The 67568-nt window shown below is 41.8% G+C and overlaps 2 protein-coding genes across 2 annotated transcripts; both read right to left on the reverse strand.

Annotated features, from left to right (window-relative positions):
- Positions 1–31846: 31846 nt before the first annotated feature.
- LOC130367186 (olfactory receptor 1009-like) lies at positions 31847–45956 on the reverse strand. Its single transcript, XM_056569588.1, has 3 exons — positions 45881–45956; positions 33733–33755; positions 31847–32767 (listed from the first exon to the last, which is right to left on the reverse strand). The coding sequence occupies exons 1-3, from the start codon at positions 45954–45956 to the stop codon at positions 31847–31849; spliced, it is 1020 nt and encodes a 339-aa protein (XP_056425563.1).
- A 13-nt stretch (positions 45957–45969) lies between these two features.
- On the reverse strand, positions 45970–49888 carry LOC130367187 (olfactory receptor 11L1-like). The gene is made up of 2 exons (XM_056569590.1): positions 49874–49888; positions 45970–46917 (listed from the first exon to the last, which is right to left on the reverse strand). Exons 1-2 carry the CDS (start codon positions 49886–49888, stop codon positions 45970–45972), a joined length of 963 nt encoding a protein of 320 aa, XP_056425565.1.
- Positions 49889–67568: the final 17680 nt, after the last annotated feature.

Raw genomic sequence — 67568 nt, forward strand, 5'->3', positions numbered from 1 at the left:
AGTTTTCAATATAAACAAGTCATTCAAAGATGTGAAATAGGACAAGAAAGACAAATTACATGACATAGGAAACACAATATGACTTGCAAATGAATCAGTCAAGTTCCTCATAATAGAGCCCAAAAGGGGACACGTCTGCATAAGACCATGACAAGGAAAATCAGTGTTCAGGGTGACATACTATATCGTGGCTCATGTTATAGTTGGGAAGAAGAGCAGCCATCCATAACGACATGTCGTAAAGTGCATAGGGCAATAGTGTGACCAATAGGCCACCCCTGCGTATCCCTCTTTCGAGGTCTGTGGCAACATATGGGCATATAAAATGTAAGGATTTCAGGAACTGTAACACATAAGTACCGTGGGGGGGGCTGTAAAGAAGGGGAGTGGATGAAAGAGGAGGGTATGAGAGAAGAGGAGGGGGGAACAGGGGGAAGAAGGGAGGAAGGGAAGAAGGTAATAGAGGGGGGGGAGAGGAGAAGATGAGGAGTTGTTGTTTTTCAACAGCTGGAGGCTCTGTTTTGGAAACAGTGCTGTACAAGATGTTTTTTTTATTGGGGGGGGGCTGTGTTAGGGGTATGTGTATATGTAGTGTTTTACTTTTTATTTAGTGTATTGTATTGTAGTGTTTTTAGGATATATTCACAGGGTTGGGTTTACTGTGAGTTGGAGCTGCGAGTTTGAGCTACGGCTGAAAATTTGCCGCATCTCAAACTTGCAGCAGAAAACTTGCTGTAAACCCACCTGTGTGAATGTACCCTGTGCATTCACATAGGGAGGGGGGGGGGGGGGAAACCTCCAGCTGTTGCAAAACTACAACACCCAGCATGAACTGACAGACTATACATGCTGAGAGTTGTAGTTATGCAACAGCTGGAGGCACATTGGTTGTGAAACACTGATCGTTTGTTACTTAACTCAGTGTTTTGCAACCAGTGTGCCTCCAACTGTTGCAAAACTACAACTCCCAGCATGTACAGTCTCTCAGTGCATGCTGGAAGTTGTATTTTTGCAACAGCTGGAGGCCCACTGGTTGCGAAACATTGAGTTAGGTAACAAACTCCGTTTCACAACCAATGTGTCTCCAGCTGTGGCAAAACTGCAACAATCAGCATGCATTGACAGTCGAAGGGCATGCTGAGAGTTGTAGTTTTGCAACAGCTGGAGGCACACTGCTACTACCCCCAGCATGCCCTTTGGTAGTCTGTGCACGCTGGGAGTTGTAGTTATGCAACAGGTGAATGCATGCTTTTTCAGTTGCATAACTACAACCCCCAGCATGCACAGACTACCAAAGGGTATGCTGGGAGTTGTAGTTGGAACTCCAGCTGTTGCAAAACTACAACTCACAGCATGCCCTTTGGCAACTCCTGCTGTATCCTGCTGTCGGACCACCGCCGCTGTATCCTGTCGCTGGGAGCGATCCTGCTGCTCCTGTCTCCGCCACCGCACACAAGGGGACCCCCGCCGGACCAGGGCAAGGTAGGAGACCCCCGCCTGTGCCGATCTCCGCTCCGATCGCCGTCCTCAGCAGGTCCTTGGTTGGTCGGTTGTTTCAACTGATCAATCACGTGATCATGAGGCGGCACCGGGGCAACCTCACTCCTGCTGGGTAAGGGTGAATGGGGCTGTCTCAGACAGCCCCATTCACCCTTTTTTTCCGGGTCACCGGGTCACCTGAGACCCGATTGACCCGGAATAGCAGCAAATCGTCGGTCTGAATTGACCAGCAATTTGCCGCGATCGCCGACATGGAGGGGCCTCAGGACCCCCCTGGGTGATATGCCGGGATGGCTGCTGATAGATATCAGCAGTCATCCCGTTCCGATCACTGCGTCCAGAGACGCGGTGATCAAGGAAAGCTGCGCCGTAAATGTACTGCGCTGTGTGCTAAGAACTTCTTAGCAGTGCCGTATATTTATGGCACTCGTCCTTGAAATCGTCCTTGAAAACACACACATTAACCCCTTCCTTTTTAAAAGTTTCAATCACCCCCTTTTCCCAAATTCCGTATAAAAATAAATAGACATAATAAAATAAACAAATGTGGTATCACCGTGTGTGTAAATGTCTGAACTATAAAAATATAAGGTTAATGAAACAGCACAGTCAATGGTGTACACGTAAAAAAAATACCAAAATCCAAAATTGCGTATTTTTGGTCACTTTGTATACCCTAACATTTTTCATAAAAAGTGATCAAAAAGTTCCATCAAAACAAAAATGGTACCAATTAAAATGTCAGATCATAGTGCAAAAAAGGAGCCCTCACACATTCTGGCATACGGAAAAATAAAAAAGTTATAGGCATCAGAAGACAAAATTTTAAACCTATTCATTTTTGTGCATAAAGTTATAATTTTTTAACAGAAGTAAAGCAAAATCAAACCTATATAAGTAGGAGATCATTTTAATTGTATGGACCTACAGAATAGAAAAACTGCACTGCATAGAAATGTAAGCCTCCAAAAGTTACAAAATGCCGTTTTTTTGTTTTGTTTTTTTCATTTTAACCCCACAAATATTTTTTTTTCTGCTTTTGCCGTAAATTTGTGGTAAAATTATTGATATCATTACAAAGTAAAATTGATGGCACAAAAAAAAACAAGCCCTCATATGAGTCTGTAGGTGGAAAATTGAAAGTGTTATGATTTTTAGAATGTGAAGAGGAAAAAACTGCAAAAAAAAGTGCAAAAATGAAAAAACCTGTGGTCCTTAAGGGGTTATTAGGGGAGATGTATCAAAACCTGCAGAGAGGAAAAGTTGACCAGTGGCCCATAGCAACCATTTATTATTATTATTATTATTATTTTTTTTTTTTTGTGCACTCCACTGGGGTTTGGAAGGGATATAAAGTGTATTTGCTTGATATTATTAATATGAAGTTTGTTTAAATTTGAATTTGTCATGTAAATGTTTATATTTAAAATGATAAAAAAAAATAAGTAATCTGATTGGTTGCTGAGCTGTGGGTCTGTGTCCTAACCTGCAGGTGCCCACTGATATCAGGAAATCTACCAGTAATGATCACTTAACATTAAATGCCAATAATCTCTGGTGTCTAGTGGTCCCATCGGCAGCTCCGCAATGTAATTTGCATGGGGGGGTTCTTACTTGTGCTTCTGGGCCTTCTATGGCTCGGTGATTGCTGCAGCTTGCCAGGCTGTAGCAATTGAGTGCAGATAACATAGACATGTAATAGAATTCCTGGGGGGAGGGGGGAATGTGTAAAAAAAAGTAAAAAAAAAAAAAAAGGTTTTAAAAATATTACAAAAAAAAACGCCATCCTTAATGAAAATATAAATCAACCCCCTTTTCCCATATTTTAAGTAAAGCAGTATAATCCTAATCCTAATCCTGAACGGTCAACAGTGTAAACGCAAACAAATTTCAAACACAAAAATTTCTGATTTTTGGTCACATCACATCCCCGAAATAATGTAATAAAATGTGATCAAAAAGCTGTACCTAATTAAGTGGTACCTTTAAAAACTAAAGCTCATGGTGCAAAAAATATACCCTAACACAGCTCCCTATGTGGAAAAATAAAAAAAAGTTATAAGGGTCAGAATATGGCAATGAACAATTTTTTTTTTTTTTAAGTTTTCTATTTTTCTTAACCATATGAAACAAAACCGACATGTTTTAAGTTTGGTATCATTGGAACCATACTAAACCATAGAATACACTGAGCATGTCAGTTTTACAATGTTGCCCCACATAATTGCCAAATTCCCCCCCCCCCCCCCCCCACACACACACACACTTTTTTTTATTTTGCCCTACATATAATTTATTTCACGGCTTCTTAATACGTTATATGATAAAAGAAAGTGTAACAATGGAAAGTAAAACTTGTTCCCCAAAAAATAAGCCCGAATACAACTTTGTCAGTGGAAAAATTAAAAAAAGTTATGCGTCTAAGAAGGTGAGAAGTTGAGGAAAAAGACAAACTTAAGCCACAAATCAAAATTCAAAGGGTGGGGAAAGGGTTAAAAGTGAGCTTTAGTAGCTAATTCAAATACATACATCAAAGGAAATTACTAAATATTAGTTTTTTTGTTGACATTCATGAAGTACAGCAGAATCGCTGTTATCTGTGTTCGGTATATGTGGTGTACCAGGGCACTATCTGGGGTTGGATATACCACATTTCCTATCACTTTATGCTGATTTCTTGTATTTGTTGTACTTTTATGCATTTTATGCACTCAATGTTTTTTTTTTTCTTCTATGTATTATATTTTTACTTCCTATTCCAGTGTAACTGTCAGGCAGTGAAAGGGTTACCAAAAAGGTTTACACCTACATGCACATTGCACCAAATATAGGCAACACATTTTCTAACATTGCCTCCCATAGAGTATAATAGAGGAATGTTTTTGAAGTATGTTAATAAACCCTTATAAAAACCTTGTACACCAGGAAATTAATAGAGAAAGAGTTAAAGGGGTACTCCACCCCTAGACATCTTATCCCCTATCCAAATGCTAGAGGGTAAGATGTCTGATCGCAGGGGGACCCTCGCGGTCTCCCTGCAGAACCCGGCATTCTGAACAGTCCTGATGTCACGTCATGCCCCCTCCATTCATATCTATGGCAGGGGCATAGCATGGCATCAAGAGGAGGCGTGGCATGACGTCATGACCTCTGCTGCAGAAACCCAGTGCTGCACAGAGATCCTGGGGAGTCCCAGCAGCAGGACCAACACAATCAGACAACTTATCCCCTATCCTTTGGATAGGAGATAAGATGTCTAAAGAGGGGAGTACCCCTTTAAGTAGATTAAGGCAAAGGATGTACTAGCTGCACATTCCCTAATAGGAATACACCAAGCCAGGCCATTATAACCAAGGACTATGCTGCTTCTGCTTGATAGCAAAGAACTTCTATTAAGCATTGTACCCTGATCCAACCCACGTGGAAAATGCCACTTCTTCTTCAATTCTGTTAGTTGTGCAGAGGTAATATTGTTAATGAAGGACTCTATATTTTATGACCAAATTAGTCTTCCGGCCAGGTCTAGGTGTAATGAATATATGTATGTGGGTGTATGAATATATATATATATATATATATATATATATACATACATGCAAAGTCCAGGAATCACAGCACCAATAGGTCAAGGATCTTCATAAGCTGGTTTCTTTATTCACCCCAAAAGTTACAACGTTTCGGCAACAATAGCCTTTATCAAGCATGGCTATTGTTGCCGAAACGTTGTAACTTTTGGGGTGAATAAAGAAACCAGCTTATGAAGATCCTTGACCTATTGGTGCTGTGATTCCTGAACTTTGCATACACTAACACCAGGTTGGCTGCCTGGGTGTTTCACATGCACGGAGGTTGGTCCCCGGTGCTGTCTCATGCCAACTCTTGTATATATATATATATATATATATATATATATATATATATATATATATATATGTACATATGCATATGTGTATGCATTATAAAAAGACTATTTGACAAAGGCCATCCCCCACGTTACTCTGCTCCTTGCTTCCCCCCTCCCACTGAGTAGAGGGATTTCCTGTCCTGGACAAAAGCCTTGGAACCTTCCAAAATCTAACAGAAGGGTATACCTTATATGGTATGCATATGGTATGCCAGGGCTTAAAACACCTCCTTAGTGAGGGTGAGAACTTATGTTAATTGCAATGGTGATATAAGCTTGGACGTCTGACAATAAAGGACAGAAGTATGAAGTACTTATAATTGACATGGCTCCGTTTTATTTACTTTGGTGTATACATTCTGATAATGATTTGGTCAGGAGTAAGACATTTACTAGATAAATGATCAAATCCATATCAGTTTTTGCAGCCCAAAGTGGGGCACTGGGTTATTAGATCGCCAGGCAGTCGCGCAAAATACTAGGCATCAATTTGGACCAAAAGAGATGGAACGCAGAGACGGGAAGCTGATTATCTCTGAGAGTACAGCAGGACTCCTTCTTGTACCTAGCCACAGTACCACTGTCTCCCCTTTTGGTTTATCTTGGTGCCTTAAATCGACTGGTTCATGGCCAACTAGAGGCAGATAACTTTGCCCAGTGTCATTTGCCTAAAACCTGTCATAAAGTAACTATCTGCTACCCGGGTGTGTATGAAGTGGGAGTGAGTGAATATGCGGGATCCTGTAGGGGGGGGGGACTGGGTCAAAATTGGGAATTTAATTGCAGAGTAAACTGATTATTGCTCCTCCAGAAGTCTGTCTGGAGAGAGGATATCAGAGGATACTGTCATAAGTAGACATTGCGTGTCTAGGATAGAGTGTATACTGACACGGGACTCTCCACAATTCCATATTCCTGGGACATGTTCCATTGTAGCTGATTGTATATGGGGTATATGTGTCATGTCTTGTTTTAATTTGTTCATGGATTAATGTTAAGCTAGCTAATGTAGACGAAGAGAGGGAGTAGATATGTCCTTTCTAGTACTAGACTTAGTTAAAAAGGCAGAACTGCATTTAAATGTCTGTTAATTGAACCCTAATGTTTTAGAGATATCTCCTAAGGAAAGGGAGGGTTGCAAGGGGGTTGCAGTTAATTAGCAGATAGTAGAGCAGTTTGAACAGCAGCTGGAAGTTTCACAAATAGGTACTACCTTAAATAGCACAAAGAGGGGGGGGGGGGGCTGTGGGCCAGATGTAAGACAGTGAGAAGGTCATAGAAGGTCATAGAGCTGCAGTTTAGAATGACCTCACTGTGTTGAAAGAGGAGGGGGGATTGAGTGTGCAAAGATGGGAAATGTATAGAGATGGTAATGAAAGCTGGAGAAACTGAAAAAAATGTGTGTATAAAGGGATGAATAGAAGGTATAATGGGAGTTGTAGTACCAGTGATAAGACAATTGAAAGAGGAGCAGATTGCTGTTAGCAGCTTGATAGGATTAGAGCGAGAAAAAAAATGGAGACTTAAGGTTTTCATGGAAAAGCATGTGGTGAGTGAAGAATGGACTAAGGATATTAAGACAGTTGAAAGTTTGAAATATACTGATGGTTGATAGACAGAAGTATTGAAATACAGCAGTGTTATATACAGTACTCATATACAGCAGTGTTATATATACAGTACTCATATACAGCAGTATGATTCTTGAAAGCAAATTATGATTTGATTGAGTTATATTGTACTCATCTGAATGGGTATAGTTTAAAGCATACCCATCAGATCCAACAAAAAAAAAAAAAAAATTAACTTAAATGTATCACTCAGTACCTAATCCTGAGCATAAACATCTAATTGTTATGTGTCTAGCACCTTTATTTTTATTACACTTTTAATTTAGCTCACTATTCTGAATTCATCTCAAAGGAAGGGGGCGTGGCCTCACTGTGCATGTCTCCGCCCCCTCCCTCAGTATGCTGTCTGCTCACATATCTTCCCTAGCATTAGCAAAACTACAACTCCTCACTGACAGTAGCGGGACACAAGCTGACAGTGGGATGATTTTTCCTCCAGTTCTGAGCCCTGCACTCACAGCTGTCAAGTGTGTCCATGACATGGTGATGATGCATGGACACAGCTGGACTAGTATGTGTCCAAGCAGGCAGGAGGGAAGTTGTTTGACTGGCTTTTTCAGTATGAAATACAGAAAAAAATTTTATGAAAGCAATTGCAAAAGCTATTGGTTACGCATATCAAAAATGTTTGTATCTGACAGTGCCCATTTAAGGCAAAGTTGTTGTTGGCTAAAAGTATAATGAAAATAATTAGGTAATGAAATTAACACTGATGTACCTACATACATTTTGGTAGCCTGTTGATAGGATGTTGAATAAGAGAAATATCATATATTTAATGAAGAGAGCCATTGTTTCAGGGTCGAGATGATATCTTCCAGATGTTTGAATGGTGGTAGTTGTGTTTCCAATGGTGGGGCAAAAGTAAAGATGATGTTGAGTAGTGGGAGTAGTGGTTAGTGCTATGGAATGCAGAGGGCGTGGTGGGTCTCTAGGAAAGCTGTGTGATACATGATTGTTACTTTGATTTTGTGTATGTAGTTATATGATGACGTTCATAGGATGGTTCTTATAATATAAAGTATGTTGTATATGTGTGATGTGAATTAATGGATCAGGAGTACATGGAACATGTTAATGTTTTCTGTGTAAAGCTGTTTGTGCTGTAAATGGATCCTCCTTAGAGTGGTACAAAAACAAAAGAAAATCCATGTGGTATTAATTGAACCTATTTGATGATATTTCATAAACTTCTAAAAAGTTTTGTTTTCACAGTTGCACAGGATAGATGCCAAAAATGAAGTGTATCAGGAAATGCAATTAATTGTCTGATTATATTATAGGAGTAACAAGAGAAGAAGTTTAGCCAAGGAACATAAAATATATAAAAAAGTGATCACTATTTAATTGATATGTATTACCTTAAGCATTTAATATCAGCTAATGATTTATTGGATTATAAACAATGCACATTGAAGGTGATTTTTCCCAATTTATGAAAGAGCTCTGTATAAATTTTTTATTCTTTTACATTTTTGGTGAGAATGTGTGTTGGGCCCTGTGTATTTACATTAAGTATTTATACATGTTGATATTGTTACATGTTACATGTGTACTGTATGTCTCCTTGTAAATTAACACATGAATCCAGTCTATTACTAGACATTCCAGCATTATTGAAGACTGACCAAACCTGAGGCAGAACAAAAAGCCAGACCAGTGATGTAGAGGAGTGGGAGGAGAAAGGTGGCGCTTATAGGGAGAATGACAGCCTACTCTCCTGAAACACAATGTCACATTAGATTTGAAGAAAATATATATCTACTGTTTGAAATGATGTCCATAATACATATATACACAGTGTGATATACCTATACATTCTACATTTCTTCTGCATTTACTTGAATAACATCAATTTTGAATGGATAACTTTATAATGATAATTCAGTGTAATATTAAGATGCTGAAAAAGAAGATTGTTCTTTGGTAGCTTTGCTACTCTCAGATTATGATTGATTGTCTTGAAATTATGAGGTTAAAAATTCAAGAGCCATGATAGGATATCAGAGAATCCATGGTTGATGCTGAGTTGTAAATGTAAGCTTACTCCAAGTAATGTACAGATGTAATACATAAGACAGGATATATGGTGACCACACGCAGGATGAAGTTCTACTTCAATAAACCACTCGATCTGAGCTCTTGGTTCAGAAAGTAGAGTTGAAGATATTCACTGAGATGTGTAAGATATCTGAAGGTAAGACATAATGTGTACTGGTACACTTTTATTACCACCCACAAGTATGGGCCTATTGGAGTAAAAGTTTTCTTGAATCCTTGGGCAAACCAATCAAATGTAGAATCTGTAGTTTGTAATTCAAGGGTTCAATGTCTTAGAGCTGCCAGAGAAGGTGGCCATCAAAAAGGTCAGACCCACATGAAGGAAACAACTCCAGAAGCCAAGGGGACTGGATGGTGGGGGAGGCTGCCAAGCCTGCAGTGCTCCTGTCCTCCCACAGTTATGGTACAAAGTATACAGGTGGATGGGGAGAGTGGATCTGTCTGGTTAGGTCTCTTGCAGGAACCAGCAATGCATGCTGAGAGAGACCAATGGAAAAAGAAAGAGGTGGTACAGGGCAAAGAAGGCATCTGGAGAGCTGGTAAGAAACTGTGTGCCAACAGTCTTGTACCCCATGGTAACATATATATGGCCCCATACACTAAGCAGAAGGGAGCTATGTGTGTAGTAATGTCAGTACATTGGGTGGCCTCAGGATTCAACAGTGTAGAAAGAAGGTTTGTACAGACTTCATTATTTAAATCTGTTATGACCTAGGTAAAACAACAAAGGTACCTGACCAACACACTCCATAATCATCTTACATGTTTCAATGAATATGAGTAGACTTCATCTAACTGCCTAAGGTGGGCCAATATAAGAATGTCCTTTTCTGATTGTACTGATTCCCTAACCATAGATACAGTAAAGAATATAACTAAGAACCTTTTGTAAAGTTGTTGCTAGTTCAGATTCTGTAATTGTTACCCAGTTTCTTAAACCTATGAGTGTGTGTTGTGTGTCAGGAAATAAGTGAGGAAAGAGACATTTACATATGATGATCCCGTATAGCTGTGACTAAGATATATTCTCTGATAACTGTTAAATCTATGTCTGTACATAACCATGGTTGTTCCAGAGGAAATGATAATCACAATGGATTGTTAGGATGTGACATTGCATGAAGAGAATCAGTGAGTAAACATGTACAAATAGTGAGGTGAAATATGCATTTTAGTGGGATGAGTAAATGTTAACTACTGCAAGGCATGGGATACTTGGAAGGGGGTGGAATGATGCACTTTGGGGGGAGTTATTTAAAATATATAGGGGTAAATTTGAGAATTGTATGGAATTTGTGAAAGCGGATTTGCCAGTGAAGGAGGATTCGGCACATATTTCACTGATAAAGTTGCTCAGGCGAGTTTGGCAGGAGGTCGGAAAGAGATGTAATATAGAGGGTAGTATAAGAAGCACAGTGATATGGGATAATATAGAATTTGATCAATTTAGGAAAGGGATGAGTAGTGATTTTTGGAAGGGAAAGGATATTAAATATGGGGCACAGATTTGTGAAAATGGAGAGATCAAAAAATTTGAATATTTTCAGAGAGAGTTTGGTTTGAGTAATGAACATACATTTTTGTATACAGTGGTCCCTCAACATATGATATTAATTGGTTCCAGGAGAACCATCATATGTTGAAACCATCATATGTCGAGTACATATGTCTATGTAAAAAATGGTAATTGGTTCTGGGGCCTCGGAACCATTGTATGTTGAATACATATCTCTATGGGAAACTGCTAATTGGTTCTGGGATGACCATTGTATGTGGAGTGTATGGGGAGTGTTTAACAAACCAGGGTGCCTCCAGCTGTTGCACAACTACAACTCCCAGCATGCTTGTACAGCCATTGACTGTCTGGGCATGCTAAGAGTTATAGTTTTGCAACAGCTGGAGGCACGCTGATAGGGAAACATTGATGTATGGGGTGTATAGTGTGTATATGTATTGTATGTGATGTGTGACATCGCATACAGTACTGTACAGTTCTTTAAATACCTTCAGGGGGGACAGAATGTCCTCCATTACGATCCTGCCAACTACAGCTCTATAGGAAAGGAAGGGGAGGGCAGCCAGCAGGTCATTGGATGCCTGCAGCAAGATGCTGCAGGCTATTGGCTATGGCTGCACTGGGGGGGTGGGGCTTACACGGATCTCACAGTGGAAGCCTGCGTCAGTTAGCAGGACAGCATGTGAGTAACAGGAGACAGAACGGGGCACAAGGGGCACATTATACAACTATCTGTCAGTTGCTGAAGTTGTCAGCGCTGTCAGATAGCTGTTTGTATGATGGCCCCGACACACAGCAGCATCATATGTCGAGGCTGCCTTCAACATACGATGGGCTCTGAGAGGCCATCATATGTTGAAATGATCATATGTCGAGGCCATCATAAGTCGAGGGGTCATTTGTATACAGTTCTGTGAAGCACATAGATACACTAAAAATAAGGAGACATTTAAAATAAGTACTCATAGTGTGATAGAATATAAAAATATGGAGGGAGGTGGTAGGATAAATCAGATATATAAGTTACTCCTAAAAACTGTACCGGTGACTTTTCAGGGTATAAAAAAAGGAAGTGGGAAAAAAGTTTTGGCTCGATCTCAATGGATTCGTCGAAAAGGATTTTAATGAATGTTAAGAAGCGTTTATTTAACAAGAAATATCAAATTAGACAATTTAGAATAATTTCACATCTATACTACTCACCGTTTAATTTCTCCTGAGTACGGAAATCCCCCATATGTGGGCGTAAAACGCTCTGCGGGCTCACAACAAGGCTCAGGAGTGAGGGAGCGCCATGTACATTTGAGGCCTAAATTGGTGATTTGCACAGGGGTTGCTAATTTTACAGTGGTTCTGACATAAAAGCAAAAACATAAATACCCACATGTGACCCCATTTTGGAAACTACACCCCCCACGGAACGTAACAAGGGGTATAGTGAGCCTGAACACCCCACAGGTGTTTGACGAATTTTCATTAAATTTGGATGGGAAATTGAAAAAAAAAAATGTTTTCACTAAAATGCTGGTGTTACCCTAAATTTTTCATTTTCACAAGGGAAAATAGGAAAAAAGCCCCCCAAAATTTGTAACCCCATTTCCTCTGAGTAAGAACATACCCCATATGTGGATGTAAAATGCTCGGCGGGCGAACTACAATGCTCAGAAGAGAAGGAGCGCCATTGGGATTTTGAAGAGAAAATGTGTCCGGAATTGAAGGCCACGTGTGTTTACAAAGCCCCCATAGTGCCAGAACAATGGAACACCCCCACATGTGACCCCATTTTGGAAACTAAACCCCTCGTGTAATGTAATAAAGGGTACAGTGAGCATTTTACGCCCCATAGGTGTCTGACAGATTTTTGGAACAGTGGTCCATGAAAATGAAAAATGTTATTTTTCATTTGCACAGTCCATTGTTCCAAAGATCTGTCAAACGCCAGTGGGGTGTAAAAACTCACTCCACCCCTTATTAAATTCAGTGAGGGGTGTAGTTTCCAAAATGGGGTCACATGTGGGGGGGTCCACTGTTCTGGCACCACAGGGGGCTTTGTAAACGCACATGGCCCCTGACTACCATTCCAAACGAATTCTCTTTCCAAAAGCTCAGTGGTGCTCCTCCTCTTCTGAGTATTGTATTTTGCCCGCAGAGCATTTTACGTCCTAACATGGGGTATTTCCATACTCAGAAGAGATGGGGTTACAAATTTTCTCTCCCATAACCCTTTGTAAAAATGGTAAATTTGGGGAAGAAACTGCACTTTAGCGAAAACATTTTTTTTTTCATTTACACATCCGATTTTAACGAAAAGTCGTCAAACACCTGCATGATGTTAAGGCTCACTGGACCCCTTGTTACGTGCCTTGAGAGGTGTAGTTTCCAAAATAGTATGCCATGTGGGGGGTTTTCTGCTGTTCTGGCACCATAGGGACTTCCTAAATGTGACATGCCCACCAAAAACCATTTCAGCAAAATTCACTCTCCAAAATCCCATTGTTGCTCCTTCCCTTCTGAGCCCTCTACTGTGCCCGCCGAACACTTGACATACAAATATGAGGTATTTCCTTACTCGAGAGAAATTGGGTTACAAATTTTTGGAGGCTTTTTCTCCTATTACCACTTGTAAAAATTCAAAAACTGGGTCCACAAGAACATGCGAGTGTAAAAAATGAAGATTTTGAATTTTCTCCTTCACTTTGCTGCTATTCCTGTGAAACACCTAAAGGGTTAAAAAACTTACTGAATGTCATTTTGGATACTTTGAGGGGTGCAGTTTTTATAATTGGGTCATTTGTGGGGTATTTCTAATAGGAAGGCCCTTCAAATCCACTTCAAACCTGAACTGGTCCCTGAAAAATTCCGATTTTGAAAATGTTGTGAAAAATTGGAAAATTACTGCTGAACTTTGAAGCCCTCTGATGTCTTCCAAAAGTAAAAACATGTCAACTTTATGATGCAAATATAAAGTAGACATATTGTATTTGTGAATCCATATATAATTTATTTGGAATGTCTATTTTCCTTACAAGCAAAGAGCTTCAAAGTTAGAAAAATGCAAAATTTTCAAATTTTTCATCAAATTTGGGAATTTTTCACCAAGAAATGATGCAAGTATCGACAAAAATTTACCACTACCATAAAGTAGAATAGGTCACGAAAAAACTGTCTCGGAATCCAATTTATAAGTAAAAGCATTCCAGAGTTATTAATGCTTAAAGTGACAGTGGTCAGATTTGCAAAAAATGCTCCCGTCCTTAGGGTTATAATGGGCTCCGTCCCCAAGGGATTAATCCTCTAGAATTTTTTCCCACTGTATTTACTAAGGTTTCCTTACATTTTCCACTTTCCCTACATTTTGCTTTTTTTTTTTTTTTTACACGTGCTCTGATCTGTAGGGTTTTCCTCAGATGAAATCCCCCACATTTTCTGTGGAAACTTTGGTAAATATGTTGGGTTTTTTGTGAAAATGTTGGGAACACACCCCTTTTCAGTGACCATTCCGTAGATTTTATAATGAAATGATTGATGTCATTACAAAGTAAAATTGGTGGCGCAAAAAACAAGCCCTCACTAGGGTCTGTAGGTGCAAAGTTGAATTATATTATACAGCTGTTGAAAAAGGGGTCTCCCCGAAACATGTCTAGCTAAAATACCCTACTCACAGACCACCTATACTAAAGACTTTTAACCCCTCAACTCGCATTTGCCACATTTGCAACAGTTGGAATCCCCTGAAATTGGGACCACTGTCCGGACGCGCGTACCCAGCCACGAGGACGCCGCCCGGTACCACCACCGCTTGCCTGCATCCACCCACCGCTTCAACACTGCATCAACATCACCACCATCTTCTGTACCATTATACGGCTGGACCCACTCCGTGCCACATCGAGAGGCACCGGGAATCCTTTCATTGCGTGGACACGAATATCGAGCCGGCTGCCCAGCCGTGCCATCGTCCACAGCACGGAACCCTAGCTGCAACAGGGCTACCATCCCCGGAACTCACAGACCAGCGGTGCGGTGAGTGGTGCAGAGCACAGAACATCTATATCTTATGTGAACAATACATTACTTTCATCAGCCATTATCAACTTCTAATGCAACAATTTGATACTGTAAAAGAGGAGGTTACTAACCATTCAAGTGCATCTGTAGTGCTAATAGGTGGCTGTGATATAAACATTCTATTTTCTTTTATAAATTCTACTCTATGTTGTTTTATGAATTTTAACAAATGTTTTATCATATATCTTATTGTATTAAATGTATTTATCCACAGCAAGGGCCCTGTTAGGATCATATATACCATTACTTTTAATTTCAAATAAACACAAATTGATTATACAACTAGTCTATTAATCTACATATTTTACACTGTACTATATATATATATATATATATATATATATATATATATATATATATGTATGTATAAAAAAAAATATATATATATATATATATATATATATATTGAGGTCTGCATCATATTTTACTATTTATTACTCTTTTGGCACGAGGGTTACATACAACGCAGTTGCCTCAATATATATATATATATATATTTGTGGTGCTCGGGGATGAAGGGAGAACAGGGGTGTTGCAATGTAGTGTTGCTGGGTATAGGATTAACTCTTGACTGTCGTGACGCCAGGGTGAGGGCTTCCTCTAGTTATATATGTCCTACCGCCACCCGTCCCAAGAACGATAGGGAGGAATAAAGGATTGTCCACAGCTGGATTTATCATAAACTGGAAATAACTTTACTGCAGATATTTATGCAGGATGAATAACAAACAGTCTTTTGCAGAGGACCGGGACTTAGGCTCCTCACAGGTTGGCTGGGACTTTGTCGCTTATAAGCTTTGATGTTTGCTGTATGCTGTTCCACTGAATTTGGGGGTATGTTTAGGTTCAGTTGTCACGTAGGATTGTTAGGATGTAGTTGGATTAACTCACGGTTTAACAAGATGCTGAAGTGGAAGGCTTCAGGCCTAGATTGTCTTGTCACTGCAATCACAGATCTGCTTACTTGGAGATCCCAAAGGAAAGAGCATGAGCAAAAGAGAGCGATTATTGGATACAGCACCCTTATATACTGAAGGGGCAGGATCAAAGCTTATTGGTCCCCAAACCTGATAGTCCTAAACCAAGGCATTATGGTACATCACATGACCTATCACATGACTCAAAAGGTCCTTAAACCTAGCATAACACAATTATCTATACATAACATGTGACCAAAGGTCCTGTACATGAATTACATTATAAAATATATTAAATATATACATTTCTGAATGGATTTAGGAGGCGACTAGGGGTGAATCCACCAGGAAAGCCCTACAGGCATGGAGGAACTCTGACTGTGGGGACTTATGACAAAGGTACGGAACAAAGTCCAGTACTGGGAGACCACATATTTATCTCTATAGTGTGAGCCCCCTGATCCACAGTTTTTTCTCAAAAGTCTTCTGATTTTTAGAAGGTGAGGTGGAGAATACGAAGGTGCAAAAATGGAAAAAAAAGACTGTGGTCCTTAAGGGGTTAAAGTTGAAGTACTGTCCTAGCAAGGAGATTTAGGTGACCTAAACTGGCTCCGTGTTTGATTTCCTAAATTACTTGATCTGATTTGGAAACAAATAGGATGGGGATTGGTTGGAGACATTTGCAGAAACAAATTTTAGAACATAGTGCACGAGTAGACAATGAGCTGAGTAATGGAGATGACTCAGTAATGGAGGTCAAAAACACTTTAGCCTCTTGACCTGTTCTTTGAGATATAAACCATCACCAGAGCCAGCTGGCGACAGCTTACCCTTTCTCCATCTATTTTACCACTGCAGACTCAAGTCTCGGCTGACGGCCACATCTTATTTTCTATTCTGGGAGGGGGAAAAGAGTGGTGAAGGGCTGATGGAAAATCTTAGCATCAATGTTTTATCATTGTTATATAAAGTGCACACAATACAGCACGATGGGAGGATGTAAGGCTAGGTTCACATATATCAGGCGTCAGGCATAGTTTCCCTCCAGCGTGCACCAGAGGGAAACTGATGCTAAAATTGATCCAAATCATTTGAATGGGACAATTCACAATCATCCAGCATCTCAATTTTGATGTCGGATGGATGGACACGTCGGAGGGCACAAGACAGGGGAATGCAGCTTGCAGAAACAATGGACGCCGGATGCCATAAAACTGATGGCAACTTGTCATCAGTTGCGGCATCAGTTGCGCCCAGATCTAGGCTGGACACAAGAGTATGTTTCCTAGAAAAATATATTAATGAATGAATAAACTGATGCAAACATATTTACACTTGACCTTTACACCTGTATGGGCTAGGTGGACATACCACTACAATCATAGGTGTATATAGAGTTGTCTCAAGAATACATATTAACTTATTCTGCCTGGCACATTGTAACTATTGTACAGTGAAGGGAAAAGGTATTTGAACCCCTGCTGACAATGAAACATCCGCCTATAATTTTAATGGTCAGTTTATTCAAACAGAGAAAAGATACCAATTAATCCAGAAAAACGCAATCAAAATAAGTCATGAATAAGTAAGTCAAGTATTTGACCCCCTATCAATCAGAAAAATTTCTGGCTTCCAGCTGTCTTTTATACAGGTAATGAGCTGAGATTAGGAGCACTCTCTTAAAGGGAAAAATTCTAATGTCAGCTTGCTACCTGTATACAAGACTCCAGTCCACAGAAGCTATAAGTCAATAAGATTCCAAACTCTCCACCATGGCCAAGACCAAAGAGCTGTCCAAGGATGTCAGGGACAAGACTGTAGACCTATACAAGGTTGGAAGGGGCTACAAGCAGCTTGGTGAGAAGTTTACAACAGTTGGCGCGATTATTAACAAATACAAGAAACACAAAATAATTACCAATCTCTCTCGGTCGGGGTCTCCATGTAAGATCTCACCTCGTGGAGGGTCAATGATAATGAGAACAGTGAGTGATCAGCCCAGAACTACATGGAAGAACAATGATCTCAAGGCAACTGGGACCGTAGTCACTAAGAAAAGAAATTGGTAACACCTAAGCTGTGAAGTACTGAAATCAAGGTCCCCCGGCTCAATAAAGCACATGTAGAGACCTGTATGAATTTTGACAATGAACATGAATGATTCAGCGGAGAACTGAGGGAAAATGTTGGCAGATGAGACCAAAATCGAGCTATTTGGCATCAACTCAACTGGCCGTATTTGGAGAAAAAGGAATGTTGCCAATTACCTCAAGTACAACATCCCCACCACTAACATGGAGGTGGAAACATTATGCTTTCCTATTCCTTATCAATTCACTTCTGGCTGCAACTCAAAAATCTACAATAAAATTATGAGCTTGAACCCTCTTTATGCCACCATCAGGTGTTCCTTTGATTCCCTCTTAAAATGTCCATTTCATGTGTAAGAGCTGGTGGTCACAGAGTAGCTCATCCCCTTGAACATAGCCAGCTTAGGGATGTCTGCTATTGCTCAGGACAGCCGTAAGAATCTAAAAGTAGCTTATTCTTACTTTTGCTAGACAAATGTAATGGATCAAGTGACAGAATCAAGGGTGGGTAATGTTTCCCAGGATACTTTAACACCTTCTTAACCCATGATGTACTAATACATCATGGGTTGGGTGAGGGAATAGAGTGTGGGCCTTCATCATAATTGGCAAATGTACGCTGCTTCCAGCAGCTGAAATCTGCTGGTAATAATGGACATCAAAGCTGGCTCCGATGTCCATCATTTAAGTATTTAAATTCTGTGATGAATAAAAACGGCTATTTCTGGGCTACAGAGAGACTCAATAGGGGTGTAGAACACTTTGCCTTGTCGTAACATTCATAGGGAGTGTGCTGTGTTCTAACACGCATAGTGAGTGTGCTGTGTTAGTGAAATACTACTGTTATTCAGTATGACATGCAGATTACAGGCATCGCTATTAGAATACCATAATCTGGCAGAATGACAAAGCCTGGAGTTGGCGGCAGCAAGAGGAGAACAAATAGTGGCTGAATGACACAGCTTGGAGTTGGCAACAGCCTGAAGAGACCATAGACCTCACAATTAAAACAATTAAGATTTTTTTTTTATATTTAAATGAAAGATTTCAAATAGATGAACCAAAAAGTTTTATTTAATGTGCCAACAGCATGAGGAGACCAAATGGCGGTACAGTGACACAGCCTGGAGGTGGCAGCAGCATGAGAAAACCATAATCTGGCAGAATGACACAGCCTGGAGTTGGCAGCAAGAGGAGACCATATAGTGGCTTAATGACAAAGTCTGGAGGTAGCGGAAGCATGAGGAGGCCATAAAGTGGCTGAATGACACAGCCCGGAGGTGGCGGCAGCATGAGGAGACCATATAGTGGCAGAATGAGACAGCATGGAGGTGGCATTAGCATGAGAAGAACATGTGGCAGAATGAGACAGCCTGGAGCTGGCATCAGCATGAGGAGAACATATGGTGGCAGAAGGAGACAGCCTACTGGTGGCATCAGCAGCATCAGGAGTCCAGAAAATGACCCGGTAAGAGAGTGGGGCGGTGGGTGGCAATACCAATACCCAGTGACGAAGGTAGGTGAAAAAAGGAGAACTTGGCATCAGATGTGTGGCATCAGGCGAGTGGAAGAATCAGAATAGTAGCTGATGCAGGTAGGCAGAAGAAAACGGTCTCTTGTAAAAGAGTTAGTGTGCACAAGTAAATATTTATGCATTACATAAAACTTAACTCTTAATAATATTCTTAGGATAAAATATATGTACCCAATTTTCTTTTATTTAACAAAAGGAAAGGTGTGCAAAAAACACCATGTGCCACCTACACCACCAAGTACTGATGTGATGCAAAAACCTCTAAAAGGTGAAAGGGAACAACGTATGGTCCTTTGTAACCAGTGGGGGTAGAAACTTCCCTTGTAAAGCCCTTTTAATTCCCTCTTCGCAAGTGTCACTTGCCCTTAAAAGGGCGGCCCCATACAGGAACCAATCCCTATCGTATGTAGGGCTGCCCTTTTTAGGGCGAGTATCACTTGCCAATGGGGAATTAATAATGCGGGAGTAGGGCCTTACAGGGGAAGTTATTACCCCCACCGGTTACAATGAACCATAAGTTGTTCCCTTCCACCTTTTAGAGGTCTTTGCATCACATCAATACTTGGTGGTGTAGGTGGCACATTGTGTTTTTTGCACACATTTCTTCTTGTTTGACTTCAAAAAATTTTTGGGTCCATATATTTTATCCTAAGAAAAAAAAATGTTTTAGTTTATGCATATCCTCAATACTTACTTGAGGTCTGATGCAGAGGAATGTCTGTAACTGGGGAGCAGCACCTTAAATTTGTTTAGCACTATCCATATTTGTGCAGTGTTGATATGGCACCATGGTCAATCTACTCTGATGCATCAATCATTGGTGGGTGGAAATCTTGGCTGATCCATGCCTGATTCATCTTCACAAAGGTCAGTCTCTTCGCATTTTTTCCGTGGACAGACGAGTTCTGCTTGGGGTGACTATGGCCCCGGCCGCACTAAACACCCGCTCTGATGACACACTACTGGCCGGGCAGGACAGCTTTTCAAGGGCAAACAAATAAAGTTTGGCTGCCCAGAAGTTCACCAGATCATCAAGTTATTATTTTAGTTTTAATTAGTTTACCCTGTTTTTTTTGTTGAGACAGGTTCTAGTTATTGGCTACTGGAATGCTACTCTCGGAGGGGCCGGGAGAGTCACCTATTTAGTATCTACTAAAACACCTTTTTAGTATTTTTATACATTTGTATGTACATGTATACAAGAATTATTTACATTTTTGTTTTTTTAGTGTACACGTGCATCTAGCGGATATTTTTTTCACATACAACCTTTACTTACTTTTTATGTATACAGACACAAGGCTATCTTTTCTGTGTACAAGGACCATATACATTTTTATTATACAAGCTGACATATTTATTAACACTCCAACAAGGTTCATGCACCTGATAAGTGCAATTTTTAGCAAGAAAGTCATAAATATAGCAGTATATACACAAAACTGGCTTGTAAGGATCTGCAGTCCACCTTCACTAGGAGTCTATATTTCACGACTGCCACAATCAGCCAGGCACAAAACTTACAAATCTCCTACTGGCTAGGAGTCTCTTGACCTAATGGCCAGGCACAAAGCTTAATGGTTACGTTGCTGAACTGGAACAGTCTTAGCATAGTCCTGCTAGGCACATATGTCTTGAACTTGGTTACTGGAAAAACAAAAGTGGTTAGCACAGACAAACAATAGACATTACTTTACAGTCCTTCAGAAAATATTCCTCCGAACTCTTCTTGTGCCTCTTGTAGTTCCTCTATATCTTCCAACATCTGGAGCAGGTGAGGAGTTAATGTAACTCTTCCACACCACATTGGTGAGAGTAGAAACGGTAACAGTAGGATTCAAAGTGAACAGAGGTTTACTGGTCGGGATCAAGGTTGGTGCATAAGGTCTTAGCCTCATCTCCATTCCAGGAGTGGGCCAGAGCACTTTCGTTGGTACCCTGGAAGCAGGCAAACTCTCCACGTCGGAAGAGGGCCTAGGTACATACGTTGGCACCCTTGCAGGAGGCAAACTCTCATTGCTCCGAGAGGGCCTAGGTACGGTCTTTGGTGCCCGCTAGTTGAAGGAATCCGATTCCCAATCTGTAGATGGAAAGTATTTGAAGGGAAGCTGTGTTGGGGCTGTTGGTCTTGTGACCGCAGCAGCCTATTTTCCACTCAGGCTCTGGACGGGGGTGTACTCCACTATCTCACCCAGCTCCAGAGAGTAGAACTTTTTATGAAGATATGGCCTCTGTACTGCTCTCCGGTTTGTGAGGATGGTTTGCTCTGTATGGCAATCTAGGAGTGTCCCATAACCTCTGACCTTGTCGAACTAGGCCACAGTTGCTCTTCGTCGTTCTAAAGGCTCCTCCCCTTCTCGGGGTGATCCCAGTTGCGTATGTAGAGTGCATCCATCTCTTTAGTATTCTCCTGATGACGAATTCTTTCCTCAGAAGGCAAATGCACATGCTGTGGGGCGTACAGTTCTCTGTGTCGGACCTTTAATTTGTCCATCAACTCAGCCAGCTCGGCTTCTTGACGGGCCCTTTCTCTTTGTGCGGTTTGAATTGGTGGGAGTGGCTTCCCAGGTATAGGTTGTAGAACCGCGTGCATATACTCTATGAGTCCCAGCTCGTCCCCAAAAATCCACTGGGGCAAATCTGGTGAGCACGTGGCAATCTGGATAGGGGTATTTCAGTTTCAGGGCTGGAGGAGGAAGAAAAGGTTGCCTCTGGCGGGGTATTCACTGCAGACTTCTCCGATGGGATCTCGGCCCACGAGCCCCAAGTTCTGTGGTGAGGGGACAATCTCACCGGTGATGCACCTCCAGGTGTCCCTGCGCTCTCCGCTGGAGGTGTGTCCGGCCAGTCATCGTCGTCATCGGGCAGTGGGGGAAGATTGCAGGCCCCCTCTTCGTCCAGTGACAACCACTGCAGACGGTCGGATATATCTTGGAATAGTTGGGCTGCGATTGCCACAACTTTCCACTGTTCCGGTGCCATTTTGCTGTTCTCACCACGTGGAACGCTGCTTTCCTCCATGTCTGTACTCTCCGGCTCCTTGTGCAGACTGAAGAGGTCGCTGTGCATGGTGTCTTTTATATTGGGCTTTCCCAAAATGGCGGCCGGCAGGAAGGACGTCATCGGTGCAGCCCCAACTTTCTGTCCTCCCAGAAATGACTCCTCTGTTTCCAAGTTCCCTTTCAGCTGCAATACAGCAACTTGATAGCCACGCCCAGGGGCGGGACGTGGTGCAGCGAGGGCCTTTTTCGCGCACTTCTCTGGTAGCAGGTTAACTCTTTCTGTGCCGACCAGACCAGAGGATCGTAGCATGTATTTATTTTGCAGTTTATACATTCTTGCTGTTCATACATTTTCGCCTCCCCCTTACTTTTCGCATGGCCCCCTTGCAACGTGCACCACACGCACAGCTCTCGTACACAATAATGCGGTTTACAGCACATGAATAAAGTCTGTTATATTGGGGGGAGTACAATTTCACTAGTGGCAAAAGCAGCAGGCACACACCCGAATCCTGTTCGTCAGATGCCAAAAAGGATTTGTGATACGCCTGGGGGTTGTAGGGCAGTAGGGGTGTTGCGGTTCTATAAAATAAAGGGCACTGTTAACCCTTGAAACTCCTAACGCCAGGGTGAGGGTTAAAACTCTGTAGTGATGCTGGGCCTATCACCACACTTCCCAAGAGCAATAGGTGAGTGTAAAATAAATAGATTGTCGACAGCAGTGCTGAACTTAAAACTTGCAGGAATCTTTACTGAAGATTTTCTGTATATGCAGTAACGGTAACAGTACAGATAACAGAGTCTTTACAAACAGCACAGCAGTGATTGACAGATGCTTAGGACCGGAAAGTTCCCTTTAGATTTTGAGGATTGTATTTGCATAGATCCGCCGGATTTAGGGGTTGGATTAGGTCTGGAGATCTTGCGGAGGTAGCGGGGAATTGTAAGAACTATCCGTCACTAGCACAGGCCTAAGCCGAAAGGCTTTGGGCCTCGTAAGTTGTCTTGTAAGCTACGGAGGTCCTACCTCGTCCAAAGTCAGCAACCCAAGAGAGCAACAAAATGGCTCAGCTCCCTTATATGGGCAGGGGCTGGCCGTTTTAGATTGGTCCAATCAGCTGTCACTCACCGTTACAATGGATTGTTGGTGATCACATGTCCAAACCACCAAAGGTCCTTTAGCAAAAACCATAGAGTTCTGCAACCCGGCCACATGACCCGCAGGTCCTGCGACGCTAAAACAGTGAGTATTACCATATACATTTATTTATATAGATAATATTTACAAATATTAAGTGACTAAGGGGTGACTAGGGGTTAAATGAGGAAAGCAAACCTCGACAATCCTAGGAACTCTAACTTTGGGGACTAATTACCAAGGCACAGTATGAAGTACGGTGCCGGGACACCACAACTGCAAGACCTAAACAATATACACAATAAGAGACATAGGAAATGTTAACCCCTTAAGGACCCATGATGTACACGGCGACCCCGCATCATATGGCGGCGGGCCCGGCGTCATAGTGAAGCCGGGACCCGCCTCTAATAGCGCACGGTACCAATCGTGGTGCTGCGCGCTATTAACCCATTAGCCACGCGCTCAAAGCTGAGCCGCGCGGCTAAAAACTAAAGTGAAAGTGCCTGGCTAGCTCAGGGAGCTGTTTGGGATCCCGAACAGCCGTAGCACAGGAGGAGGTCTCTTACCTTCTCCTGCATTGTCCGATCGCCGAATGAATGCTTCAAGCCTGAGATCCAGCATTCAATTAACCCTTTGAATTATCCCTTCCCCTAATAAAAGTTTGAATCATCCGGCATTTCCAAGAATAAAAAATAACTGTGTAAATAAAAATAAAAATAAACATATGTGGTATCGACGCATGTGGAAATGTCCGAATTATAAAAAATATACTGCTTTTTAAACCGCACGCTTATACCACAAAAAAGTTAATAAAAAGTGTTTTTTTTTTTTTTTCCAATCCACCTCTACCCACAAGTAATATTTTTATGTTTCAATGTACATTTATGGTAGAATGAAAGGTGTCATACATTTCATCATACAATCGGTCCCACAAAAAACAAGCCTCACATGGGTCTGTAGATGGAAATATAAAATAGTTATGGCTTGTAGAAGTCAACAAGGATAAAACGAAACCCCAAAAGTTTGATTTGACCACAAGGCCAAAACTTGTGGTGTCCTCAAAGGATTAACCCCTTAAGGACTTAGCCCTTTTTCACCTTAACCCCTTAAGGACTCAGGGTTTTTCCGTTTTTGCACTTTCGTTTTTTCCTCCTTACCTTTTAAAAATCATAACCCTTTCAATTTTCCACCTAAAAATTCATATTATGGCTTATTTTTTGCGTCGCCAATTCTACTTTGCAGTGACATTAGTCATTTTACCCAAAAATGCACGGCGAAACGGAAAAAAAAATCATTGTGCGACAAAATCGAAAAAAAAACGCCATTTTGTAACTTTTGGGGGCTTTCGTTTCTACGCAGTGCATATTTCGGTAAAAATTACACCTTATCATTATTCTGTAGGTCCATACGGTTAAAATGATACCCTACTTATATAGGTTTGATTTTGTCGCACTTCTGGAAAAAATCATAACTACATGCAGGAAAATTTATACGTTTAAAAATGTCATCTTCTGACCCCTATAACTTTTTTATTTTTCCACGTACAGGGCGGTATGAGGACTCATTTTTTGCGCCGTGATCTGAAGTTTTTATCGGTATGATTTTTGTTTTGATCGGACTTTTTGATCACTTTTTATTCATTTTTTAATGATATAAAAAGTGACCAAAATACGCTTTTTTGGACTTTGGAATTTTTTTGCGCGTACGCCATTGACCGTACGGCTTAATTAATTATATATTTTTATAGTTCGGACATTTACGCACGCGGCGATACCACATATGTTTATTTTTTATTTTTTTTACACTGTTTTATTTTTTTTATGGGAAAAGGGGGGTGATTCAAACTTTTATTAGGGAAGGGGTTAAATGACCTTTATTAACACTTTTTTTTTACATTTTTTTTGCAGTGTTATAGGTCCCATAGGGACCTATAACACTGCACATACTGATCTCTAATGCTGATCACTGGCGTGCATTAACACGCCTGTGATCAGCATTATCGGCGCTTGACTGCTCCTGCCTGGATCTTAGGCACGGAGCAGTCATTCGTCGATCGGACACCGGGGAGGCAGGTAAGAGCCCTCCCGGTGTTCGATCAGCTGTTCGGGACGCCGCGATTTCACCGCGGCGGTCCCGAACAGCCCGACTGAGCAGCCGGGTCACTTTCACTTTCACTTTAGAAGCGGCGGTCAGCTTTGACCGCCGCTTCTAAAGGGTTAATACCGCACATCGCCGCGATCGGCGATGTGTGGTATTAGCCGCGGGTCCCGGCCGTTGATTAGCGCCGGGACCGACGCGATATGATGCGGGATCGCGGCGCGATCCCGCTTCATATCGCGGGAGCCGGCGCAGGACGTAAATATACGTCCTGCGTCGTTAAGGGGTTAAGGACTTAGCCGTTTTTTGCAATTCTGACCACTGTCACTTTAAGCATTAATAACTCTGGAATGCTTTTACTTATCATTCTGATTCCGAGATAGTTTTTTCGTGACATATTCTACTTTATGTTAGTGGTAAATTTTTGTGGGAAATTGCATCCTTTCTTGGTGAAAAATCCCCAAGTTTGAAAAAAAATGAACATTTTGCATTTTTCTAAATTTGAAGCACTCTGCTTGTAAGGAAAATGGACATTCAAAATATTTTTTTTGGGGGTTCACATATACAATATGTATACTTTATGTTTGCATCATAAAATGTATGAGTTTATACTTTTGGAAGACATCAGAGGGCTTCAAAGTTCAGCAGCAATTTTCAAATTTTTCACAAAATTTTCAAACTCACTCTTTTTCAGGGACCAGTTCAGTTTTGAAGTGGATTTGAAGGGTCTTCATATTAAAAATACCCCACAAATGACCCCATTATAAAAACTGCACCCCCCCCAAAGTATTCAAAATGACATTCAGTAAGTGTTTTAACCATTTAGGTGTTTCACAGGAATAGCAGCAAAGTGAAGGAGAAAATTAAAAATCTTTATTTTTTACACTCGCATGTTCTTGTAGACCCAATTTTTTTAATTTTTGCAAGGGGTAAAAAGGAGAAAATTTTTACTTGTATTTGAAACCCAATTTTTCTTGAGTAAGGACATACCTCATATGTCTATGTTAATTGTTCGGCGGGCGCAGTAGAGGGCTCGGAAGGGAAGGAGCGACAAAAGGTTTTTGGGGGGCATGTCACCTTTAGGAAGCCCCAATGGTGCCAGAACAGCAATAAAAAACACATAGCATACCATTTTGGAAACTAGACCCCTCAGAGAATGTAACAAGGGGTAATGTGAACCTTAATACCCCACAGGTGTTTCACGACTTTTGCATTTGTAAAAAAAAAAAAAAAGCATTTTTTACCTAAAATGCATGGTTTCCCAAAAAGTTTACATTTTTAAAAAGGGTAATAGCAGAAAATAACTCCCAAAATTTGAAGCCCAATTTCTCCCGATTCAGAAAACACCCCATATGGGGGTGAAAAGTGCTCTACTGGCGCACTACTGGTCTCAGAAGAGACGGAGTCATATTTGGCGTTTTGGAAGCAAATTTTGCTGTGGGGGCATGCCGCATTTAGGAAGCCCCTATGGTGCCAGAACAGCAAAGAAAAACAAAAAACGCATGGCATACCATTTTGGAAACTAGACCCCTCGGGGAATGTAACAAGGGGTAATGTGAACCTCAATACCCCACAGGTGTTTCACGACTTTTGCATATGTAAAAAAAAATTTTTTTTACCTAAAATGCTTGGTTTCCCAAAAATTTTACATTTTTAAAAAGGGTAATAGCAGAAAATACCCCCCAAAATTAGTAACACAATTTCTCCCGAGTACGGCGATACCCCATATGTGACCCTAAACTGTTGCCTTGAAATACGACAGGGCTCCAAAGCGAAAGAGCGCCATGCGCATTTGAGGCCTGAATTAGGGATTTACATAGGGGTGGACATAGGGGTATTCTACGCCAATGATTCCCAAACAGGGTGCCTCCAGCTGTTGTAAAATTCCCAGCATGCCTGGACAGTCAGTGGATGTCTGGCAATACTGGGAGTAGTTGTTTTGCAACAGCTGGAGGCTCCGTTTTGGAAACAGTGGCGTACCACACATTTTTCATTTTTATTGGGGAGGGGGGCTGTGTAGGGGTATGTGTATATGTAGTGTTTTTTACTTTTTATTTTATGTTGTGTTAGTGTAGTGTAATGTTTTTAGGGTACAGTCACACAGGCGGGGGTTCACAGTAGTTTCTTGCTGGTAGTTTGAGCTGCGGCAGAAACTTTGCCGCAGCTCAAACTTGCAGCCGGATACTTACTGTAAACCTCCACCCTGTACGTTCACATTGGAAAGGGGGAACATCCAGCTGTTGCAAAACTACAACTCCCATGTACGGTATATCAGTGCATGCTGGGAGTTGTAGTTTTGCAACAGCTGGAGGCACACTGGTTATGTATCGCTGAGTTTGGTAACAAACTCAGTGTTTTGCAACCAGTGTGCCTTCAGCTGTTGCAAAACTACAACTCCCAGCATGCACTGATAAACCATACATGCTGGGAGTTGTAGTTATGCAACAGCTGGAGGCATACTACTTTGGCTGGGGATGCTGGGGTTTCTAGTTATGCAACAGCTGGAGACACACTGGTTTGCTACTTAACTCAGTGTTTCACAACCAGTGTGCCTTCAGCTGTTGCAAAACTACAACTCTCAGCAGTCACCGACAGCCAACGGGCATGCTGGGATTTGTAGTTATGCAACCACCAGATGCACCACTACAACCCCCAGCATGCACTTTAGCTGTTTGTGCAAGCTGGGAGTTGTAGTTATGCAACAGCTGAAGGTACACTTTTCCATAGAAAAAATATGCCTCCTGCTGTTGCAAAACTATAAGTCCCAGCATGCCCATAAGGGAATGCTGGGAGTTGTGGTGGTCTGCCTCCTGCTGTTGCATAACTGCAAAAAGGACATGCTGGGAGCTGTTGCTAAGCAACAGCAGGAGGCTGTCACTCAGCTCCAACTCCTGCTCCCGCACACAGGTCAGTCCCTCGTCGCCGCCTCCGCTGCCGCTCTTGGGGCCCCGATCCCAACAGGGATGCCGGGTATTGGGGTCCCCAGCTGCCGGGGTCCAGGTCCCGCACCCGCTCACATCCTCTGGAAGAGGGGCGGAGCGGGTTGCTGGAGTGACACCCGCAGCAGGTGCCCTGATTGGTCGGCCAGTAAACCGGCCGATGAATCAGGGTGATCGTGAGGTGGCACCAGTGCCACCTCACCCCTGCTGGCTATGGCTGTTTGGGGCCTTCAGAGATGGCCCCGATCAGCCAGTAATTCCGGGTCACCGGGTCACTGGAGACCCGATTGACCCGGAATCCGCCGCAGATCGCTGGGCTGAATTGTACAGCGATCTGTGGTCATCGCCGACATGGGGGGTCATCATGACCCCCCTGGGCGATATGCCGCGATGCCTGCTGAACGATTTCAGCAGTCATCGGGCACCGGCTGGCTGCGGGGGGCAAGGAAAGCTCATGATGTTCTCATACAGTCCTTAAGGACTCTGAAATGAAGATGTATGAGAACGTCATGAGTCCTAAAGGGGTTAAACAGATATCCTGCCACTGGGACCATTATGGGAGATACGCTGTAATGGACTTAATCAAGTGGGGAACCAAAATCTTTTTCTGCCCCTTGTGGCCAGTAAGCAGTTTCTCTTTTGACTATTTCTTCCTGTATTAGATTGTATCCCATATTCTGTAGACACAAAAAAAATAATAATAGAAGACAGCACAGGACCAGTCCACCATGCCGTGGTGAATCGGAGGGCCACTCCAGCGTCAACACATATCCAGGTAGCAGGCCACAGCACCAAAATAGGAAAGACTCCTTAGATTCATATAAAGAGCAGTGATTTATTGGTTCCTCTCATGCATCGTTTCGGCTCAGTGTCAGCCTTTCTCAAGCATAAGTAAAATGAATGCAAAGGTGCATTATATATACATAGATACAATCTCATTGGACAATCAACAAATGTGTACAATTAAAAATCAGTTGAAATCACCCCCACAAATTCCCATTGGTTATATTGTTTATCTCCATAGTGACACATATCACATAATCTACTCATCCATACTTTACAGTGCAATTAAAATTCACAAAAAGTGGGATGCCCGTAACATATGTCAGTTCCACTCTTTAAAAATAGCAAGATCGCTAATCAATAATTACATCTAGACTTATGTTTATCCTAAATACAGATTCTAGGTGTCCATTTGTAAACAGACATGAAGCACAGGCGAGCGACATCACTTCCCATCCAAGATGGTTGGTTTGTGAACCCGTACGCCAGCACATCATGCTGTGCCCATACATGAGCAGAGAATGTTACAGCGGCTGCGTGCCGTAAAAGCCACATGAGCAATACACATAGTTAAAGGGGTACTCCGCTGCTCAGCGTTTGGAACTGTTCTGAACGCTGGAGCCGGCGCCGGTAGATTGTGATGTCATAGCCCCGCCCCATCAATGCAAGTCTATGGGAGGGGGCGTGACAGCCGCCATGCCCCCTCCCGTAAACTTGCATTGAGGGGGCGGGACGTCGTGAGGGGCGGGGTTATGATGTCACGAGCTCCCGGCGCCTGCTCCAACGTTCAGAACAGTTTGTTCCAAATGCTGAGCAGCGAAGTACCCTTTTAAGGACATCAGTACCCCTTTAAGGACATCGGCTCCTATTAGCAGCACGATCTGTCCGTACCTATAAACCTCATATATATATATATATATATATATATATATATATATATATATATCAATCTGGGTCCACACATAGCACAAGCCACATGCTCAGTACTCAACAGTAATCCTAATAAAATAACATAATATGCAGATTAGGGAACATATTCTCCGCTGGCTAAGGAATTTTTTCATTGGACAACTAGAAACAAGCAGGATAAAACAGGTATAATAAACCGTTATTCTTTTAATGAAAAAAACAAAACAATGCAGAATAATAAGAATAATAAAAGAGTCAAAACGGCATATCTGTAGGGTCATCCCTTGACAATCATCTTGATATAAGTGGGACATTTTCTCTGTGAACAAAATAGAAACATAGAATGTGTCGGCAGATCAGAACCATTTGGCCTATCTAGTCTGCCCAATTATCTGAATCCTATCAATAGTCCCTGGCCCTATCTTAAAAATACTTACTTTGAAAGGAAAAACAAAAACTTGAAATATTAAAAATGTGTTTACCATTTAAAAACTTTGGAATTTTCCCATTTTAAAACATTGAAAACATTCAAATATTGTGCCAAATTGTGTCCCGCTTCTAAAAAATATTTGGGGAGGGGAAATTCGACCTTCTAGTCCTAATAGACTATTTATGCCCATTAAGCCTAATGCGACATTCATTTGTTGTCTCACCCAGATAGTACAAGTCACATGGGCATTGAATTAAATACCCCATGTAGCACCAACGGCAAGTGTATCTGCCCAAATTTTGATGGATTTCCCTGTTTGTGGGTGACTAAAAAATTCAACCTTCACAATTTCACAATGTTACTGCAATGACTGCAATTTAAACATGGAAAATTTCCCATCTTCGGTTGAAATAGATAAGTCTGACCAATAGGTTATTGACAACTCCCTATGTCAATCTATCCCATATGTTTTTACCTTTTTTTGTACTGCACAACCGGAGGTTCCTTTAGTCCCACTGTTTTCTTGACACTTACTAAACCTAGAGACGAAAGGGATTCTCTCCAAGATTTTTTTAAGGATTTTCCTGTAATTAATCTGTTCTATCTACCTGCTCCAATCTTTATCCCATCCAGATAAACCTGAAACTGTCAGATACCACGCGTTTAATCCACAGCATTTGACTCCAAGGTAACGACTTAACAGTTGTTCTAGGATGGAAACTGTCATAAGTCAGGATGCTGTTTCAATCAGTTGGTTTTGAAAACAAATCCATGGATAATCTGTCATCCATTTTTGTACCCATACATCTAAGAATTAAATGGCGCTTTTAGAGTGTACCATGGTAAATTGGAGCTCTGGAAAGACACCATTCATTTCTGCCAGAAAATCATGCAACTGGGCCATGTTACCCTCTTAAATAACAAAAGTGTAATCTATGTATCATACCCAAGTACGTACATAGCGAAACCAAGTAGAAGTATAGACATAAGTATCTTCAAAATTCATCATGAATGCATTGGCATAATTGTGCGTCACATTGGAGCCCATGGCCGTTCCCCTGTTCTGGACATAGAAATCTACAAACCATATCCTGTAGATTGGGGATTTATACTTTGTTTTCTACTGGTTAGATGCAGTATATATTCTCACCGTATAGTCACACGGCAGATTCTGCACAAATTCTGCACAAGTCAGAAACCACCAAAATAAATGTAAACGCGGAATTGGTGTGGATGTGTGAAAATTCTGCCCTAAATGTTGGTGCTACTCCACTAACACTCACTAACACTCAAAGTTGTAAGAAGACAACCACAATATATTTTTTTATTTTTTATTAAAGATTTTTTTTATAGCTTGAGTAATATCCCTATTTCTTAGACTATATATAATGGGGTTGATGCAAGGGGTAAATATAGTATATACTATTGATAATAGTCTGCTAATATTTAAGGCTTGGTCTTGTGTAGGAAAAGCATAAACCCCAAAAATAGTCCCGTAGAATATGGAGACCACAATGAGGTGGGAGCTACAGGTGGAGAAGGCTTTCTGTCTACCAGTATTGGATGGGATCTTCAAGATGGCAGCAATAATCTTGAAATAAGATACAATTATTATTACGGTCGGGAGGATCACTGTAGGACAACTTAGTAATGTGATTTCGAAGTGCACAATAAAGGTATCAGAGCAGGCAATGTCCAGTAAAGGTTTAATGTCACAGAAAAAATGGTCAATGATATTTGGTCCACAAAAATGTAACACTGCTGTTAAGTTAGAAGAAATCAATGTAATGAAGAAACCAAAACACCAAGCGATAACAGGCAATATCACACAACAAGTTCTTGTCATGATAGAGGAGTAACGGAGAGGATTACAGATGGCTACATATCTGTCATAAGACATCACAGCCAGGAGAAGACACTCAAATGCTTCTGTGGCACCAAAGAAATAAAACTGAATGATACAACCAATAAAAGTCATGGTCCCCCCATTATATAGAAGAATCTGAAGCATCTTGGGGACAATATCTGTGGATAACAAGATGTCACCGATGGACAGGTGTGAGATGAAGAAGTACATTGGGGTGTGGAGGTTCTTGCTGGTGGACACCAGGGTGATGATCAGGAGATTCCCACATATTGTCCCACAGTAAATCATCAGGAACAGACAGAACAGGAAAATGCGAAAACATTTGCTTGCTTGAAATCCTAAGAGGAAAAAATCTGTTACATTGGTGAGATTCCGCCCCTGTGTTCAGAAGGAAAATAGTTGCAGTTGATGGGACATATGAGTTAAAAATCAGATTGTCAACTGCATGGAGTTTTTAGGTTTTCTCTACGTTCTTGTAGGTTTCTATGAGTTCTGTAGCTCACTGGTCTCCAACCCACTACTCAAGGTGCAACATTATTTGGAATGGAACAAAAAAAATTTCCGTTGGAGGTATGGGTTCTTTTATTTCAAAGTTTTGTTTAGATTTCTATGTTTTTTGTATTTATTTTTTTAATTTTTATTAGGGGTTCCAATATCTCTAAAACCACTTTCTAAGATATTTTTCTTTTTCTGTTTGTTTTACCTTTTTTTCCTTTTATATTCCCTTTCCCTTTTCCTTAACCCTGTCAAAAAAAAAAAAAATGTAGTAAAAAAAAAAAAAAAAAAACCTTTAATAATAGCAAGGTACAAAATATTAACTTGTAACAAGTGAAACAACACTAGGAAGTATTCTATTACATTACCTCATATCATATTTCTTCTCTTCATATTAGATGACTTCACCTCATATTAGATTAAATCACCTCATTATTTTTAGATTTCCCTGTTAGGGCTCATTCACACTACAAATTTTCAAAGCTGAAGTCCGGTTGAAAAATGTCGTGCAGCACCCCCCATTGTTCTCAATTGGATTCTACTGCAACATTCACTGTAGTGAATTTTCATGGCGGACGTTCCTCATCAGAGATTCCAGACCCCAGACTCCGCCAAAAGAATGAACATGTTGAGTGTTTTGGTTGATTACGCTCAGAAATGCATTACTGTCTATCAAGATGACAGATTTCCGAGCGGTCCTAGTGCCAACTCCAGAAATAATCTCCACCCGGGATATCTTCAAAGCAGAGATTTGTTAGTGTGAATGAGCCCTTTACAGATAATTGAAAATTCTGACAATGAATGGAGCCAATTCCAGTAGGGGCCGGTGACAGTAATGCAATACTTACTTCTGGTATTTCCATGTTTCTTTCTAAAGATGAAAATAAATATAAGTTGATAGAGTTTTTCTATATCAATTTAGGAAATAACAACAGAGATGAAAAAAATCTCCCAGAATGAAACATGTGAGGTGATGTGTGGTTATCAGTCACATAGGGCAGCATAAGAATAGTGCAGCAGACAGATATATATATATATATATATATATATACACCAATGAGTTAAGGTAACTGGTGGATATTCTGCTTCTCCACTCTCTTGAGTTTCACTCCACCGAGAAAATAAAATATATTGGTAATTATTAACTAATTGTCCCCAAGATCATTCAGGACATTTTCTACATAAAAACAAAAGGAAACCTTACTAATATCATTGCCAAAAATGAGGCTTGAGGAAAATAAAATGGCCTAATGTACATGGACTTACAAAGAGTAATGGACCATATTATGGTACCTACAGCGCCTCCTATGCAGCTGAATATGGTCCGTGTAATAGAAAAAAAAAATATTTGTCATATTTCAATAGGTGCTTCTAGGAGGGAATATATCCATGCCATACTTTTGAATATTCATTTATTTATTTTTAATAACGTTCATCAGAGATGAGCAAAAAGTCACAAAGGTCCCAGTAAACCAGTGAGCCCTCTAGTGACTTCATGCCATGCCCCCTCTCATGCCACCACCCCCTCTATTGATGTCTATGGGAGGGGGCATGACACCCATCACACCCCCTCCCACAGATATGAATGGAGGGGGCATGGTGTGACGGCTATAAGGGTCGTGGCCGTGGCGTCACGTCCCCATCTCGGAGGCAGTGACCGGCACAGAATGCCGGGGGCTGCACAGAGATCACAGGGGTCCCCTCTGGCGGGACCCCTGCGATCATAAATCTTATCCCCTATTCTTAAGCATATGGGGCCGTGGTGCCAACATTGGGACCCTGGCCACGCTTCACCTTCTGAAGACATATCTTGTGAACCTCCTCCGGATGCTTGATGAAAAACTGTCACACCGCTGTGTAGCTGATTTTCCCACCAAAAGTCTGCACTAATTGACTGCCACAGCCGCTGTCTCCAGGAACCCCTGTTCCACTACCTCCCGTGAAGGTAGGCTGCCGTGAAGCAGGTGGTCTCTCCCTGGCACGTTTGGCTCCAGAATTTCCACTTCTGCCACCAAGCTGACTGCCAACTATGCTACCACCTTGCTGGCTCAGCTGCTGCCTCACGGGCAACCTGCAACCCTCTTCTCCTGATGATGATGAAGCCCCTTCTGCACCCTGCTCACATGTGCGATCGTCTTCATCATCATCGGGTTGTGTTTGCACGACACTGATGTCGTCCTCAGGTTCCTCAACAGTGTCTACTTCAGGACCCTGAATGCTGGCAACACCGCCCCCCACATCACTCTCCTCATCACTACTTTCCTTCCTAGCAGAAGAAGTGGCGGATGTCTCCTCCCCTTCTTGGCTGGGAAGTAGCTGCTGACTGTCCTCTATTGGATCGACCTCAGTAAATAGTGGAGCTGAACCCACAGCATAAGATACTTCTTTAGGGGAGGGAACAGCATAGGACAGAGGCAATGGGAGGACATGGACTGCTCCCTGGCCATGCCAACTGAGGGGTTGGATCTGAGGAACCCACCGACTGTTGACTGGGGGTGTCAGATGTCACTTGTGATGAAGTGGATGACCGTGTTAACCAATCAATGACGGCAGATGGGTTGCTGGTCGAGACACGACCGCAAGCTGATACCGGGAGTTCAGGCCTCTTGCTGTGACTCCTGCTGCCCCTTGCCCCTAGTCTGCTGCAACCTCCTAGGTCCTTGACGGATTAACAGGTACAAAATAGTACAATACTTAGATGTAGGTATGTGTTAGGTATGTGTTATGCACTTATGAGGGCAGAAAGATGTGCTACAGTACGCTTAAAAATACGTATTTTTGCACAACACCAGCAGTACACAGTTGCTGTGTACTAAACCCAAAATTGCACTCTCTCACAGACTATTAGGAATGGACTGCTGGGTATGTACAGACTAGTATAACCAGCAGATAATTTGTTGTGGAACAAAGAGGGCAGAAAAATTCGCTACAGTACGCTTAAAAAAATATATTGGAGTAAAACACCAGTCAGTGATTACTTTTGCCTGGACTTTCACAGTATGTAGGCCCTTGACAAATTAAGAGGTACAAAATAGTACAATACTTGAATGAAGGTATGCGGTATGCACTTATGGGGGCAGAAAAATGCACTACAGTACGCCTAAAAAAAACTTATTTTTGCACAACACAATAGTGCTGCAGCACACAAAAGAGTGTACTAAATCCAAAATTGCATTCTGTCAAAGACTATTAGGAATGGACTGTTGGGTATTGTACCGTCTACAAACTTGGTACGCTATGTGCTCGGCCGCACATGCTGGCCGTAAGCGCATGGTCCCGTTACCTGCTACTGCCGGCGGGGCTGGGATTCTCATCGCGGGATTTGAATCCCAGCCCGTCACTCACCTTGTGCCCCCGCCTCTGCCTCTCTTCCGTCCCCTAGGGCGCGTGTGCGCACCAGAGCTTTACAATTAAAGGGCCAGTGCGCCCATTAGTGAGGTACCAACTGTGGCTCATTGATAAATTCCTCCACTAGAGCCTTTGAGAAAGCATTCCTGTGTATTGCCTTGCCGTATATCATACCTTTGCTCTGTGACCTGACCTTGCTCCTTTGCCGCCTGCCTACTGTCCATTTGCTACGTTCCTGACTATGCTACTGTGCCGCCTGCCCTGACCTTGTGCTATCCAGACCACAGTTGCCTTTTCACACCTGTGCCTCGAATCTCCTCAGCCGCCTGTGTGGTCGAGCCGTGCCAGGGGTAGCGACCTTGTTACGCCGAGCGCTCCGGGTCCCTGCTCCTCCCCGGAGCTCTCGTGGCGTTCCTCTCTCTGCAGCGCCCCGGTCAGACCCGCTGACCGGGAGTGCTGCACTGACATTTCCGGCGGGGATGCAATTCGCATAGAGGGACGCGCCCGCTCGCGAATCGCATCCCAAGTCACTGACCTGTCCCGGCCCCCGGCTGTCATGTCCTGGCGAGCGCGGCTCCGCTCCTTAGGGCGCGCGCGCCAGCTCTCTAAGATTTAAAGGGCCAGTGCACCAATGATTGGTGCCTGGCCTAATTAGCCTAATTAGCTCCCACCTGCTCCCTGGCTATATTACCTCACTTCCCCTGCACTCCCTTGCCGGATCTTGTTGCCTTGTGCCAGTGAAAGCGTTTAGTGTTGTCCAAAGCCTGTGTTTCCAGATCTTCTGCTATCCACATTGACTACGAACCTTGCCGCCTGCCCCGACCTTCTGCTACGTCTGACCTTGCCTCTGCCTAGTCCATCTGTCCCACGCCTTCTCAGCAGTCAGTGAGGTTGAGCCGTTGCCGGTGGATACGACCTGGTTGCTACCGCCGCAGCAAGACCATCCCGCTTTGCAGCGGGCTCTGGTGAATACCAGTAGCATCTTAGAACCGGTCCACCGACATGGTCCACGCCAATCCCTCGCTGACACAGAGGATCCATATCCAGCTAGCCGAATCGTGACAGTAGATCCGGCCATGGATCCCGCTGAGGTGCCGCTGCCAAGTCTCGCTGACCTACCCACGGTGGTCGCCCAGCAATCGCAGCAAATTGCCCAACAAGGACAGCAGCTGTCGCAGTTGACCGCCACGTTACAGCAACTTCTGCCACTGCTACAGCAGCAACAATCTCCTCCGCCAGCTCCTGCACCTCCTCCGCAGCGAGTGGCCGCTCCTAGCCTCCGCTTGTCCCTGCCGGACAAGTTTGATGGGGACTCCCGACTCTGCCGTGGCTTCTTGTCTCAATGTTCCCTGCATATGGAGATGTTGTCGGACCAATTTCCTTCAGAACGGTCTAAGGTGGCGTTCGTAGTGAGTCTTCTATCTGGAAAGGCTTTGTCTTGGGCCACACCGCTCTGGGACCGCAATGATCCTGCCACAGCCACAGTCCAGTCCTTCTTCGCTGAAGTCCGTAGTGTCTTCGAGGAACCAGCCCGAGCTTCTTCTGCCGAGACTGCCCTGCTGAACCTGGTCCAGGGTAATTCTTCAGTAGGCGAGTACGCCATCCAATTTTGTACTCTCGCTTCCGAATTATCTTGGAATAACTAGGCTCTCTGCGCGACCTTTAAAAAAGGCCTATCCAGTAACATCAAGGATGTGCTGGCCGCACGAGAGATTCCTGCCAACCTGCAAGAACTTATCCATTTGGCCACCCGCATTGACATGCATTTTTCTGAGATACACCAGGAGCTCCACCAGGAAAAAGACCTAGATCTCTGGGCACCTCTCCCACAGTATCCTTTGCAATCTACGCCTGTGCCTCCCGCCGAGGAGGCTATGCAAGTGGATCGGTCTCGCCTGACCCAGAAAGAAAGGACTCGCCGTAGGGAAGAAAATCTTTGTCTGTACTGCACCAGTACCGAACATTTCTTGGTGGATTGCCCTATTCGTCCTCCACGTCTGGGAAACGCACGCACGCACCCAGCTCACGTGGGTGTGGCGTCTCTTGGTACGAAGTCTGCTTCTCCACGTCTCACGGTGCCCGTGCGGATTTCTCCTTCTGCCAACTCCTCCCTCTCAGCCGTGGCCTGCTTGGACTCTGGTGCCTCTGGAAATTTTATTCTGGACTCTTTGGTGAATAAGTTCTGCATCCCGGTGACCCGTCTCGTCAAGCCGCTCTACATTTCCTCGGTCAACGGAGTTAAATTGGATTGCACCGTGCGTTACCGCACAAAACCACTCTTAATGTGCATTGGACCCCATCACGAAAAGATTGAATTGTTCGTCCTTCCCAACTGCACCTCTGAAGTCCTCCTCGGTCTGCCATGGCTCCAGCATCATTTTCCCACCCTTGACTGGACCTGGAGATCAAAAATTGGGGCCCTGCTTGCCGCAAGAAATGCCTCATGTCTCCTCCCAGTCCCGTCAGGCAAGCCTCGGTGCCTCCTTCTACACCTGGTCTCCCCAAAGCCTATCAGGACTATGCTTTGCCTCCTCATAGCCCCTGTCCTGGTAACACTCTGCCCCGTGCCAAGCTTCACCCTCTGCCCTCCCTCCCCATTCCCACTCCTGCTGAACTGCCTGCATTTGATGAGGAAACCCTACAATCGCTCCCAGTGTCCTCGTCCCACGTGAAGCTATTGCCGGACAAAAAAAGGGGGAGACCTAAGGGGGGGGGTACTGTTACGCCGAGCGCTCCGGGTCCCTGCTCCTCCCCGGGGCACTCGCGGCGTTCCTCTCTCTGCAGCGCCCCGGTCAGACCCACTGACCGGGAGCGCTGCACTGACATTTCCGGTGGGGATGCGATTCGCATAGCGGGACGTGCCCGCTCGCGAATCGCATCCCAAGTCACTCACTTGTCCCGGCCCCCGGCTGTCATGTTGTCATGCTGTCATGCCAGCTCTCTAAGATTTAAAGGGCCAGTGCACCAATGATTGGTGCCTCGCCCAATTAGCCTAATTAGCTCCCACCTGCTCCCTAGCTATATTACCTCACTTCCCCTGCACTTCCTTGCCGGATCTTGTTGCCTTGTGCCAGTGAAAGCGTTTAGTGTTGTCCAAAGCCTGTGTTTCCAGATCTTCTGCTATCCACATTGACTACGAACCTTGCTGCCTGCCCCGACCTTCTGCTGCGTCTGACCTTGCCTCTGCCTAGTCCTTCTGTCCCATGCCTTCTCAGCAGTCAGCAAGGTTGAGCCATTGCCTGTGGATACGACCTGGTTGCTACTGCCGCAGCAAGACCATCCCGCTTTGCGGCGGGCTCTGGTTAATACCAGTAGCATCTTAGAACCGGTCCACGCCAATCCCTCGCTGACACAGAGGATCCACATCCAGCTAGCCGAATCGTGACAGACCTGAATGCCACCTGCGGCAGCAAGTCCATCCCACTTTGCGGCGGGCTCTGGTGAAAACCAGCGGCACCTTAGACTCCGCTCCCTGGTACGGTCCGAGTCATCTACCACACAGGTCCATCAGATCCGCTATCATCTGTGTTCCAGTCTACGAAACATGAGTGTTACAAGACTAGTATTACCAGCAGATGATTTGTTGTGGAACAAAGACACAGAATTGCACTGAAAAAATATTCCTGCCTCCTTTGCCAAGGTTTATGAAGTTGGGGCAGCTTGTTGAAATGTATGAGGCAACACACAGCTCTCTGCCCCTCTTTGTAATACAATGCTGTAGAAAGTGACTGGGAGGTTACTGGCTGCAGTAAAAATCATTTTCAGTGAAGAAAAGCACTGCTCTCTGTCCACCAGAACACTGATGTGACTTGGAGGTGAAACTGTAAAAAGCTTCTCTGTGTAACACACACACACAGGCTGTCCTTCCTATCTCTCTGCAGTGTAATGAATGAAGTGACTTCCCGGAATATTGCTGCCGTTTATGTAGGACTGTGACATCACAGGGGTGACTGGCTGCTGATAGGCTGCATCCTGCATGTGATTCAGGGTCATCACGCCCACCGTCGTTCCCGGCAAGTTCCTTGCCCCGTGTCCTCACATGTGGATCCGCCATTTTAGATACTCTGGAGACTGGACCACACTAAATGGAGTTTAACGAAGCGATTTGTGCAATAGAATCGCAATGATGTTCGCATATGTTGCAAATCAAATTTTCCATGAAATTCGTAACAAATTTGGATTTGTCAGCTTCGATTCACTCATCTCTAGTCCTCGCCAACCCTGTTAACATTAGGCTGTAGATGCTTGGTTGGATGAAAATGAATATAGGGGGAATCCAACACATTTCTTTATTTATTTAGTTATTTATAATAATAATAAAAAAAAAAAACTCAAAATGACAGCCTTGGGTTGTCTGGGAATGATGGTGGTTGTATTTTAGCAACAGCGAGCCTCCAGTTTTTTGTAATAAAAAAAATGTGTTGTGCATTTTTTAAATGTACCTTTCAGGCTTAGTAGTGAGAGCCATCTTATAGAAGAAGCCCATTACTAAGAGGTGTTAGCCCCAAAAACAGCTAGCGGTAACCCCAAATTATTACATCGGTACCCACTGCCTCAGGGGAACTAGAAAGAGACAGAACCAACAGGCCCGGAGCATCAAAATTAGTACTCCTGGGCCTAAGCTGTAACAGGCTGAGGTTATTTAGGCTGTGGAGGGGTTGATAACAATGGTCCTCGCCCACCCTGGTAACATCAGGCTGTTGCTGCTTGGTTGGTATCTGGCACAAAAAATGTTTGTGGTTTCCCATATTTTTATTCTTAGCCAGATACCAACCAATAGATAATATGATAATTATTCTTGCCATTTTAGATAGTTATTACTAGTGCTGAGCGGACCACGAGGTCGAAAAATGGGGATGCAAAGCAGTTGTTTTAAATGGTATCTGTCATTTGTAAAAAAGAAAAAAAAATTATATATATATATATATATATATATATATATATATATATATATATAGTAAAAAGAAAAAGTTACAGCACAGCTCTAGTTAACCAGGTACGGGTGCCAGCGTCTAAACCTGATCAGGGTTCTTCATAGACAAAAATTCCAATGACGCAGCACTCCAAAAAAAGGTGCATTTATTCACACATGTCTCAATACAGCAACGTTTCTGCTCCTATGGAGCCATTTTCAAGCCTAGTGATACATACAGCCAACAAGGTATTTATACCTAAACAAAGTGCAAAGTGCTATAAAATTCTACAGGTGAAAAACATTTCAATCAATACATAATTATATATAAATGTGAAAAGATTTATGAGTATTATACAACAATACATTAATATGTGACGAGTAAAAAAGTGCATATTACAGTGCCAGTGCATTAAAATTGAATAAGCTTGAAAAAACATTAATCCATAGGCAATATACAAAACATAACATTAATTACTTCCAAATTATAAATAACTCACAGGTGTACATAACATATTAAGGAGATGTATCCTACCCGCTCTGTATATCCACTGCGCATGTACAGGTAAACATTCCGATCATGTGACCAGTGATGCGGTCACAGTCTCGCGATCGCACACCGAAGCCCAGCTCCACCGCCCACAATACCATGTGTGCGGTGTAAAGCAAGGGAGTTCAGTCAGCCCGGTCACGTGATCACATCCGCATCACATGGTCTATGTTAGTAAACAAAACCTCTTAGTTCCCTGTAACAGGGAGCTTGTAGTATGATAATAATAAAAAAGGTTGGAAACGGACACTGCTCTTAAGGGAATAAATACTCCTCTGTCCTAATATTGTAATCCCAGATTATAGTGAAATATACCCCTATGTGTAATAATATAAAAAATAATTAAAAAAAAAAAAAAAAAAAAAAAAATATATATATATATATATATATATATATATATATATATATTAATAGAAGCATCCAATGAAAAATCCCCTATACAAAAAATAGAAAAATATTATAAATGAATAAAATAAAAAGAAAAAAATATATTAAAAAATTAAAAAATATGAAATAAATATAAAAAAATATATATAAATAAAAATAAAAGAAAAAATGAAAAGAAACAAAATCAATTTATAATAATGAAAAAGTTAAATAAAAATAATAATAAAACAACTTCTATTGGCCCCACTTACCCACTAGGTACTCTGACCCCTTCTTTTCTTTTTGTTTTCTCATTTTTTATTATTTTTTGGAGAAAGTTCTACCCCAACACCATTGAGGGACACTAGACCACTTTCCCCATTTTCATGGTAGGAGAGGATCTGTGTCACGGAGAGGGCTCCAAGGCTGTCAAGCCAATGAAGTCTCAACTAGTCCCGGGGCCCTCCCACACCCCGACTAATTATAGGGGGCGCCCACTATTTCAGTGGCGCAAGCTCCATATACTAACCAAGAAACCGGGCTGTATCTGTGGGTAGAGGCATATAAAAAAATAAGAGAAAAGTAAAAAAAAAAATATAATAAATAAAATAATCAAAAAAATTAATCAAAAAAATGAAAGTGAAAAATACTTGTATCGGGATTTTTAAAAAAAAACCTCCATTTTTAATGTGTTTATCCTATTCTCAAAAAATGTCCCCAAGAGGAGATTTCCCTGCAGTGCACAACATCTCCGCCAACTGAATGTCATTCTCAATTTTTTATTTGCAAAAAAGAAATTTTTTATTTTAATAACAAATATAAAGGTGATAGTGGTTACAGAGCGGGTAATGAATCCATCTCTTACAAATTATTCCCAGATAAAGATCTAGAGAAAAAAAAGAGAAAAAATGAGCAATCAATACAAATCTATAAAAATAACTTCCATTGTATGTATCAAAAAATACCAATGGGGATAGGGATAGGGGTTTTGGGGGGCAGGGCGGGGGGGGGGGGGGAAAGGAGGCAGAAAAAAGAGAACTTCAATAAAAGAATATATATTTTATACCAGATTAAACTCAACATTGAATCCATAAGGACGTAGAGTTTGGAGTTTATGGATCCACCATAGTTCACGGCGTCTAAGTAGGGCCAATTGATCACCACCTCTAGCAGGGATAGCTACTTTTGCCATAAATGTAATTTCTTTTTCTGTATGTTTAAACTCTATGCAATGTTTAGGTACAGGTAAGTCGATTTTAGCTTTCCTTATACTGTATCTATGATTATTGATTCTGGTCTTTAGACTCCAAATGGTTTGACCCACGTACAGTTTTTTGCTAGGACACATTAAAATATATATAACCCACGTGGAGTCACATGTTAAATAATGTTAAAGATTATATACTCGTGCTGTTTGTGGGTGTATAAATTGTGTACCCTTCATCATTGAAGGGCAATTTACACACAAGAGGCAGGGGAAGGACCTGAGTCTCCGAGCTGTCAGAAACGTCTGTCCCGCCCTTGTCTCTGTTCTAATCTCAGTGTGAACTACTCTGTCTTTAATGTTCCTACTTCTCCTATAAGACATAAACAGATTCACCATGAACTCATTGATGGTTGGAAAGCTGTTTTTTAAGATAGACCAATGCTTATTCAAAATTCTTGAAATAACATTGCTCTGTCATTTGTAAAAAAAAAAATATATATTATATATATATATATATATATATATATATATATATATATATATATATATATATGCAGTATATAAGTTATAGATTAGCCTATTTAAAGGGGTACTCCACTGGAAAGCATTTTCTCATTTAAATCAACTGGTGCCAGAAAGTTAAACAGATTTGTAAATTACTTCTATTAAAAAAATCTTAATCCTTTCAGTACTTATATGCTATTGTATGATCAACAGGAAGTTCTTTTTTTTAATTTCCTTTCTGCTTGACCACAGTGCTCTCTGCTGACACCTCTGTCCATTTTAGGAATGGTCCAGAGTAGGAGCAAATGCCCATAGAAACCTCTCCTGCTCTGGACAGTTCCTGACATGGACAGAGGTGTCAGCAGAGAGCACTGTGGTCAGACAGAAAGGAAATTCAGCTGATAACTTTCTGGTACCAGTTGATTTAATAAAACATGTTTTCCAGTGGAATACCACCTTTAAATTAATTAAGTATCCCTTTTACTTTTTAATATACTTCTTCATAAAATGTTGCAACTTTATGTATTGAATAAACCTCTAAAAGTTAGGCCACCAAGGGGTCTTCCTTCTGGTCCTGCCGGCAGTCCTTCTAGCAGATAGTCTCCTGTAGCAACCTGGCAGAGACAAATGTCAGCAAATGCAAGTGGGACAGTGTATAAAGTGTATAGAGCTGAATATTTCAGCCCACTTTTACAGCTGTTGGGCAGAGCTGACACTCTGTAGAGTTCAATGTCAAGAGCTGAGGGGGGGGGGGGGGGGGGGAGGGGGTTGCAGCCTCAGCCAATAACAGCTCATCTCACACTGTATGTCCCTGGGCTGTGTGTAGCAGAATGAGGGAGGAAGTTCTCCCCTGTATGGCTTCAGATGATGTCACACCTGCTGGGGAACACCCCTTCCCAGTCTGTGGAGCTCACTGAGACAGAGCAGAAAATACAGAGCAATATCAAGGAAGAAAAAAAAAAAAAAAATAATAAAGGCATGTGGTGGTTTATCATGATGGAGCCAGTGAACTGGGAGGATTATAAAATGTATCAATCACATGACAGGTACTCTATAAATATTGTAATCATTTTGACATATAACAAAAACTAAATCTAAATTTGCTTTATCTCCATATCTCCAAATTTAGCTCCATAAAAGCACTGTCCAAAAAAGTAAAGTAAACAATGTAATTTATACCACATAACCCTAAACACCGACCACCACAAGAGTCTTCTACCCCCTTGGAATACCAATATCTTGCAAAAAGACTAGAAGAATAAAAATACGTAAAACAGAATAGGATAAAACCATACAGAGGAAATTACAGTAACAATTCGTGTAAATAATGAATGCAAATATGTACAAAAGGGTGCCGTCTGGCAAAAGACCATGCAGAGTACATGCAAAAAAAAGCAAAAAGCAGAACAAATTGCCACAACAAGCCACTAAACAAATAATATGGTCCATAAATGCTAATGCAAGTACTATATATATATATATATATATATATATATATATATATATATATATATATTGCACTGCCCCACAGCAATACATGCCATAAGGGAAATTCCCCGGTATGCCAAGTTGCCAAATACTTAGTTTCCCATACTATTACAGTATATAAGAAGGATATGGCTGAACTGGAGAGGGTGCAGAGGAGGTGACAAAGATAATAATGGTTTGGGGGGATTACAGGACAGGTTATCACTTGTTTTTATTTAGTTTAGAGAAAAGACGTCTTAGGGGGGATCTGATCACAATGTACACATTTTTGAATGGACAGTGCAGAGATATTTCTATACCTAGGCCGGTAACCATGACAAGGGGGCATCCTCTACGTCTAGAGGAAAGAAGGTTTCACCATCATCACAACAAAAGAACGGCCATTACCTATAGGGTCACAATTGCTTGTTCATTTCTACCAGCAAACAATATCAATCAAATATGGAGTGTAATCCATTACTTTTTAATTTTTCTGTCTGCACTTTATGAGGACTTACCACATAATGTATTACAAAAATCCAATTATTTTATTGGATTTTTTTAATACATTGTGTGGTAAGTCCTCATAAAATGCAGACAGAAAAATTAAAAAGTAATGGATTACACTCCATATTTGATTACGGTTGTGGAAGCTACATATTGTGATATCCTTTGTAGGCGATGTATTCAGGATACATTCCTTTGGTTCCTGATTCATAATTGAGACCTTATTATATCATTTTACGGACAGTTCTACTTTTTTGTTTTTTACTAATTTCCTGTATGGCTTTCCTAATATCTTTGTTCCTCAAGCTGTATATCATGGGGTTGATCAATGGAGTAAACATGGTGTACAGCAAAGACAGAATCTTACTGATGATCAATGTTTGTCCTCTTGTTGGGAAAACATAAACACTAAATATGGTCCAATAAAATATCGAGACAACCGTGAGGTGGGAGCTGCAGGTGGAGAAGGCTTTCTGTCTACCAGTATTGGTTGGAATACGTAAAATGGTGGAAATTACATTTCCATAGGACACTATGATAATACTGCTCGGGGCGATAACTAAGGGAATACTTAGCAGATAAATCTCTAACTGAACCATTGAGGTGTCTGAACAAACATTCTCTAGAAGAGGAACATAATCGCAGAAGAAATGGTTAATAACGTATGGTTCACAAAACGTTAGCATTGACGTCGTTATAGTGTAAACCAATACAAGGGAGATGCCTAAGAACCAGCTGATAGCGGTCAACTTCACACATGAGGCACTTGTCATGATAGAGGAGTAACGGAGAGGATTACAGATGGCCACATATCTGTCATAAGACATCACAGAGAGGAGGAAACACTCAAATGCTTCAATAGCACCAAAAAAATAAAACTGAGCAATACAGTCAGCAAAAGAAATTGTCCCCCCATTATTCAGTAGGATGTGGAGCATCTTGGGGGCAATATTTGTGGATAACAAGATGTCACTGATGGACAGTTGTGAGATGAAGAAGTACATTGGTGTGTGGAGGTTCTTGCTGGTGGACACCAGGGTGATGATCAGGAGATTCCCATATATTGTCCCACAGTAAATCACCAAGAGAAGACAAAATAGGAACAGTCTTAAAGGTTCACCCCCTTGAAATCCTAAGAGAAAAAAATTTATGACCACAGTCAGATTGTTCTCCTGTAAGTAGACACAAAAAAACAAATAGAAAAATAAAATACTTAACTTAATGTTTAAGATCAGACAATAACATATTTATTACAACGTATACAAAAGGGGTAGTCCTGGGGCATGAAATTGTTGAACCATGGTGGAGGCTGAATAAAAATATTTAAAAAAAATTCATACCTCCCCCACTCCTCACTGAGCAATCCCTGATAAGATGTCTCCAAAGTATGAAGAAGCAGAAAGGATGATGTCATACCAAGAGCTATCGGTGACTCCAAACTCAGGAAACTAAAATGTGGTGGAATTGTACAACCCTAAGTAACTATCTAGAAAAAGAAATCATTCCACGGTGCTGTGATGTCACGAGGGGCGGAGCTGTGACGTAACGATGCTCCGGCCCCTGTATTGCCCGTCATTACGTGCAGAGCGATCTCGCTCTGCGCAGTAATGATAGCAGGGTGCTGCAGCGGCGATCCTCGGGGTCCCCTGCAGCGGGACCTCGGCGATCTGACATCTTATCCCCTATCCTTTGGATAGGGGATAAGATGTCTAGGGGCGGAGTACCCCTTTAAGAGAAATTGTTCCAACAATGAAATATATAACATAAAGTCAGAAAACCTGGTGAACAGATTAAAGGAACGTGGGTATACAAATAAAACATTAAATAGAGCAAAAAAAAGTAGTATCTAATAAAAACAGAACAGATCTTATTCATGGGAGAAAAAACAAAAGGGAATTTGAGGACAAACCCATTCTATCCCTAACATATTCTCCTTTTTTTCAATAAAATTAAGAGTGTGGTGTTACGTCATTTACACATATTGAAACAGAATGAAATAGTATCTAAAATATTGCAAAAGGGTTGTCACATAGTCTCAAAAAAAGCCCCTACACTTAAAAATCATATATCTCCAAATCTTGTGGAGGAGTCCCGATCGAGTACAAATGGGTGGCTTTCACAAAAGGGATTTTTCAAGTGTGGACAGAAAATATACCGCACTTGTAATTATGTGAAGGTAGCGAAGGAGTTTGAAAATGCGGAGGGCAGCAAAAAATATGTAATCAAAAACTACACAAATTGCAATAGTAAAAATTTGGTCTACATGATCGAATGCTTACATTGCAAATTAAAATACATAGGATATACTACCCGTAAATTAAAAACGCAAGCTCTAGAACATCTAAATGATGTGGGAGCATTAAATAGAAATACATCTGCTGCATCTCTTCATTTCCAAACAGTGCATGGTGGAAATGTATCTGGATTTAGTATATATGGCATTGAACTTGTAAAAATGGGCATAAGGCAAGGTTGCATCAGAAGCAAGTTGGAACATAGAGACGCCTTCTGGCAATTCACTCTTGGCACTCGTGCCCCGTTTGGTATGAATGTGAGACGTGAATTGCTGTTCCATTATTAATGAAGACATTGTAACAATAATACAAATGTATCAGAAGTACAGAGTGAATGATATAAGAATCGCTCATAACTGCTAAGTAATTATTGTCACATGTTGCAATGTATATAGTGGTGAATACAGTGTTGTTATCTTTTAATACCTCTTTTTTAACTAAAGTGTGTGTTAAAAAACAAAGTCTCTGACTAGTCTTGTGGTCTTACTGGCAAGTGCAAGTAACCTGGAAGGAGCAGAGGAAATTAATTACTCCTCACCTGAGTTGATACGAATAAAAGCCCTTGCCTGTCAGACCCATGACGTCACTGAGGAAGAGCGCGCATGCGCTTGAAACGCGTATGAATATGGAGGGAGTCGGTTTTACTGTGTGATGTTTGTCTATTTTTGATACGGAAAATAAAGCTGCAAATATTCATCTGGTGCCGGACCATCGTTTGCTCTTCTTTCCTGGACATTAGCACTTTGCCGAGTGCGGATCCGTGCACAGAAGCTGGCTAAGGTGAGCTGTACTGAACATTTATTTTGTCTATCGGTGATTATGTCTTAGTTTTTATTTTTACGCTATCCCCAATTATGTGTTAAACATTTTTAAAACATTTTTTTTCTACAGTCAAGAATTGTGACACAGTTGACTAGTTTAGGCATGTAGAATAAGAATCTACAGATCCTATAAAGATCAGTCAGGTCAGAGAGGAGGTGGGGAGCCAAGCAGGCCAAAGATTGCCCTGAAGACGAGTCAAAAACTGCCATTTGCCAGGAAGAATGTTCTGCTGGAGATTACAATGCATTGACTGTGCAGCGTATCATTGGTATAGCTGGAATTCTAACCAACCAGTTATTGAATGATTAGATAATAATAAAATATTATATAACCAGTCCTCAAACCGGGGTCCTGCAGCGCTGTCAAGTCTTGACAGCGCTGTAGTACCCCGGTTTGAGGACCACTGCAAATTGCGCGCAATTCACACTGTACGCGGACGCCGACTCACCTCTGCTGAAACCCCCCTATAGGCCGGCTGCCGATCCGTGCCAAGCAGAGGGATTTTCTCAACGCACAAATATCCAAAGCCGGTTACTGTTGTACGGAAAGCGAGTGCTTGCCGCAGGAGAAGCGCACTCACATATTGCCACATCAAGGTATCCACATGCCCATGCCAGGGCAGTGACGATCTGAGCACCGGACATCGTCCATGCGGACACTTACCGCTATTGCTCTCTGGAATCTACCGTTTTCAGGGACACTCGGCTGCCTACAAGCTCTGTCTACTCAGCGGTAAAGTATTGCTTTAATTCCTATCATTAACTGTATCAGCATTCTATCACAATCTTGTTACATTATGGATACAATTATCGGCATCTTACAAACTTCTCCTCTCAACACTTTGATGAATGACATTTCAGTCTACCTCAATTCACACATTTAAGCTTGTGGAATATGTCAAGTTTTTGCTGTCAATTTTTTGCTACTATAGACTATTTTTTTCTTCTTTTTTGAGATGGCTGGCTATTTTTAGCATCATATTTTAGGACATTTTATTCTATATTTTTAATACCTGAGCAAGGGCCATGCTCGGGTATTGATTGTATTATTAAAATTTTATAAATGATCATTTAATTCATTTTACCCTTTCAGGCTTTTTATTACCATTTTTATTTTCATTATCACTATTACTGTATATTGTTTATTGTCACCCCCTTTTCTCCTATTTCTTTTCCCTTTTTTTCTTTTTTCCACTACCCCTATAGGACTGGTTATATAATATTTTACTATTATATAATTTTTCTCTGCCTACTATTTGGTCTTTTGGGGTTCCTAGACCATACCAGTTAACCTCGGGTTAGAATATTGATTGAGCTGCACTAACCCTATTCTATATTCGCAATTATTGAATGAACCATTCCCTATGCTGCAAGCAGAGACTTCAACGAGGTCCATCATAGAGTTCCATATTGCTAATGCCAAGAGATTGTGCCTCATGGTATGTGTAAGTACTGTAAAATCTGTTCTCCCCATTACTCTGCAACATTCCTATTCGGGAGTAAGCATGAGAAGATTGAATAATGTTTCCCTACTGTGGCTGTCCGGGCATTGGTTTGGCCAACTCAGACATAAGATGAAAGAGCCACAGGCTTGGGGAGATGTAGTAGTGGACAGAGACTAGTCAACATAGAAATGAACCCACTGCATGACAGAGATTTAGACAGGGAAGAGCAGATCCTGTTAATCTGCCAGAGGCTCAGATGTTGAGGTTGTGATCTCTTCTGCAGTGAGACAATGAGGAAGAATGAGGATCCTCTGTGAGATGGTCAGCCACCCTGCTGGAGTAAGGGCAGGAGCAGAGAGACGAGGTAGCATGGTGATGTGGTTCTACTGAGCATAAGGCTAGGGATTTGTGGAAGATATAACAAGAGATTTGCTTCCTGCTGGATCCATTTCTGATTTAAAGGGGTACTCCACTGGCCAGCGTGGAACTAAATGTTCTGAACGGTGTTTTCGCGCAGCGGGGTCGGCAATGCACCCTCGTGATCTCGCAACCTAGCCCCCTCAATGCAAGTCTATGCACCATTTGGAAAATTTAGTTCCACGCTGGCCAGTGGAGTACCCCTTTAACTCACAAATTGCAGTGGTAGCCTAAAAAAACTTCCATGTGTGATATCAGTCTTTATTTTATGCATCTTTGGAGTAAATTCTTTTTGTGAGCCTGCCTGTGTGTCAGTGTGGTTGTAGCCTTTTCTACAATTTCTGTGTTGTATTGAGCAGCAACAAAGCAACCATAGAGGTCAAATTGTTCCTTAGCATGCTCTCTGCTGCCACCTCTGTTCATGTCAGGAACTGTCCAGAGTAAAAGCAAATCCACATAACAAACCTCTCCTGCTCTGGACTGATCCTGACGGAGGTGTCAGCAGAAAGCAATGTGGTCAGACTGAAAAGAACTACACAACTTCCTGTGGAGCACACAGCAGCTAATAAGTACTGGAAGTGTTAACATTTTTATATAGAAGTAATGGCACCAGATAATTTGAAAACATTTTTTGTCTTCCAGAATACCCCTTTAAGGACACTAAGAATACTGACACATTATCTATGCAATTATCATATCACATTGTGAAGTCTCTTATTATAATACAGTTCATTTATTTTTAAACATGCAAAAAGCAGCAGCAAAAAAAAAAAAAAAGAAGCAAACTGTAGGACATGATCTTATTTTATCCAAACAGTTGAACAACAAAAAGAAATCCAACCCAAATCCCCATGAACAAATGCAGTTAAATAAATAGTCCTGGTCCTATAAAGGTTATGGACAGAAAAGTCGTCCTGCTTGTGTTTGTGACCGGTGATACAGGGATCTCTTCTTACATTTTGTCTCTCCATGTTCCTCTATTATGATTTTGTTTTAATAGAAATGATTCTTCTCTGGATTTCTTTTCATCCGTATCACATCTGTGCTCACAGAATTCCCCGGAGGTGTACGATTATTCTTTATATGGAGGCAGCTTCATCTATTATGGCGGAGGACATGTAGTTATCCTGCACATAGACCTTGAAGCATAAAGAGACTACCTATATATATATATACACAGAACAGGTTTCATAGCCCTCTCAAGGGATTCTCCCTGGGTCTCCTGTGGTCTGCTCCAATCAGGAAATAGAACTATTAATTGACTTGTTGTCAAGAGGACAATTAATTCCTCTTCAGGAAAATAAAGACACAAAAAAGAGAATTGTTAATAATAATAATAATAATAATAATAATAATATTATTATTATTATTATTATTATTATTAAGTAGTAGTAGTAGTAATAGTAGTAGTAATAATAGTAGTGGTAGTAGTAGTAATAGTAGTAGTAGTAGTAGTAGTAGTTGTAGTAGTAGTAGTAGTAGTAGTAGTAGTAGTAGTAGTAGTAGTAATATTATTTTGTATTTATTAGTAATATTATTATCTTATATTTATCAGCAATATTATTATTATCATCATTATTATTATTAATTATCATCAGTAGTAGTATTTTTATCATTATTATTAGTATTATTATCATTAGTCATAATATTTTAGTATGTATTAGTATTATCATTACAAGTATTATTATAATTATTATTATTATTATTACTATTATTATTATTATTATTATTATTATTGCTGTTGTTGTTGTGATTGTTATTATTAGAGATGAGCGAACTTACAGTAAATTCGAATCGTCACAAACTTCTCGGCTCGGCAGTTGATGGCTTTTCCTGCATAAATTAGTTCAGCTTTCAGGTGCTCCGGTGGGCTGGAAAAGGTGGATACAGTCCTAGGAGACTCTTTCCAGCCCACCGGAGCACCTGAAGGCTGAACTAATTTACGCTCTGCCGAGCTGAGAAGTTCGTGACGAATCGAATTTACTGTAAGTTCGCTCATCTCTAGTTATTATTATTATTATTATTATTAGCATTATCAGTATCATATGTAAGGTGCCCTGGAATCAAATGCACTATATTAATAATACTACTGCTAATAATAATAATAGTTGTAACACTCAAGTTTCAGAAGACAGGAACTCTGGTAGATGTGGAGTTTAACATTGAAGATGTCAGAAGTGTCAGAGACAGGTGTGGGGACAAGATTTTTCTGAGAAAACCGGTTTATGACAAGAGTCTTGAGGAGAGAGACAAGGAAGGAATTGGGAATATGTAACGTAGCAGGTAGACGGAGTTTGTAGGAGACAGGGTTGATTTTTTGTAGATTCTGGAAGGGACCAAGGTAGCGAGGACCGAGCTTGTAACAGGGGATCTTGAAGCGGATGTACTTGGATGAAAGCCACACCATGTCACCAGGAGAGAAGGACGGAGGAGGTGTTCTACTTTTATCTGCTTGTGCCTTCATAGGTGAAGAAGACTGAGATAATGACTGTCGGGCCTGTTGCTAGATGGTAGAGAGGTCACGGATAAGCTCATCAACAGCAGGCACACCAGAGGAGACTGGGAGAGGAAGAGGAGGACGGAGATGGACTCCGTAGACAACAAAAAAGGGGGACGACCTTGTGGACTCGGAATCCTTATGATTATCTGAGAATTAAGCCCAGGGAAGAAGGTCGACCCAATCATCTTGGCGAGCTGAAACAAAATGCTGAAGATAAGTCTCTAGGATTTGATCAATCCTCTCCACCTGACCGTTGGACTGAGGGTGGTAGGCCAAAGAGAAAAGTCCAGATTGATGTCCATACGGTTACAAAGGGCTCGGCAGAACTTAGAGACAAACTGCACCCCTCGATCCGAAACGATATGCTGAGGAAGACCATGTAAACGTAAGACATGCTACAAGAAGTACTTCACCAGCTGCGGGGCAGAAGGAAGACCTGGTAGAGGAATGAAATGAGCCATCTTGGAAAACCGATCTACAACGACCCAGATGACAGTGTTATTATGAGATGGTGGCAGATCGGTGATGAAATCCATGGTGATATGGGACCAGGGAGTCTCTGAAATGGGTAAAGGCTGTAAGAGTCCTGCAGATCTCTGGCGAGGAGTTTTGTTACAAGCACAAGTTTCACAGGGACGAACAAAATCAGAATCATCACATTCAAGATGGGGCCACCAGTAGTGCCGGTAAAAAAGAAGTAGAGTCTTGTGTATTGCAGGATGTCCTGCTGTCAAGGAAGAATGACCCCATTTCAAGACCTTGCGTCTCAATCTGGCAGGCACAAAGGATTTTCTGTGAGGAACTTGCTGAATCTCTGCAGGAGCTGCAGGAATCAAAAGGTCAGGAGGAACAATATGCCTAGGCATGGAGTCCAAATCAATGACATCAGAGGAGCTGGAGAGAGCATCAGCCCTGATGTTCTTGTCTGCTGGATGGAAGTGAATGAAGAAGTTGAACCTGGAAAAGAACAGTGACCACCTTGCCTGGCGAGGATTCAAACGCTGAGCTGACTGAAGGTATAGAGGATTCTTATGGTCAGAGTAGATGCTGACCGGTTGAGAAGAACCTTCCAGTAAATGTTGCCATTCCTCCAAAGCTAGCTTGATAGCGAGGAGTTCACGGTCTCCAATTGAGTAGTTCCTCTCAGCAGCAGAGAATGTCTTGGAGAAGAACTCACAAGTTACAGTCATGCCCTTGGGGTTTTTCTGAGTAAGAACGGCACCCACTCCGATAGATGAAGCATCAACGTCCAAAGTAAAGGGCCTCTCGAGATCAAGTCTTATTAGCACGGGAGCAGAGGCAAACACAGACTTTAAACGGAGAAGGCCTCTTCAAGATTTAGTATTAGATGCCTTTTTAGTGAGGGCCACAATTGGAGCAACCAAGGATGAAACATGTGGGATAAATTGACGATAATAGTTTGCGAATCCCAAAAAGCGTTGAATAGCACGTAGACCTGAAGTATGAGGTCAATTTAATACTGCAGACAATTTATCTGGATCCATCTGCAGGCCCTGGTGAGAGACAATGTAGCCAAGAAAAGGAAGACTAGATTTCTTGAACAGGCATTTCTCCAGTTTGGCGTAGAGATGATTCTTCCATAATCGCTGAAGAACCAGACAAACATGAGTACGATGCTCCTCTAAGTTGGAAGAGAAGACAAACTCTTGAAAAACGGCTGAAGCATTGCAGAGACCAAATGGCATTACGAGATACTCAAAATGTCCGTCACGAGTATTGAAGGCAGTTTTCCATTCATCTCCCTTGCAGATACGAATGAGGTTATACTCTCCACGTAAGTCCAATTTGGAGAAGACCTTGGCACCACATAGACGGTCAAAAAGTTCTGAGATAAGAGGTAGAGGGTAATGGTTCTTGACCGTGATTTTGTTAAGTCCCCTGTAGCCAATACATGGATGTAGTGAACAATCCTTCTTTCCAACAAGGAAGAAACCAGCTCCAGCAGGAGAAGAGGACTTACAGATAAATCCCTTTTGGAGATTCTCCTTGATATACTCAGCCATGGCTTTGGTCTCAGGAACTGATAGAGGGTATATCCTTCCACGAGGAGGAGTGGTACATGGCAGAAGATCAATAGGGCAGACTCAGCCTGTTTCTTGCAAAAAATGTCGGAGAAATCTTGATAAGGTGGTGGCCGACCAGGTAAAGGAGGAGGACGGAAAACTATTTTAGACTGAACTGATTGGAGGCAAAGATTTTGACAGGATTGTCCCCAGCGAATATTTTCTCCAGTTCTCCAATCCATAGAATCGCGTTGCAGCCAAGGAAGGCCAAGAAGAATCTCAGAAGTGTGGCAGTACATAGAATTAAATCTTTTCCTTATGCAATAAATACAGTTGCAAGAGATTCAGTATGGAAGTGAACCTTACAGTCCAGATTTTGTCCATTAACAGAGGAGATGAAAAAGGTCTTGGCAAGCCGAGTGACAGGAAGATAATACTTGTGGACCAAAGAAGAATCAATAAAGTCACCTGTTGATCCAGAATCCAAAAGAAGATGGAGGATCGCGTGCAGCAAGGGCATCTTTAATCCTGCTAGACAGCCCTTTTTTGAATGTGGCACACAAGTCCTCATCATTCCATGCTAGTTCGGAGGCTAGAGTGCGTAATTGAACCGTGTAGTCACCAACGGAAGAATTCCCTTGACATAGGTTCAGCAAAGCCGTCTCAGCAGAAGAGGCACGTGTGGGTTCCTCAAAGACACTGCAAAATTCTGCCAGAAAAGCCATCAAGTTGGAAGCTACTGGATCCTCGTGGTCACAAAGGGGTGTAGCCCAGGCCAGGGCTTTTTGAGACAGTAGACTAATGACAAAGGCCACCTTCGCATGTTCCGTTGGAAACAGTTCAGACATGATTTCTGCATGGAGCATTGTGTAACAAAGCCTCTGCACGACTTAAAATCACCATCATACTTGGAAGGCAAAGGCAGATGTAGCTGGGAACCAGAAGACATTGCAGGAGCTGGTGGTGGAAGTGGGCCAGGTTGTGGTACCTGCTGCTGTTGCAAGGCCAAAAGCTGTTGCATTATAGCAGAAAGTTTAGTAAATTGCTGCATCTGTCGGGCCAACTGCTGTGACTAACGTACCACAATGGAAGGAAGATCCATGGCCGGATCTTATTGTAACACTCACGTTTCAGAAGACAGGAACCCCAGTGGATGTGGATCGGCTGGACCTGTGTGTCAGATGACTTGGACCGTACCAGGGAGCAGAGTCTAAGGTGCCACAGGTCTTCACCAGAGCCTGCCGCAAAGCAGGATGGACTTGCTGCGGCAGGCGGCACCCAGGTCGCTACCCCTGGCACGGCTCGACTACACAGGTGGCTGAGGAAATGCGAGACACAGGAGGGATAAGGCAACTCGTAGTCAGGATAGCAGAAGGTCAAGACAGGCGGCAAAGTAGCATAGTCAGGACGTAGCAGGAGGTCAGTAGGCAGGTGGCAGAGGAGCAAGGTCAAGTCACAGAGCAAAGGATCAGATACACAGTAAGGCAACTCTCAGGAATGCTTTCTCTCAGGCATAAGGCAACAAAGATCCGGCAGAGAAGTGAGGAGGGTGGAGGAATTTATCAATGAGCCACAGGCGAATTACACTAATGAGCGCACTGACCTTTAAATCTTAAAGCTCCGGCGCGCACGTGCCCTAGGAAATGGGGACACGCGCACCGGAGCAGAGAGGCAGATGCGGGGGCGGGAGAAGCACCAGGTGAGTGACGGACTGGGGCTCGCATGTGGGCGTGTCCCACGATGCGAGTCCCAGTCCTGCTGGCAGCAGCAGGTAACCGGACCATGCGCTCACTGCCAGCATGTGCGGCCGGAGTGCATAACACAACAATAGTAATTATTATTATTATTAGTAGTAGTTGTAGTATGTTTTTATTTTATTACCATTATTATTATTCATTATCATCATCATGAGAAAAAGAAGAAAATATTTATATTGTGCCAATGTGTTCCTACTTTTCAAAATAGTACCACCAAAAATAAGACTTCATCAGAAAGATGACCTAACAAAACCCCCTTGGGTTATGAACCCCCTCAGAGTCAGGACACTAGCCCTACAATTTGAGACCCATCTTAATTTATAACATTTATTGGTCCAATTAAAAAATATAATGTACAATTGGAATAGAAAAGCGGAGCTTGTGAATAATTGGTATTGGAAGTCCCATAGACTTGCACAGAACTTAAGACAAAAATTTACATTAGGGATTCTTTAAATATCCTGTATTTTTAGTTAACATAAGTAACATGTTAACCAAGATAAATATGTCCAGCTGTTTGAAAGTAATGCTGGAAGATATAGGTTTTTATATATTTTTTTATTTTACACCTTAAAACTTTTATGTGCGTATAGGAGTTGACAAGAAATCCCAAAATTATCACTTTTTGGGAGGTAGTAAGATGTTTGGCATTAATAAAAAAAAAAAATTCACAAAATCTGTAAGAATGTATCCCTTTTCTGGAAACAGGTTTATTAGATTTAGTCTAGGCTCCCAGATGAGATCACAGCAGAAGCAATGGAGCAAGAACATGATGGACAATGCAGGGTAGTGACTGCAGCAGTATAGTATGGAACATGATGGGCTAGAACTACAGGATAAGGTTGGACGTGTAGCAATGTAGCAGGTGGAGTAGTAGCTGAAGTAACAGCAGCAGAAAAAGTACAGTATAAAGCATGATGGACAAGACAGGAGATGTGCAGATGTGGAGGGTTAGTAGAAGTAGTAGTAGTAGTACTCAGTAGTACTCTGTTTGGTCCAAAGTCAAACTTGTAGGTGGCACAGCTTGTCCATATCTGGAGTGTTACATATACAATAGGAGTAGCCATAAGAGAGTCTAAAACAATTGTTTAATTCTATTTTTTTTTCAAAAAGAAAAAACAATACATAATCAGTAATATTAGCAAACACTGTCTTTACAAGGTAAGAACAGGGAAAACAGTGGAGACCTGAGGTGTGTAGAATCGATGGTCAACAATGCACTTATACAGGAATGTATAGGAAAGAAAAGACAAGGTATGGTCTAAAAAGTCACAGGAAGGACCAAGGGCCCTCAGTTAGGGAAGAATATATCAAATAAGAGTCATAATAGGCAAAGAAAGAATAGATGACAATATAATTGACAAGGGATAAATTAAACCTTTTCTACTTAAAGTGGTACGCCGCTGCTCAGCGTTTGGAACAAACTGTTCCGAATGCTGAAGCCAGCGCTGAGAGTTAGTGATGTCATAGCCCTGCCCCCTCATGATGTTATGCCCCGCCCCCTCAATGCAAGTCTATGGGAGGGGGCATGACATCCATCACACCCCCTCCCATAGACTTGCATTGAGGGGGTGGGGTGTGACTTGCATTGAGGGGGAGGGGCTATGATGTCACGAGCTTCTAGCGCCGGCTCCAGCGTTCAGAACAGTTTGTTCCAAACGCTGAGCAGCGGAGTACCCCTTTAAATTAGATAAAAATAGGCATGGCATAGTGTTGTTTTTCTTTTTTTAAGCAAACATTGTGTGAAATAATAGGATAGAAACTGTGGAATGAGACATTCTAGATCTCCAGAATCAGCATCTACTGTACACTATAAAACACTGTAGAATTGATTACTTTTCCACAATCATTTTTATTCTCTGCTTGTCAAAGTGAGCAATGATGATAAATCTCCAGCTCTGATAAGCTGACCGTGTTTATATACAGTAGTATCTTCTCTGCTTGTCAGTGTGAACAATGATGATAAATCTCCAGCTCATAAGCTGACAGTGTCTGTATAGTATCTTCTCTGCTTGTCAGAGTGAACAATGATGATAAATCTTCAGCTCTGATAAGCTGATAGTGTCTATATAGTATCTTCTCTGCTTGTCAGAGTGAACAATGATAAAAAAAACTTCAGCTCTGATAAGCTGACAGTGTCTATATAGTATCTCCTCTGCTCGTCAGAGTGAACAATGATGATGAATCTTCAGCTCTGAGAAGCTGACAGTGTCTATATAGTATCTTCTCTGCTTGTCAGAGTGAACAATGATAATAAAACTTCAGCTCTGATAAGCTGACAGTGTCTATATAGTATCTCCTTTGCTTGTCAGAGTGAACAATTATGATGAATCTTCAGCTCTGATAAGCTGACAGTGTCTACATAGTATCTTCTCTGGTCAGAGTGAACAATGATGATACATCTCTAGCTCTGAAATACAGTACCTGATTGGAACATGCTGATATGTGGACTGATGCATCCCACCGCCGTCTCGACACATGTTGTGTACGACTTTGTCCATCCAGACCTAGACTAATTCTTTCCTGACCTCTCTATGTTAAAGAACCACTTAGACAACACCCTCAAGAGTTTCCCAAAGTCAAACCAGTTATGTGGCAAATTGGTTGCACACCTGTTGGTTGTAATACATATGGAAGGGGGAAAACTATGAAGGGCAGGAGAGGGCTAGCTGAAACATAAGGGGGACTATAAAAACAAAATAATTATACTATCTAAGCTTCAATTTTTTTTTACACTGTCCACATAAAAAATCATTTTGAAATGATGAAAATAAAATGAAGTGATTTAATATATTTATTATCACATTATTTTGGAAATAATTTAGTTATATAGGGAACCAAATCTGTAACAGCTTTTTTTAACCCCCTTAAGGACTCAACCTTAAGGACTCAAAACAATCTTCGTATTAGCACTTTCGTTTTTTCCTCCTAATTTTCAAAAAATCATAACGTGTTCAATTTTGCACCTACAGACCCATATAAGGGCTTATTTTTTGCATCACCAATTGTACTTTGTGATGACATTGCTAATTTTATAAAATAATCTGCTGCAAAACAAAAAAAAAGGATTTATGGGGTGAAATGAAAAAGAAAAACGCCATTTTGCTAATTTTCAGGGCTTCTATTTCTGCGCATTGCACTTTTCGGTAAAAATTACAGATTATCTTTATTCTATAGGTCCATATGGTTACAAGGATACCCAAATACCCAGATACCTTAAATTATAACTACATGCACCAAAATTTGTATGTTTAAAATTGTCATCTTCTGACCCCCTATAACTTTAAATTTTTCCCCGTATGGGGCTATATAAGGACTTATTGTTTGTGTCATGGTCTGTAGTTTTTAATGGTACCATTTTTGTTTTGATGGGACTTTTTGATCACTTTTTATGAATATATTTATGGTATATGAAGTGACCAAAAATTCACAATTTTGGACTCCATCGACCGTGCGGTTTAGCTAACCTCATATGTTAATAGTTCGGACATTTACACATGCGGTGGTACTACATATGATTATTTTTTTCTCAAATTATTTTATTTAAAAAATAGGAAAAGGGGGTGATTCAAACTTCTATTAGGGGGGGGGGCTATTCACATGTATTCTCTTATTTTTTTTTCCACTTTTTCCTTTTTTTTATAGCCCCCTTAGGAGGCTATACCATGCAATCTTTTGATTGCATACACTGTTCAATGCTATGCCATAGCATAGCATTGATCAGAGTTGCCGGCGCTCTGCTGCTCTAGGACCCTCCCGTAGTCCAGTAAGCTGATCGGGACCTCGCGATTCTGTTGCGATAGTCAGATTAGTTCTGCTGACCTGCCAGGATAGTTTTACTTTCAGTTTAGATGTCGCAAGCAACTTTGGTTGCGGCATCTAAAGGGTTAAAGGGGTACTCCGGTGAAAAAGTTTTTTTCTTTTAAATCAACTGGCTCTGGAAAGTTAAACAGATTTGTAAATTACTTCTATTAAAAAATCTTAATCCTTCCTGTACTTATTACCTTCTGAATACTACAGAGGAAATTATTTTCTTTTTGTAATGCTCTCTGATGACATTACGAGCACAGTTCTCTCTACTGACGTTATTATAATAATAAAAGCGCTTTACTTATTGTTGTCCTTAGTGGGATTTGAACCCAAGTCCCCAGCACTGCAAGGCAGCAGTGCTAACCACTGAGCCACCATGCTGCACTTAGCATACATCTGCTATGCATGGTTGCTAAAATGGACAGAGATGTCAACAGAGAGCCCTGTGCTCATGATGTCATCAGTGTTCCAAAAAGAAAGGAATTTCCTCTGTAGCTTTTAGTTATCATTCTGATTCCGAGATTGTTTTTTCGTGACATATTCTACTTTAACTTAGTGGTAAAACTTTATGGTAACTTGCATCCTTTCTTGGTGAAAAATCCCAAAATTTGATGAAAAAAATGAAAATTTTGCATTTTTCTAACTTTGAAGCTCTCTGCTTGTAAGGAAAATGGATATTCAAAATATTTTTTTTTTGGGTTCACATATACAATATGTCTACTTTATGTTTGCATCATAAAATTTATGAGTTTTTACTTTTGGAAGACACCAGAGGGCTTCAAAGTTCAGCAGCAATTTTGAAATTTTTCACAAAATTTTCAAACTCGCTATTTTTCATGGACCAGTTCAGGTTTGAAGTGGATTTGAAGGGTCTTCATATTAGAAATACCCCATAAATGACCCCATTATAAAAACTACACCCCCCAAAGTATTCAAAATTACATTCAATAAGTGTATTAACCCTTTAGGTGTTTCACAGGAATAGCAGAAAAGTGAAGGAGAAAATTCACAATCTTCCTTTTTTACACTCGCATGTTCTTGTAGACCCAATTTTTGAATTTTTGCAAGGGGTAAAAAGGAGAAAATTTTTACTTGTATTTGAAAACCAATTTCTCTCGAGTAAGCACATACCTCATATGTCTATGTTAATTGTTCGGCGGGCGCAGTAGAGGGCTCAGAAGGGAAGGAGCGTCAAATGGTTTTTGGGGGGCATGTCACCTTTAGGAAGCCCCTATGGTGCCAGAACCGCAAAAAAAAACACATGGCATACCATTTTGGAAACCAGACCCCTCGGGGAACGTAAAAAGGGGTAAAGTGAACCTTATTACCCTACAAGTGTTTCACGACTTTTGCATATGTTAAAAAAAAAAAAAAAATTTACCTAAAATGCTTGGTTTCCCAAAATTTTTACATTTTTAAAAAGGGTAATAGCAGAAAATACCCCCCAAAATTTGAAGCCCAATTTCTCCCAATTCAGAAAACACCCCATATGGGGGTGAGAAGTGCTCTGCTGGCGCACTACAGGTCTCAGAAGAGAAGGAGTCACATTTGGCTTTTTGAAAGCAAATTTTGCTATGGGGGCATGCCGCATTTAGGAAGCCCCTATGGTGCCAGGACAGCAAAAAAAAAACACATGGCATACCATTTTGGAAACTAGACCCCTCGGGGAACATAACAAGGGGTAATGTGAACCTTAATACCCCACAGGTGATTCACAACTTTTGCATATGTAAAAAAAAAAAAAAATTTTTTACCTAAAAAGTTGGTTTCCCAAAAATTTTTGATTTTTAAAAAGGGTAATAGCAGAAAATACCCCCCATAATTTCTAACACAATTTCTCCCGAGTACGGCGATACCCCATATGTGACCCTAAACTGTTGCCTTGAAATACGACAGGGCTCCAAAGTGAGAGCGCCATGCGCATTTGAGGCCTAACTTAGGGATTGCATAGGGGTGGACATAGGGGTATTCTACGCCAGTGATTCCCAAATAGGGTGCCTCCGGTAATACTGGGAGTAGTTGTTTTGCAACAGCTGGAGGCTCCGTTTTGGAAACAGTGGCGTACCAGACGTTTTTCATTTTTATTGGGGAGGGGAGGGGGGCTGTGTAGGGGTATGTGTATATGTAGTGTTTTTTACTTTTTATTTTATTTTTTGTGTTAGTGTAGTGTTTTTAGGGTACAGTCGCACGGGCGGGGGGTTCACAGTAGTTTCTCGCTGGCAATTTGAGCAGCGGCAGAAAATTTGCCTCAGCTCAAACTTGCAGCCGGATACTTACTGTAATCCTCCGCCCATGTGAGTGTACCCTGTACGTTCACATTGGGGGGGGGGGGGACATCCAGCTGTTGCAAAACTACAACTCCCAGCATGTACGGTCTATCAGTGCATGCTGGGAGTTGTAGTTTTGCAACAGCTGGAGGCTCCGTTTTGGAAACGGTGGCGTACCAGACATTTTTCATTTTTATTGTAGGGGTATGTGTATATGTAGTGTTTTTTTACTTTTTATTTTATTGTGTGTTAGTGTAGTGTAGTGTTTTTAGGGTACAGTCGCTCAGGCGGGGGGTTCACAGTAGTTTCTCGCTGGCAGCTTGAGCTGCAGCAGAAAATTTGCTGCAGCTCAAACTTGCAGCCGGATACTTACTGTAATCCTCCGCCCATGTGAGTGTACCCTGTACGTTCACATTGGGGGGGGGGGGGTGGAACATCCAGCTGTTGCAAAACTACAACTCCCAGCATGTACGGTCTATCAGTGCATGCTGGGAGTTGTAGTTTTGCAACAGCTGGAGACACACAGGTTGTGAAACACCGAGTTTGGCAACAAACTCAGTGTTTTGCAACCAGTGTGCCTTCAGCTGTTGCAAAAGCTACAACCCCCAGCATGTACGGACAGCGGAAGGGCATGCTGGGAATTGTAGTTATGCAACAGCCGGAGGCATACTACTTTGGCTGGGGATGCTGGGGATTGTAGTTATGCAACAGCTGGAGACACACTGGTTTGCTACTTAACTCAGTGTGCCTTCAGCTGTTGCAAAACTACAACTCTCAGCAGTCACCGACAGCCAACGGGCATGCTGGGAGTTGTAGTTATGCAACCAGCAGATGCACCACTACAACTCCCAGCATGCACTTAAGCTGTTTGTGCAAGCTGGGAGTTGTAGTTACACAACAGCTGAAGGTACACTTTTCCATAGAAATAATGTGCCTCCAGCTGTTGCAAAGCCATAAGTCCCAGCATGCCCATAAGTGCATGCTGGGAGTTGTGGTGGTCTGCCTCCTCCTGTTGCATAACTACAGCTCCCAGCATGCCCATATTGCATGCTGGGAGCTGTTGCTAAGCAACAGCAGGAGGCTGTCACTCACCTCCTGCTGCTGCTTGATCACCGCACAGGTCAGTCCCGCCGCCGCCGCCTTCGTCGCTCCTGGGGCCCCGATCCCAACATTAACGACGGGGATCGGGGTCCCCAGCACCAGGGTTGCACGTCCCGCACCCGCTCACGTCCTCCGGAAGAGGGGCGGAGCGGGTGCGGGAGTGACACCCGCAGCAGGCGCCCTGATTGGTCGGCCGGTAATCCTCACCCCTGAAGGCTCTGGCTGTTCGGGGCCGTCTCAGCCAGTAATTCCGGGTCACCGGGTCACTGGAGACCCGATTGACCCGGAATCGCCGCAGATCGCTGGACTGAATTGTCCAGCGATCTGCGGCCATTGCCGACATGGGGGGTCATAATGACCCCCCTGGGCGATATGCCGCGATGCCTGCTGAACGATTTCAGCAGGCATCGGGCACCGGCTCCCCTCCGGCTAGCGGCAGGGGGTCGGGAAAGGACAGGACGTACTCCTACGTCCTCGGTCCTTAAGGACTCGGAAACGGGGGCGTAGGAGTACGTCCATTGTCCTTAAGGGGTTAAAAGAAAAAAGGTTTTCACCGGATTACCCCTTTAATGCCAGGCCAGACTGTGCATGCTGGGATTTGTAGTTTTGCAAAGGCTGGAGCTTTGCCTGACACTCCCCTGGTGGATGTACAGGGTACATTCACACAGGCGGGGTTTACAGTGAGTTTCCTGCTGCAAGTTTGAGCTGCGACAAAAATTTTTGGGAGCGAGAATTTGGCTTGAATTGATGGCCATGTGTGTTTACAAAGCCCCCATGCTGCCAGAACAGTGGACCCCCCCAAATGTGACCCCATTTTGTAAACTACACCCCTTGCAGAATGAAATAAGGGGTACAGTGAGCATTTATGCCCCACAGATGTATGACAGATTTTTGGAACAGTGATCCGTGAAAATGAAAAATGTAATTTTTCATTTGCACAGCCCACTGTTTCAAAGATCTGTCAAACGCCCCTTATTACATTCCCTGAGGGGTTTAGTTTCCAAAATGGTGTCACATATGGTGGGTCCACTGTTCTGGCACCAAGGGGGGCTTTGTAAATGCACATGGCCCCCGACTTCCATTCCAACCAAATTATCTCTCCAATAGCCCAATGGCGCTCCTTCTCTTCTGAGCTTTGTAGTTCATCCGTAGAGCACTTTACATTCACACATGGGGTATTTCCATACTCAGAAGAAATGGTATCACAAATATTGTTTTTTTTTTCCTGTTATCCCTTGTGAAAATGAAAAATTTGGGGTAACACTAGCATTTTAGTTAAAAAAAATAAAATTTTCATTTTCACCTCCAACTTTAATGACTAGTTTGTCAATCACATGTTAAGGCTCACTATACCCCTTGTTATGCTCCTTGAGGGGTTTGGTTTCCAAAATAGTCTGCCATGTGTGTTTTTATTCTATTCTGTCACAATGGGGTCTTCCAAAATGTGACCCCGCGTTATATCGCGGGAGACGGCCAAGGACGTAAATATACGTAATTTCTTCGTTCAGGGGTTAATCGAGAGAAATAGGGTTACAAATTTTGGTGGCTTCTTCTCCGTTTACCTCTTGTAAAAATGAAAAAAATGGGGCTACATGAACATGTTAGTGTAAAAAATTCAGATTTAGATTTTTCTCATTCACTTTGCTGCTATTCCTGTGAAATACCTAAAGGGTTAACAAACTTTATGAATATCATTTTGAATACTTTAAGGGGTGCAGTTTCTATAATGTGGTCATTTATGGGGGATTTCTTACAGAAAGGCCCCTCAAATACACTTCAAACTGAACTGGACCCTGAAAAATTATGATGTAGATTTTTTTGTGAAAATTTGTAAAATTGCTGCTGTACTTTGAAGTCCTCTAATGGATTCAAAATGTTAAAACATTATAAATGTATGATGCCAACATAAAGTAGACATAATGTATATGTGAATCAATATATACTTTATTTGGGATGTCCATTTTCCTTACAAGCGAGAATTTCAAAGAAATAATGCAAGTATCGATTAAAGTTTACCACTGACATGAAGTAGAATATGTCACAAAAAAACTGTATCAAAATCAAATTCATAAGATAAAGCAACCCAGAGTTATTAACCCTTTAAGGACTGAGCGTTTTTCCATTTTTGCAATTTAGTTTTTGCCTCCTTACCTTTAAAAAATCATAACCCTTTCAATTTTGCACCTAAAAATCCATATGATAGCTTATTTTTTGTGCCACCAATTCTTCTTTGTAATGACATCAGTCATTTTACACAAAAATCTACGGTGAAATGGAAAAAAAAATCAATGTGAGACAAAATTGAAAAAAAAAACGCCATTTTGTAAATTTTGGGGGTTTCCGTTTCTACGTAGTAAATTTTTCGGTAAAAATTATACATTCTCTTTATTCTGTAGGTCCATACGATTAAAATGGTTCCCCACTTATATAGGTTTGATTTTGTCGTACTTCTGGAAAAAGTCATAACTACATGCAGGAAAATGTATACGTTTAAAATTGTCATCTTCTGACCCCTATAACTTTTTTATTTTTTCCACGTATGGGCCGGTATGAGGTCTAATTTTTTGCGCCGTGATCTGAAGTTTTTAGCGGCACCATTTTTGTGTGGATCGGACTTGTTGATCACTTTTTATTCATTTTTTCATGATACAAAAAGTGACCAAAAATGCACTATTTTGGACTTTGGAATTATTTTGCCCGTACGCCATTGACCGTGCGGTTTAATTTATGATATATTTTTATAATTCGGACATTTCCGCACGCGGTAATACCACATATGTTTATTTTTATTTACACAGTTTTTTTTAAGGGGAAAGGGGGGTGATTCAAACTTTTATTAGGGAAGGGGTTAAATGATCTTTAGTCACTTTTGTTTTCACTTTTTTTTTCACTTTTTTTTGCAGTTATAGCTCCCATAGGGACCTATAACACTGCACACACTGATCTTTTATACTGATCATTGTTATTCCATAGGGACCTATAACACTGCACACACTGATCTTTTATACTGATCATTGTTATCCCATAGGGACCTAGAACACTGCACACACTGATCTTTTACATTGCTCACTGTTTTCTCATAGGAAACCAGTGATCGATGATTCTGCAGCTTGACTGGTAATGCCTGGATCTCAGGCACGGAGCAGTCATTCGGCGATCGGACAGCGAGGAGGCAGGTAGGGACCCTCCAGCTGTCTTGTAAGCCTTTCGGGATGCCACGATTTCGCCGCGGCTATCCCGAACAGCTCCCTGAGCTAACCGGCATGCTTTCGCTTTCACTTTAGATGCGGCGTTCAAAGTTGAAAAGGGTTTAAAGGGTTAATAGCATGCGGCGCCGCGATCACTGCCGCGCGCTATTAGCCACAGGTCCCGGCCGGGCCTGACCCA

This window comes from Hyla sarda, chromosome 4 (genome assembly GCF_029499605.1).
Source record: "Hyla sarda isolate aHylSar1 chromosome 4, aHylSar1.hap1, whole genome shotgun sequence".
NCBI lineage: Eukaryota > Metazoa > Chordata > Amphibia > Anura > Hylidae > Hyla > Hyla sarda.

Excerpts from the sequence above, each read along its gene's own strand:
- LOC130367186 (XM_056569588.1), bottom strand. The coding sequence starts at position 45,956 with ATGAATCAGGAACCAAAGGAATGTATCCTGAATACATCGCCTACAAAG. Across the intron at positions 33,756-45,880 it reads AATATGTAGCTTCCACAACC|AAAGAAACATGGAAATACCA; the intron begins GTAATCAAATAT and ends TTTCATCTTTAG. Across the intron at positions 32,768-33,732 it reads GAAACATGGAAATACCAGAA|GGGCGGAATCTCACCAATGT; the intron begins GTAAGTATTGCA and ends TTCTGAACACAG.